This window comes from Fukomys damarensis, unplaced genomic scaffold (assembly GCF_012274545.1).
Source record: "Fukomys damarensis isolate Sample0158 unplaced genomic scaffold, DMR_v1.0_HiC HiC_scaffold_19, whole genome shotgun sequence".
Lineage (NCBI taxonomy): Eukaryota > Metazoa > Chordata > Mammalia > Rodentia > Bathyergidae > Fukomys > Fukomys damarensis.
Genome location: NW_022900931.1, coordinates 4,487,126 through 4,540,520, shown reverse-complemented (window position 1 = coordinate 4,540,520; position 53,395 = coordinate 4,487,126). Strand labels below are relative to the sequence as shown.

General features: G+C 51.4%; 1 protein-coding gene across 7 annotated transcripts; it reads left to right on the top strand.

The window, feature by feature from the left end:
- Positions 1-26,569: 26,569 nt before the first annotated feature.
- Positions 26,570-52,447, top strand: LOC104869229. Of its 7 annotated transcripts, none has more exons than XM_010634351.2 (4): positions 26,570-26,851; positions 32,311-32,420; positions 51,987-52,154; positions 52,227-52,447. In XM_010634351.2, exons 1-4 carry the CDS (start codon positions 26,823-26,825, stop codon positions 52,385-52,387), a joined length of 468 nt encoding a protein of 155 aa, XP_010632653.1. In that variant the 5' UTR covers positions 26,570-26,822; the 3' UTR covers positions 52,388-52,447. The 7 variants fall into 7 exon arrangements, 4 of the variants coding, with proteins under 4 accessions (XP_010632653.1, XP_010632651.1, XP_010632652.1 ...); XM_010634349.1 differs by lacking the exons at positions 26,570-26,851; positions 51,987-52,154; positions 52,227-52,447 and adding exons at positions 31,061-31,304; positions 31,468-31,875; positions 32,982-33,464; XM_010634353.2 differs by lacking the exon at positions 26,570-26,851 and adding an exon at positions 31,627-31,875 and having other exon boundaries at positions 52,046-52,154; positions 52,227-52,423.
- The last annotated feature ends 948 nt before the right edge of the window (positions 52,448-53,395 follow it).

Here is a 53,395-nt window from a genome sequence, read left to right as displayed (position 1 = left end):
CCCCTGCCCCCCCCAGAGCCCCCCCTGCCCAGCCCCTGGCCACAGCTATCTCTCACCCAGGCCAGTGGCCCCTTACCTGTGCCCGAGGCTGGTCACTGTCCGACTGGATGGGAAGCCGGCACAGGGAGGCCACTTCAGGAGCCCAGGCTACTGTCCCTGCTCAGCCGCAGCTCCAGCCACACTCCAGGCAGCCCATCCCCGGCTGGGGCCCGTGTATGTGTGCGCCTGTGGGGACTGGGTGCCTCCGAGGGCCTGGGTCAAATATTCCTGGCTGCCACCTGCCGCCAGCCCATCCCAGGGGCCAGCTGCCAGAGAAGGGGGCTCCGCGGCCAGGCCAGGGCTGCCGGCATCTGCCACAGTCAGGCGGTCGTGGCTCTCCAGGCTCCTGCTGGCGGCTCAGGCTCAGGCGGGCAGGTTATTTTTAGAGCTCGGCCCTTCCCCAGACGCCAGGATCCCAGCTGAGATCTCTAGCAGCCCCGAGTAGCCCGACCCTGGGCCGAGTTGTCCCTACCTGGGAGTGTTCTGGAGGAGAGCAGAGTAGGCCGGGATGAGGTAGTGTCGTCCGCAGTCTCCTGTGAGAACACCTCAGTGCGGGCAGGCGGTCTCCTTCCTGGGAGCCTCGGTTTCCTCATCTGCAAGAAGACAGGACAGAGGGCCACCGTCTAGGGTAGGGTTGGGATCAGAGGCTGCCCGGAGCCAGGATCGAACACCATGCTAAGTGCTTCTCCCTGCCCGGGTGGCTCAAGGCACCACGTAAGCCCCGTGCCTAGTCCATACAGAGAAGATGCCCAAGAACACTCAGCAGGCCAGGGGCGGACGTGGTCCTCACGTGCACACTACTTACTGTTGGTCCCCTCCCCACCGGCCAGGTCCTGGGGATGCACCGATCTGACAGGTGGGGGTCTGAGATGCAGGAGGGGAGCAGGCTTCTGAGGGCCACTGCCAGCCTGGGGCAGCGGGATCGATTTCCGAGCTCACGTGCTGCCCCTCCCTGTCCTGCTTGACCTGCCCAGGGCCCCTGGCACGTTCCCCTCGGTGACATGAGCTTGTCGTGGACCCCCCATCTGCAGCTGCCCCTCCCCTACTCCCTGCCCTCTCGTGCCAGGCCCTCTGCAAATGCCCTCTGCCCTGCCAAGGGTGCTCTGGGAGGTATGGGGGCTCGAGCCTGGCTCAGGCTGTTTCTACCTGGAGACCCCACAGAACCTCTCCACCCCTCCGGGCCTTGCTTCCCATCCATAAAAGCAAGTAGCGACTCCCGGCTCTCAGCAAGCAATGGGCTCACTGTGGTGACAAAGGGACCGGCTCCAGATGCACCAGGGCTGCCGTGTCTGCTTGTCTGCTTTGGCCGAGCTCCCGGGAAAGCTGTTTTCTCATCTTCGCCGTGCCTTTGCTCAGTGTCCCCCAGGAAGAGAAAAACTTCGCCCCGCAGGTCCTGGCCTCCATGCAGAAAGCATGAAGACCGCTGTGTCCCTGCAGACACCTGAATCTGAGCGCCATCACACCTGGTGGAGCTCCCCAGAGGCTGGAGGTTGGCGGGGCGGTGGCGGGGGAGGCTGACTGTGGTTCCCATGGTGACCAGCTCTGGGAGTCAGTGAGACCAACAAGGGACGAGGGCCAAGTGGGGTCAGGGCGAACAGAGCATGGGGCTCCCTTAAAAAGCCTTTGGTGTTCTTTTCTGAATTTTTGAACTTTTTCTTTTCCTTCTGAATTAGACAAGGGTTTAATTCTTTCCATGGTGTAAAATTGGGAAAACACACAGAAAAAAGTCAAGAGGAAAAGTGCCCCAGCACCTGAGGCCCTTGTCAACCACGGCTGAGTCCCGGCTAAGCTCATCCTTTCTCCTATATCCAGCTATAAATATGTGTCTCAGACAACATGGAAACGGTCTATATTTACGAGCTCTAATTTACTCTACTCGCTGCCATCATTTCCCGGGATGCTAAGGGCTTTTCAGAAAACAGTTGGCACTGGTGGCACAGGGGGACTTCATGCGGAGATGGCCACGCGTGCAGCCCTTACCCTGGGGCCCAAGGTCTAGTCCCTTTCTGGGGGTTAGAGGTCTTCCTTTCTGGGGCCAGAGTGAGACAAGTCCCTGGGGCCATGAAAATCCTCAGGGAGTCGGAGGCTTTGAGAGACCTGAGGATGAGGACCTACTCAGAGGTGCTTGGGCGCCTTGGTGAGGTGAAGACGAGCCCCCCACCACCCGGCGTTCCACAGGACAGGCCCGCGGTGAACCACAGCCTGGACTGAACAGAGAGAGTCAGGAGGTCCCGCTGCTTCCAGCCTCCTCGAAGGCTGGGTGATGTCTGCCGTCACGTGGGAGGGGACTCCAAGCTGCACCCTCAGATGTCTTGGTGGTGCTGCCACCATGTCACTGTACACAGGCCACCAGCCCCTTGTTCCCAGGAAGAGAGCTCTGGAGCCCCAGATGCCCAGTGCCCAGCCTTCCAGGATCTGAAATACAGGCCAGCAAGCACCCAAGTTCAAAGGAGGTGAGGTGGCCTGGGGCTGGCAGTAGCCCCACAGCAGGAGGCCATCTGCCACCCTGTTACCACCTCCTCTCCCCACTTGAGAAGGGAGGCCCTAGGCTGGAGCCCCGGGGTCATCCAGTCTCAGAGCTGAGGGGCACAAACAAGAAGTGTGTCCTGCTTGGGTGGGGCACACTGGGGACCCTGCAACTAACTCATGGAATGCAGACCTGGGCAGGGTCGCTCTGGACCCTATGCTACTCAGTCCACAGCGGAGACCCCCAAGTCAGCCCCATCCCTGTGGGCCAGGATTGCACTCCAGCTGGACACCCTGGAGTCCTGGAGTCCAACCCCTCATTGAACAGATGGAGAAACTGAGGCCTGGAGCAGACAAGGCCCCACCTGTGGCCACACAAGGTTTCATAGATGCCTGGCCCATCCCACACTTAAGGAGCAGCTCCGACTTCCTGTGGCTCCCACTCTCATGACTGTCACTTCCTGTGGCTCTGACCCCCGCGACCTAACACACGGCCCATGGTGATGAATGCCCCACGTGAACCTTGAGTGTGTGTTTTGCAGTTGTTAGGTGGGATATTTTATAAATACCTATTAGATCAAATTGGTGCTGTCCAAATATTCTCTAACCTAACTGATATATCTCTTGGCTCCCAGAAGTGTTTTTAAATTTCTACTTTATTTCTTAATCTATTTCTCCCTTTTTTGTCAATGCTTGTTTAGTATATTTTATTTTTATTGAGTTTATTGGTACTTTTTAAGTATACGGTACAGTTACATTCATCATGGGTATCTTGTACCTTTACATGACAGATCTTGGTTATTATTTTTCCCCACACCCCTGACCTCCCTTCACCCCCTCAACCCTCCCCTACTGCTTAGTGTATTTTAATACTCTGTTATTTGAGGCATACATATTTAGGTAGATTTACTTAACAAATTGACTATTTTATCATTATGAAGTGTTTATCTCTTGTAGATTTTTTTGTTTGTTTGCTTTAAAGCGTATTCCACTTGTTCTTAGGTAGCCTACAGCTGAGACCTGATTTGCACCCAGCGCAACAATCTGCTGTTTGATTTAGAGATTTAGTTCACTTATATTTAATGCAATGGTTGGTATGATTACCTTTATGTCTACCACTTTGCTATTTGTTTTTCATTTGTCACTCTGACTTTTGATGGTCCATTGCTCCCTCTCTGCCTTCTTTGGGGTCAATCAGGTTTTTTTTTTTTTGGACCAGGGATCAAACTCAAGACCTTGCTCTTGGGAGGCAGGCAGTGGAACCACTGAGCTAAATCCCTGGTCCCAGGCAGCTCTTTTTTAATATTCTTAGCTACACTCATGCTGTGAGCCTTCCTTTCACTTCCTTTGGCTCGTCCAGCAGGCCGTCTTGTCCATGAGCTTAGAAAGAAAGCATGGTTCTTTGTACCCTCTTCTTGGCCTTTTCTAGTTTTCTTCATGCATCCTTTAGCTCTGAGATGGGCCCCAAAGGACACGTTTAGCATTTTAAAAACCACAGTTCTGTTGCCATGAAGTCGTCCGTGTATTAAGTGTTTAACTTTTGTTTTTAAAGATTACTCTTACTAATTATGGAATTCCATCTTGACAGCTTTTAAAATAAATTTTATTTTATTTTATCCCATTCTGCCCCTCCCTGTGTGCAATTGACAGTATTTTTCAACTAACACGTCCATCATGAATATTCTTATGTCTCATGTACGTAGTATGACTTGTTCTCTCTGGCTGATTCTCTGGTTTTCTCTTTACCGCTTTACCTTTGTCTTTGTTTGTTTTTTGGTACCGGGGATTGAACTTGGAGCCTCACGCTTGCGCAGCAGGTACTGGAACCACTGAGCTAAATCCCGGGCCCTCTTTACCTTTGTTTTAAAGCAGCTTGAATATCATGTGATCGTGGCGTTTTGTTTTGTTTTTTAGATAGTCACATTTATTCCGCTTCATTCTGGTTTCATGGGGGTTTCCATCAAATGAATGTCCGTCCCTTACTTCTCCAAAGATTTCCCTTCTCCAATCCAAGTTTGTGAGTCTCATCACACATCTGTCCCATTATTTGGTGTTGTCCCACAGGTCTCTGTTTATTTTTTTATTTTCAATAGTTTCAGATTTGTAGAATGATGGTAGAGGTAGTGCAGAGAGGAGTTTGCACACATCTCACACCCATTTCCCTTGTTGTTAATATCTTATATTAACATGATACACTTATCACTATTAATAAACATTTTCAAATTTTGTCCACTAAAGCCCACATTTTATTCAGATTTCCTAGCGTGGCCTTTCTGCTCCAGTAACCCTCCAGGATACCATACTATAATTAGTGGTCAAGTTTTCTTAGGCTTTTCTTGGGGAAACTTTCAGGCATTCAAATACTTCTTTTTGTTTGTTTGTTTGTTTTTGGTACTGAGGATCGAACTCAGGTCCTTGAGCTTCCGAGGCAAGCGGCAGAACCACTGAGCTAAATGCCTGGCCCTGGTCAAATACTTCTTAATTGGTACCTTTAAAAGGTTTCTGTTGGACTGGGGATTTAGCTCAGTGGTTCCACCCTCTGCCTCGCAAGTGCAAGGACCTGAGTTCGATCCCTGGTACCAAAAAAAAAAATTGATTAGGCTGGTGGTGTGGGTTTTGAGGAGAAAGAAGACCACAGGCGATGTATGTGTCTCTCCACCCATAATACCAAGAGTGTGCGCCAGCAACCTGACTTCGCTGATATGTGGACCGTGATCGCCTGCCATTTGCCAGCGTCCTTTCCTTTCTCTCCACACCACGCTCTTCGGAGGGAAGCCACTAGGTACGTCCCGCGCTGAAGGAGAGGGGAGTCAGGCTGCACCCCTGTAAACGCAGAGTATCTACAGCGATTGTTTGGAATCTTCTGCATGGGAGATTTGAACTTTCTCTCCATTTATTTGTTCATTCAACCAGTTCTTTATATCCGGATGGACTCATGGGTATTTGTTTTACGCTTGGGTTATAGTTAAATATCCAATGCTAATTTACTCAAGCCGTGTCCCTATTATGCCACCCCAAGTATCGTCCTTGTTACTGTGTCTCCTTAGTGGCCTCTAACTTCCTAACTGCCTGGGCACTACAAACTGTTGCAGGCTTATCTTGTGTATTTCCTGCCTTGTGCTGCCATCAACGTTTATCCGAGGAGCCCTGATTCCTTCACCTGATCACTAGAAACTCAGATACATAGCCAGGTGTGATGACGATGCCCGCCTATAATTCCAGCTACTTGGGAGACTGAGGCGGGAGCCTGAGTTCAAGGCCAGCTCGGACAACTAAGACCTTAAAACTTAGTAAAACTTAAAAATAAAAAGAAACTCAGATGTAGGTATTTGGTGTGCTGGTTTCTACAGACACCACTGCCCTGAAGCCCTATCTGCTGTCAGAGCGGAGATGTGTGTGTCTGGACTAACCCACATGCAGCGCTTCTCCTATCTACATCCACCTAAACCCGGCTGCATCCTGACATCTCCACGCTAATCCAGTACTTCATGGACTGCCCCCCACTCCTGCACCCCTGCTGGGCTGTAACCTCACAGGACCACAGTAGGGAGTCTGGCTCCTGCCACCACCCATTTCGTAACCGTTCCACTCCGGCAGCCCTGAGCAGTGGCATCTGACAGCCTGTGTCCCATGCGAGACCACTTTCCAAACCAGAGCACGATGCGTATGCACAGTTTCCTGTGCCTTTAGTCCGATTTACTCATTTCTGAAGTCACTCAGGCCACACCATATTCTGATGCTCTTCAGTGAGACCATCTGACGTGTGTAAGACAGATTCTTTTGTCCCATCCCGTTCTGGGCTTCTACAAACTCTCCTGTGTTTTTTTTTGGTTTTGGTTTTGGTTTTGGTACTGGGGATCGAACTCAGGCCCTCGCACTTGCGAGGCAGGCAGCAGAACCACAGAGCTAAACCTCTCCCGTGGTTTTTAAGATTTGCGTATATTACAGTTTGCTCTGTGCTGTTAAGGTCAGTGCATTTTGGCAAAAGCTTGGTATCTTACATTCACTGTTACGGTGTCATACAGAATAGTTTCACCACCTCAGGAATATTTCACTGAAGCCTCTTTTAATGCCACACCCATTACCCACAGATTTGCGTAAGATTTCTATAGGTTTTGGGTTTTCCAGAAAGTCAGGTAATCAGAATCATACAGTAGGATTTTTTTTCCTCAAATTGGCTTCTTTGGCTTAGCAATATACATTTAAGATTCATCCATGTCTTTTCATGACTTGACAGTTCATTGCCTTTTATCACCGAAAGCTACTCCGTGGCTAGGATATGCTACAGTTTATTCACCTACTCTTCCCAGCTTTTGACAACTGTGAATAATGATGCCATAAATAGTTGCACGCAGGTTTTTGCATAGCCGTATGGTTTCAAATCAGCTGGGTGTGCACCCAGCAGAGCAATTGCTGACTTGCATGGTAAGCTTATGTTCAGCTTTGAAAGGAGCTGCCAGACTGCCTTCCAGAGTGGCCGTATCATTTTGTATTTCCAGCAGTGAATGCAAACTCCTTTTGCTTTGTATCCTTACCAGAGCAAGGTGTTATATTTTAAAACTCACCGCCAGGCCCAGGATCATGCAGATTTTCTTCTATGCTTTCTTCAAGAAGTTTTATAATTTTCTATTTTCCATATGGGTCTCTGATCCATTTAAAGCCAATGATTGTTTGGGTCTAAGTTCTTCCTCCTCCTTTCTCTCTCTCTCCTTTTCTCCTCCTTCCTCTTTTTTCTTCCTCTTCCTCTCCCAACAACCATGTTGCTTATGCACTATGATGTGGTGCAGATTATTCTTGGACTGTTATAGAAAGACTATACTTTCTCCACCCTGTTTATTTTTCCTCTCTATTTTTAAATTTGGATAATTTTTATTGATGTATTTCTAAAATCTCTGACTTTCCCCCCTGGCATTTCTAATATACTATGGAGCCCATCCCACAGATTTTTCATTGCAGTTATTGTACTTTTTAATTCTCGGATTTGTAGATGAGCTTTGAAAGTCATTTTCATTATTTCTGAGATTTTGTATTTGTTTGTTCACTCATACAATGTTGTTTAATTTCTTGAAGATGCTTTTCCTGTCATTCTTTGGATGTATTCATGATGGCTATTTCAAAGGATCATAAGCTTATACTGCCAGTTGCCCACTGCCTTCAAGGAGTTACTTGAGTACTTGGTTCAGTTTTATAACTGTTGACTGTACAGGGTAAATCTAGTGTCACTTACCCTGCTCGTGCAAGTCCCAGTGGTTTTGTCCTTGTGTAGCTGTTCCCTGACCTCTCGTTACACTCAGAATAACACTCAAACCCTTTATTTGGCCTACAGTGCTCGGTAAGTCTGACCCTGACTCACTTCTCAGATCCCACCTTACACTCTCCACTTCATTCACTGCAGCCCAAGTGTCCCTCTCTTGTCCCGTGAATCCACCCCTGCATTTGTCCCTCTGCCAGAACTTTCTGGCCCCAGATCTCTGCCTGGCTGGTTCCCACTTGCTGTTCAGACCCCAGCTCAAATTCCCGCCTCCTTGGGGAGTGTCCCTGTGCCGCCTATCAAAGTTATCGTACACGCAGGTTTGCTTGTTTATTCTCCATCTCCCTATACGGAGCAGGAACAGGTCCAACTTCTTGTAGCCCCTGGGGTCCAGCGCAGGGCTTGGGTAAATACTTCACCTTTGGAAAGAACAGTCCCACACCGCATAAGCATGTTTCAGCCAGTGACAGACAGCACATGTGGTAGTGGTCCTGGAACACGATACGGGACTGAAAGATTCCTGTTGCCTAGCAACACCATAGCCATTGTGATGTCACAGCACTATGTATCCCACAGGTCTGTGGTGTAAACAGACCTACTGCACTGCCGCTTGTACAGCACATGTAACTATGTTCCGTGTGTAGTACTTGGTAACAATAATAAACAACTATACTGGCTTATGTATCTACCATGCTCTACTTTTATCATTAGTTCAGAGTGTACTCCTACCTAAAAAGAAAACCAAGTTGAAGCCGGGCATGGTGATGCAGCTACTTGAGAGGCTGAGGCAAGAGAATCCCAAGGTTGAGGCCAGCTTGGGCAATTTAGCATGATTCCATCTCAAAATGAAAGAAATTGAAAAGGGCTTTAGGGGTAGTTCAGTGACAGAGCACTTGCCTCCCACGGGAGAGGCCACGGGTTTAATCCCCCATTCCAGAAGGAAAGAAGGGAGGGAGGGAGGGAGGAAAAGAGGGAGGGATGAAGGGAAGAGGGAAGGAAGAAGAAAGAAAGATGGCTGTGAACATCTGCTGTGCCTGCAGCAGCAGCCTCATCCGTCTGGAGTTTGCTGCGTCCCTGGATGGCATCGGGAGGTCCCAGGAACCAATGGTCCTGGGACACATAGGCCTGTGCAGTGCTCTCTGGGACAGCTCAGGGGCGAGGTTGCCTAATAACACCTGTCTCCAGATTGGCCCTGTGTTCTGGCTGAATCCTCCCCTTGCCTTCCCTTGGCTGAGCCCCCGAAGCCAGTGGTAAAGGTTTCATTTTCCAGGGCAGCTCTTTAGGAATCCTCCTGCACCCCATGCTGCCTGTGCACTGCCGCCTTCCATCTGCAGCCTCCCATTCTCTGTTTTTTTTTTTCCCCCTCCAGGTGGAACTGCACACCCTTCCCTGATGGGGCCCTGTCTATCAGCAGCCTGCATGACACCTGCCCTCCGCCCTGTACAGAGGAACCAGCAGGAGGCCCTGGGAACCAGGCCTGTAATGTGGGAAGATGGACAGCAGGAAGCAGGGGCCAGGCTGGGGCTGGATATGCATCACCCCATCCCCAGGGCCATAGGCTAGAGGCCAAGGTGGGCACTGAGTCCCTGCAGCCCTTACAGGTGCAGCCTGGAGGAAGGGACAGGGCAGTGGGGGCCCGGGGCGATCCACCCTGGCTGTACAGGCGATCCGTGGGAAACACGAAGGCACGCCGGTGCTGGAGCCCACCCCACCTGGTCGAGCACCTGCAGTCCCGGAAGCGCCCCAGCACCCACATGGCTAGGAGCAGCCGGGCATAGGCTGCGGTCCTCGTCACGCAGAACTGAGCCTTGACCGCCTCCTCCCAGGGTTGAGAAGCTGAGCCTGGAGCCCCGCACAAGTGCTCCACAGCCCCTGCCGAAGGTGGTTCCCTCTCCCTGGGGCCACCAGGCTCCTGGGTCCCAGGAGGTGGCCGGATTTGTGGCTGGTGGAGTTGCTCGACTTCACAGGCCTAATTGACTGTTTCTACTCCCTGGACGGAGAGTGGAGGCTTCCTTCCGCAGCCGCTGCCACCCTAATTGATGTTTGTTTTCCTCTCTTCCCAGAGGCGGTCAGGAAATGGGAAATCTCGCAGGCCGTTAAGTGTGATCTCTGTCTAAGATTGCCCAGATGGAGGGGAAGACAGGGCCACGCTGGCTCTCCTCACCCCGCCCCGTCCTCCTCTGTGGGGGACCCACCTTGGACGGGGAGGCCTCCATCTGAGGTACTAGGATGGCCCACCCTCCACCAAGATGAAGCTGTGTCCCCTAAAGCCATTCTCTAGAGTGCTCTCCGGGCCCGGGACTTGGGGGCAACGGGAAGCGGTGGGTGGCACAGCGGCGGCTGCCGTCTCTCTGATCTTGGCTTCCTGGTGACAGCGGTGAGGACAGTGGTGACAGTGAAGGCGGTAGGTGAGGGTGGTATGAAGGTGATGACCATTATGGCGGTGAGGGGGATTTTGGTAGCCGTGAGGACAGTGGTGGTGGTGGCGACGATGATGGCTTTGGGAGCGCCCCTGAGGAAGACAACATGGTGCTGATGGTCCTCTCTTGGGGCACTGAGGGGAGCGAGTGAGGAAAGGTGAACGGATGCTTACTGTCACACAGATGAGGACACTTGGGTGTCAGCTGAAGGTGGCCCGAAGCTGGTCAACCGTCTTACCCGAGTGGACACTTCCCCCAGGAAGGGCGGGGGCACCGTTGCCTGCACGGGGGCCTTCTGCTGTGAGTCAAGCTCTTTCAGGCGCTGCCTTGCCCTTCCACCCACACTGTTGTCCTCATCCGCAGCCCGGAAGACTGGGCTAATTATAGAAGAGAAATAATTGCCAGGGCCGGCCTAGTGCGTGCGGTGTAATCTGTGCAAAATGCCAGTGTGCTCAGCACCTCCCTTCCCTGAGGGTGGAGAAGCTCCGGGCTGTGGGTCATTCCTGGGGAGCCCCCACCTGCTTAGACACCCCATTTGCACCTCCTCCCAGTGTCTTGGCTCAGTGGCCAAAGATTGGGCTTCAGAGAGGCCAAGGGCTTAAGTTCTTGGCCCTTGTTTCCCTCTCCTCCGCTGGTGACCCCTTGGAGATTATACCAGCTAGCTTTCCCATGGCATTTCAACCGAGCCTCAGATTCCCTCTCCGCAGTCTGGGAAGCCTCTGTTGACTGAGCGGGGTTGTCATGTGGGATAAGAGCTAATATTTATCAGCCTTTCGTTGCCAGGGCAAAATACCTGATACGCACAACTGAAAACAGAAAAGATTTAGTTTGGCTTGTGATGTCAGGTGACTCAGTCCACAGTCAGCGGGCTCCAGTGCAGAAACATCATGAGGGAGGGCACGGCAAACAAAGCTGCTCGCCTCATGGCAAACAGGAAGCAGAGAGCAATGGAAGAGCCAGGGAGGAAGGGGCCAGAGGTCAGAGAGAGTCCCTACGGTCGCACTCCCAGGACCTGCCCGAAGCCAACCAAAAGTGTGCTTTACTAATCTCCCAGGCGGCTCTCAAGCCCGTCAAGCTGACCGCCACCGTGAACCATCCCAGAACCCCGCTTGGGGTGGGGCCTCCCCAGCCTGTGCACTGGGGCAGCCCTTGTCCATTCTGTTGTCATCCACGGAGCCTTCTGAGGCACGGGCACCATGTCTGGTGTCACCGTTGCTTTTCTCATCACAAGAACGTCACGGTGGCGGGCGACTTTGTCGTTTGCGCAGTACTCTGTCACTATGCGGGCCGCACGTCTTGCGGGCGACTTTGTCGTTTGCGCAGTACTCTGTCACTATGCGGGCCGCACGTCTGTGAACAAGGCCCCTCTGCTCAGTGGTTCCCATTAGTTCCGGTCCCCTACGTTTTGCAGAATCTCTCTGTGCTTATGAGCCTGCACACATCACCGGTGATTCTTCAGGATAAAGGTCCACTGGGGGGATTTCTGGAAAGGAAGAGTTAGAGTCTTCATAGCCTGTCTCTGCTCCTTATCATCGATGCATAGTTTCGGAATCGTTACCCTCATTTTACGGAAGCCGAGCTAAGTCAGTTCTATTCCTCCACCTGGAAAAGACTCACAGTCCTTCTGCCTTTGGCCTGTGCTCCCTGTCCCTAAGAAATCACGCTGGGGCCTTAGAAGGACCCATTGGTCTGACTTATGCAGGGCCATGTGCTGACGCACATTAAGGAGGCTGCAGTCTCGGACCTCCCTCTGCTCCAGGATTGTTATGAATTTATTCCACTCCACGAGCAGTGTCCAAGGCAATTGCATTTCCAGCCATAACTATGCCTCTCTGCTATTCTCCAGAGCTTTCCCTCCCAGCCCTCCTGGCCCGGCCCACTTTGAGCCAGGCTGTGAATTAATTACTCACAGGCGCCACAGTCTCTGACAGAGAATGAGGAAAAGCAATTTTGGAAAAGAAATCCCTTTTTCTCGCTTGGTGGATCTCATTGTGGGAGAGAGAGAGAGACAATTATGAATTACATCAGAGCTATTCTGGGGCCCTGGGCGGGGGCCTGGTGAGCGCCTTGTCTCGACTGGCTGGGCAGGGGCTGGCTTTCTGGGTACCAGGCCTGGTCACACCTGTCTCCAGTCACACCCCCGGCAAGGAGGAGGGTTTCTCGCTCATGAGCTGCTCGGGAATGACCTTAGGTTGGAGGAACATCAAGTCACAGGATGCCAGAGGAACCCCAGGAGCTTCTAGAACAATCTTTTCATTAAAATCCAGTAGCCTGGGACCCCCAGTAAAGAAGAGGACTTTTCCAGCAAGACAGAGGAGCCCCTCAGTCTGGAACCTTCCTCTCCAGGACCTCAGCTCTGTCCTCTTCTCCAAGCATCATCTTAGGTCGGTTTCCCTGGAAACGGAGATAAGGACGAGGCACAGAAGTCTGTGTCGGGGTGGGGGTGGGGCTTTCACAGCTGCTTTAGTCGGTTGAATGGTGGCTCCAGAAAGATATGTCCACATCTTAATCCCCAAATCCTGTGAATGTGAGCTGATTTGGAAAAGAGGTCATTGCTGGCGTACTAAATTAACTATCTCAAGTTGAGATCATCCGGAATGATCTGGGTGGGCTCTAAATGCAGTGACGCTTGGCCTTATGAAGACAAAGGAGGAGGAGGAAGAGGAGGAGGAGGAGAGGACAAGGGTGGACATTGGAGGGGTACCGACAGAGCCAAGGAACTCCAGGGTCACCAGGAGCTGCAAGGGCAGGAAAGGTCCTCTCCAAGAGCCTTCAGAAAGAGCGTGGCTCTGCCAATGTGTGTTTCTCAGGCTTTGGCCACCAGCACTGGAAGGCAACACATTTCTGTTGTTTTAAGCCACTGAGTTTGGGGCAATGTGACAATTAATACTAATATGTCAACTTCATTGGATTCAGAAATGCCTAGCACGTTAGTAAAACTGGCTCCTGGGTGGGTAACGGAGCATGGCCTTGCAGTCCACGACTGGTCTCTGGCCGCTTCTTCTCTGACACTGCTCCCCTGCTCTGCGCTTGGGCCTCCATGAACGGAGCATCTTCCACCGTGACTTTCCTGCCTTGGAGCCAGCAGACTGGGGACTGAAGCCCCCGAAACTGTGAGCCGAGTGCAACCTCTCCTCCTTTTAAGTCTCGGGTGTCAGGTATCGTGTCCCAGCAATGAGAGAGTGATTCATACAGGCAATTTTTTCCAGCAGCCCTGGGAAGATAGCGCCATGCCCCTGTTGGGAAGCAAGGAAAGGGAGTGGACAGAGGAACATCTGGCCTGGTGGATCCTCCAGAGAGCTCAGGAATGGGGAGAAAGCTTCAGAGGTATCGCTAAAAGAGGCAGAGGCCAAGACATTGGCTGCGCCCCAGGAGACACTCATCAGACTGCCTGCTGGCAGGGGATGCAAGAGGTCCAGGCCGCTGTACCTCCTGCAACCATGCCTGCAGGGAGGCTGACAAGTCGTCTGCACAGACGAGGAAAACTCAGCTCCTTTATAGTATGGGAATGAAGACAGAGTAATGGCACGTTCAGGAGGAGAGAAAGCTTTTATGAGATACACAGTATAAGCTTAACAGCCTCCTCTGCAGAGATCGCACAAGAAAGCAGTAAGAAAAACACAAACAAACAGCATAGCAGGGAAGCGGGTAAAATATTGTAAGAGAAAAATAAAGAAAACCTGTGCGTCCTCCCTGGCAATCAGGGAACTGAGAACAAAGGCAACACCATATTATCTTCCCCATCTGAGCCCCAGCGACTGAGCGAGCTGGGTGTTTGCTGCTGGGGGCGTTGGCACCTGCTACCTTAGGAGGATGGGGCGTGTGGGCTGCGCTACTGCGGAAGTCACAGCTCTCAGAGGCACATTCTCCTGTTGGACAGGTCTGTGGCCAGGGCCCTTCTTAAGAACCACTCTGTGGGTGCGCAGAGGTGCTAGGGGTCTGCTCTTCTAAGGACAAGCAGGGATGCCTAACTCCAGGGAGCCGTGCTGCAACCCCCCTGGAGCCCACGTGGAAACCTCAGGTCCGCAGCTCCAGGCTAAGGAAGGAAACCCAGAAGATCATTCAGCGCACACATTTCTGATATGAATTTAGTTATGTGAAAAGGGGGAAACAGCCCTATGCCCCTGCAGAGGTTGCCGGGGTTGGGTGGGGGCAAAGATATCATGGAAAACTCGCCCCTCCCAAAAGCCACTTTCACCCTGTGACGGTTTACACCTAGAAAGTCCTCCAAAAGTCACATGTGCTCAGGGGTGGGGCTCTTGGAAGGTGAGTGCATCGCGCAGGTGCTGAACTCATCGGTGCAGTCACGCATGGAAGAGGTTGTGGCTGACCGTGCTATTTGGAGGTGGCCCTAGGTTGAGCTGGGCCCCTGAGGTGTGATGCGGAAGGGTGAGTGTTCTTGTCCCTAGCTTCTCCCTTCTTCCTGTTTCTCTCTGCTTCCTGGCTGCCATGAGGGATCAGCTTTCCTCCACCAGACCCTTCCAACATGCTATTTCTGCCTGATAGCCAGCTGACCACGGACTTGCTTTTCTGAAGCATGAATCAAATTACTTTCCTTCCTGTGCATCATGGGTGTTGGGTATTGCGCCCTGCACAGGAAAGAGGACCGACACACCCTCCCTCTGTCACCTTGCAGGCCCCACACTCAGCCAGGAATCTTGCTTCACGCTCCTCTGCGAGACAGACTCTTCCCAGGGACATCCTGATGCAGACTGGGGCTCCTTCCTCCCTCTCCTTTCAGTGCTGTCTCTCTCCTCCCGGCTGGCTTGCTTCCGTCACCACCCAGTGTGCTGTGCCTCCTCATCCCAAGATAGAGGAGCCCCACGAACTAAGCCGTCCCTCTGGTGCCCTTCAGAGCGAGGCTTCTGGAAAGCGCCGCCACCCTCCCCACCCGTCACTACCAGCTGGTGGCGGTGCCACGGGGTCCCCGTTCTTCCCAGCTTCTCATCCTCGTGGCCCCTTCTCTGTTGCCTTCGCCCTGGGCAGCAATCGATGCACAGCATGGCCGTCCCTCTCCGTCCCCCGCCCTTGGCCCTGGGGCACACCTGCCTGGCTCCCTACCTCATCCATGGCCAGATCTGTCAGTACCTTGGCCTCCCTGTGACGTGCTCTCCCTGGCCAGCTTCCCCAGTGCCAAATTTAGCTCCTGCTGTCACCTCCTGTTGTGTCTGCCTGTCTGTCCAGCCCCCCATCTGAACATCTAACGAGACCTGGAGCCGCCACCAAAACACCTCACATTCCTGTGACTCCCAAGCCCTCCAGACCCCTACTCTTCTCATGAGTCCCCTCTCCACACATAAAGGCAGAGCTTGGAGCACGCTTTCCCTCTCTGGCCACACTCCTTGTCATCGTGTGGGAGCACGGGCCTGCTCTGACCCCAGGTCACCTGGCCAGCGTCGTCTCTGCCCTCTGCGGCTGCCACCCAGGGAAGATGCTACGATGAAACCACCATGGGAAAGAGAGAAACCCAGATAAGCAGGCACCCGAAGGCCAGCCCTCTGGGGTTCCCAGGTCTAGCACGAGGCGACACCCTTGGCCCTGGGCGACTTCAGGAGATGGGTGAGCACCTATACCTCTACTTCCTGAAACCTGTGCTCTGGGCAGCAGTGAGGAGTCCCCCACCCTGTGGCTGTGAGGCTCTCCTTATCTTCCTGTCCCTGTCACTCAGGATGAAGGGGACAGAATGAGAAGGAATTGACGGGTGATGCTGTGAAATGCATATTCGCTGTTGGCCCTGTTTTTTGGTGCACAGCTCCTAACCGCCTTGGGATGGCAAAGTGACAAGAGTGTCATCTGTATGCTAACGAGATGGGGCACCTGGGGCCCCTGGAGAGCCTCAGGCGGGGAGCCGGGCTTCAGGAAAACCGAGGCAGTGTCAGAGGGTAGGGACCTCCGGCAGCCTTCCAACCTCCGGGGCCAGCAGAGCGGCTGGGGATGAGCTGACTATAGTGTCCAGTCCTCTAACCTCGTGTGCCTGTAGACAAAGCCTCCATAAGCTCCCCAGAGGCCTCTGTGCCCACACGCTCTGCTCCCTGCATCCCTCCCATCCATGGCCTCACCTGTATCCTTTGTAGAATTCTTCATAATAAACCAGAAAATATAGGTACAGTGTGTCTCTGAATTTTGCTAGCCGTCCCAGCAAAGTAATGGAAACCAAACGGGGAGTCATGGGAACCCCAGTTTATACTCCACTGGCCAGAAAACATGGGACAGCCTGTGTCCCTTGACTAGAGTCCGAAGTGGAGGCACTGAGCCCTGAGCCCTCTCTGTGGGAGCTGATGCTCTCTCCAGGTAGACAAGGTCCCAGCTGGACTGAATTCAAGGGCACCCAGATGGGGTCTGCTGGGTTGGTATGGAGGAGCCCAACCCCCGACCTCTGAGATTATGAGATTATTCCTTGCTGACCGTTGAGCGAGAGTAGGAAAAAACATCTTCGTTTTCTTTTTCCCCAACAGATGTCACAAGCACGGACGCGAGACCAGGAGACATTACTTAGCTCAGTGGGTACTAAGCCCACGGGCCTCAACTCTCCCTGGGTACGGAGAGCTGGGGTGTAACGAGATTCGTGATCTATCGTCATTGCGCAGAGGACGATGGGAACTGCAGACACCGCCCTAACAGGAATCACTATGGCCACTCTCCCCTTGCAGGGAGACCCCGGGGAAGTCGGATCCTAACCAAGGCTGCTGTTCCTTCCCAGCTTGGGGCGGCTAAATCCAAAGGTCAGCGTGGCTGTCTTCCCTATGCTGAATGAGCCTCCTTTCCCAACACAAACACACACACACACACACACACGGGCTTCAGCTACAGCTCCTCTCGGAGCCCAGATTCAGTTCAGAATTCACATTGATGACGTGTTCGGAGAATGGCTACTCAGGGAGGGCCTTGGGGCTTTCGGAGGAGACCACGAGTGCGGAGTGTGGCATCTGCGGCCTCTTTCAACTGCTCGGCAGCCTCGGGGCCCGGGTTCTCCCCGTTTTACTTTGGATGAAGAGACCCGAGAGCACGTGGATTCCCAGAGGTGAGCTGTGAAACGTGATCACCGTTTTGAAGCAGTCCACCTCGCAGTCTCCCGGCTCCTTGATTAAAGGGCTGCGGGGGCCTGAGAGACGTTGCACGGAGGGCATTTTCTCTTCAAGTTTGAACAGCTCATTGGTCCCGCACCCGCTCCGATCCTCTCTTAGGGCAGCCTCTCAAAGCCGCAATGCGTGGAGGGCCCCGAGCCACTGCCTGAACCGTGAGACCCGCTTCCTGTTTGCCCACCGCCTTCAGGTTCTGCCAGCCCAGGGCTGAGCTGGTGCCCAGCACCCGCTAAGGTGCTCGAGAAATATCCCAACCCCCACCCCATTCTCTGGTCGGTCTGGTCCAGAATTTTAAAACTTTGTAACTTATTTTGAATTGTAGTAAAATCTGCGTGCCACACACTTTTATCATTCTAAGTGTCTTTAATTGCATTCTTTTGGGCATCAAGTCCATTCCTATCGTACAATCACCACCATGGAAAGTTTTCATCATGCTGAAGAAACTTTCAGCACGCAGTAAGTATGTCTCTGCTCTGACCCAGCCCAGCCCTGGGAATGTCCTTCCTCCTTCTGTCTGTGGACTGACTGGTCCCCACTGAGAGCTGCAGTCCCTTTGTGACTGGTGTATTTCACACAGCCTGGCACACGGACCCGAGTGGGAGCAGGTGCCAGGATTTCCTTCCTTTCGACGGCTGAGTTGCTATTTACTGTTGTTCCATCCAGTTTTGTCCCCAATTTGGCAAAGACGATGCTCAGTTGCCACCTCACTCCACGAACCCGGCAGAATGCTGGAGGACGTGCTGGGTGCTGCAGAAGCAGCACGAGGCACCACCGAGGCAGACCTCGTCCTGCCCTGCTCCCGTCCCAGTCTCCGGTGCACAGGGAGACTGGGACGGGAGCTTTGCCGCGGGTTTGTCTTAAGAAAGACTGAGCCGAAGCAGGAGGGCACTGAGCAGGGCTGCACACAGCAAGGCTTCCTAGGGGTCTGTGGCTGTCTTAACCTCGCTCCGTAGCCTCTCCACAACCAGAGGACACTGGGTCCACCTCCTGGGCCCTGTCGAGGCCTAACCCGGGAGGGCACAGCTTTCCCAAGCGGGACAGGAGCCAGCCGGGAGCAAGCAAGGTGAGGCTGGGGTCACAAAGGACAGCAGGCTGGCAGATGGCAGAGCAGGGAGCCTCATTCCAAGGTGGATGTTTGAGGAGAGAAGGGTAGGCTCGAGGGCGGGTGGCAGCTCCCTCACCCAGCCCCTCTCTAACTGGAAGTGACAAAGCCACAGACAGAAGCAGGGGGCAGTTTACCCGCTCTTGTGGACAGATCTCCAAGCGAATACTCGGCTCCCCTCCCTGGACTCCAGGGACCAAAAGCAGCAGGGAGAGAGAGGCTGCACGGCATGGGGGTGTCAGGAGCAGGTCCCCCGGAATAGCTCTGGGGAGGCTGGCCTCTACGTCCCCACCCCACAGAGGGGACCCGGCTCAGATGCCGGCCCTGGGAGCTGTATGTCTGTGGATCGCGATGAAGGAAGCCATAGGGACGTGGGTGGGGTTTGCTGACTCTCAGGGGCAGTTGGAGGCTTGTCTACAGCCTCATCTAGGCTCTGGGAGGGCGTGATGGGATCCACATTGGGGGACAGTGCTTGTGGGGGACGTCTGGTTCAGCCAGGGTTGAGGAAGTTGTGACCAGAGGTGCCCAAACTGAGCCCCTGGGGCTCGAGAATGAAGTCTGACCGCAGACCAGGACCAGCCTCCTGCCTGCTCAGTGTTCCCAGCTGCAGCCAAGCTCCGACCTCTGCCCTGCCTGCCCTGGCCAGGCCACCTGCCCCCAGCACTGCCCGCCCTCCAGGGAGGCCTTGGCATGACACTGCCACCTCCTCCTATGTCCCTGGTCACCTTGTCATCGGAGATGTCCTTGGAGATCTAGACATCTGTCCCTTTGTCGATTTTCTTCCGTGTTGTCTGTGTCCCTTGCCTGTCCCCCACCACGCACACAGCCACTCCCAGGAGGCACCGAGCTCCCGGTACAGGGCCTCCTGCTGGGAAGGTGCTCGGGAAAGGCTGGTGACTGAGCGTCCAGCCCCTAAGTATGGTGACTTCAGCAGATTCCTTTCCAGCGAGACAACACCCACAGGACACCTAGAATCAGAACCCAGTTAGTGCCAGGACATGACTGAGGATACCAGACAGAGTAGGGCTCCACTGTTTACTCGCTGTGTGACTTGGGGTCAGGTGCAGAAGGCTCTGTGCTTCAGTTTCTCCATGTGTGCGACGGGAGTACCAAGAGCAGCACATGTGGAGTCTGCCCTTGTGCCACGCAGAGCACTGAGTGCTAAGCACATCCATGTAACCTGCTGGATTCACTACTGCTGTCACCCCATTCCTCATGTCAGAAGACTGAGCACGGAGAGGCAGAGCGGGAATCGAACCTGTGTCTCTGAAGGGCCCTGGGCTGTGCAACCTGGAGAGAGAATGCAGGGGAGCGGTGCTGGCCCTGTGTGGTCATAGTGCTGCAGCCTGGAGGAACAAGGCTGGGACACAGAGGCAGGGAGGGAGGCGGGGCAGGGGCTACTCTTGCTCGCTTGGGGAGAGGGGCAGACGCAAGGCCTGTCCAGCAAAGAACTCGCCTCACTGAATGGCGGCCACACCCTGGCCCTGAGCACCCTCCTCTGCAGAGTAGGCCCCAGGTGCCAGCTGGATCTCCTATCTCCAGTCACATGCCATCCTGCAGCACAGCCTCTGCCACCCCTCCTGGCCACCACTGGAACCCAGAACACCTGGGACTCCAGGTGGGGGAGCAGACAGCCAGACACAGCAAGACATCACTATTGTCTCACAGAGAGCACCCCGGATTTGAACCAGGGATCTCTTGGTCTACACTCAAACCCTCTGCCATTGAGGTGTATCAAACCTCACTGTTTTGCCCTAACTGGAATGAATTTTCTATGGAATAGGAACAAAATCAAGCACCAGGAGCAGGAGTGGGGCCTGGGTTCTCCTGATTGCCAGCAGGCCCTCCTCTGGCCCCGGGGCAGGCATCACAGGTAGAGGTGCTAACGGAGGAAATCCACTCCCTGCGCTCAAGAGGGAGGCTTCCAGGGGCTGGGGTGGGGAGAGGGGCACCGGACAAGCTCTGAGACACCTCCCTGGGGACCGGGCAAGAGCCTGGAAGTACAAGGCCTCAGGCACCCCAAGGCTCCCCACAAAGTGTGCAAATGCCAGGGGCACCAGAGGAACCTCGGCTTCGTCACTTTACAGCAGGGACATCCTTGCCCTGCCCACCTCCCTGGGAGGCTGGAGTTTGCATGGAGAGTGGGTGAGAAGACACTGGCACGTCATAGCGTGCTGCGCCAGGTTGGGGTGTCAGCCAGGCCGCTGAGTTTGGGGGCTCTGATTGCCAAGGGCTCACCCCGCTCTACATCCTGGGCCCCCTTCTAGCAGGAATTTGAGGTCAGCTGGGGTTCACCTGGGTGTGGGCTAAACGAGTCACGGGGCCTGCTGAGCCGAGGAGGAGTCTCTGGCCTGGACTCATGCCAAGAAGGTTCTGGAAACTCGCTTCCTGTTTCTGCACTAGAGCTCTAGAGATGAGCCTCGGAAGGAGGGGCTTGGACAGGAGCAGCTCGGAAGGACGCAGGCCCATGGACAAGGCCCCCCATCGCACAGTCGTTTAGAAAATTGGGTGGGTTCTACCCTAGTGGCCATGAGAAGCGGGGGGGGTACCTTTTGGAGGTCAGGGGAATCCACGGCCTGCTTCCTGCTCCTGGCGTTTGATTTCCTCCCCCCACCAGCTGCAGTGGCACACAGCTGGATGGCCCACGTGCCCTGGGTATCCCTCAGCACTCTGTGTACTGTGGCTTTCATGGGGACACTACAAAGCCCAAGGCGGACCAGTGGCCTACATGCCAACCCCAGCCCTACTTTCTTCCAGCAGCGGCAGTGGGGGTGTGATGGTGGTGGTGATGGTGATGGTGGTGGTGATGGGGGTGGTATCCTGGTTTCCACAGCAACCACTGGGCTACAGCAAGGCAGGGCTGGCCTTTGGCTTAGGAGCTGCCTGCATTTTCCAGCATTCTGGCGGCTGGCCGGGCTCCTTGCTCAGCTCGCTATTCTGGATGTGAGGAGAGGGTGTGTCCACCCTACAAGACCCTCTTCCGGCCTGGGCCTGGCTCCCTCCTCCAGGACCCCAGCAGGCTCCCAGGAGAGCAGGCTAAGGGGCCCAGCGTAGCTGTGGGCTCCTCGGACAGTGCTCAGAGGGATGGGGCCAGGTGAGAGCTGTAGGAGCCTGACCTGGCCTCTGTCCCACCCCAGAGCCCCACACACCTGGTGACAGGACCTGGGAATGGAACCACCTGACACTGGTGCCAGCAGATACAGCCAGGGACAGAGGCGGGGCCACCGGATGACCCCTGGGGGCTGGGGCAGCCAGCCTTGCTCCCCACTTCCAGGTCAGTGTTCCGGCCCGGAGGTGTCTAGGAGACCAGGAGGACCAGAAACTGCAGTGTGTGTCTTACGGGGCCTCTCCCGGGTCAGGGGATGGGCCCTCTCCTCTCCACCCCAGGTCAGCCTGCTGTCCCTGATGCCTTCAGGTGGCTTCCTGCAGGCAAGGGTCACGTTCTGCTCTACAGAGCCAGAGCCGCAGTTCTAGAAGCCACTGGCTGACCAGGGACCTGTCGTCGGCCTGAGTGGGGACTTAGATTTGGGGCTGGGCCTCAGGGGACAAACTGGGCAACTGCTGAGATAGCAAGGGACTGAGATGTGTCCCTGTCACTGTCCCCTGGGCCACAGCCACCTCCAGGAGTGGCAGGAGCACAGCCCTCGCCAGCGCTGCAGCAGCGTGGACGGGAAGCAGGGACCCCAGCCCCAGAGGGAAGCACAGAAGGGTACAGATGCCCAAACCCTCCCTTCCCTCCCAAATCCTGGCCGCATCCCCCATGGCCTTCCTCGCAGTTTGCGCTGAGTCGCTCCGACCCAGTTCTCCCTGGCGTCCGTGGTTTACCCGGGAGCTGCATGCTGTGATCCAAGCCTCTGCCTCCTCTTCTGACAGCTCTGGGGGACGAGCTGGGCTCTGCCGGGGACAAACTACGTGGCCGCCAGCAGGGTGGGGACCAGGAATTCAGTGCTCCTTGGAGAACACTGGAAAGCTTGCAAGAGATGATCTAGGGTCTTGTTCTGAGGAGCTAGAGCAATTTGGGGAACAGTGGTTCCGAAGCAGCCTCCAAGAACTCGAGACCACCTTCCAGGGCAGTCAAGGACGAAGTGCACCCCGTCCGTGTTTCTCACCAGGTGGCTCTTCTGGACCGAGGCCAGCTGTCCTGCAGCGTCTCTTCTGCAGATGGAGCAGAGTCACCTGTGACAAAGCGGGGGTCGAAGCTGTGGTCTCAACTCCCCATCCTGAGCTACTGGCCAGCACTGCCCTGTCTGCCTCCTTCCTAGCCACGTGGGCCTTTCCACCTGGGACACAGGTGCTCACGAGGCTTCTGAACACAGCCGGTGGCGCAACTTGGGCCCTGCATGCCACACAGGTGAGTGCCATGAAGCCACCATCCCTGCCTTGCCTCCGGTGTGGCAACAAATGGCCGGAAGGCGAGGGTTCAAACATTTGTGTTTGTGCCTTTACTGAGCACCGGGCTCCACCCAGGGGTGCCAGGGCCACCTCGGCCTGGGGGCAGGTGACCAGGAGAGGCAGCCACCAAAGGACCCTCGATGACAGGCAGGGGTGTTTGCCAGAGCAAGGAGCCCTGGCAGGCCTGCAGGAAGCAAGCAGCAGGTACCATCGCAGTCCGCAGGAGGCACGGGAGGGAGGAGGAGCCGAGCACAGGCAGGGAAGGAACCTACGGCTGTTCTCCGGGAGGGGACTTATCCCGCGATGGAGCCCACTGAGGAATCGAACTCTCCAAACTCTTTGCTCTGTTCTAGTCCATCTGGCCAGGGCCTGCAGAAAAGTGAGAGTCTTTCTGGCATTAAAAGCGTCTCCAGGGGCCAGGATGGCGGTGTCCCGAGCCTCAGCACCTGTCCAACAGTCCCCAAGAACCCCAGTTCCCAGGGAGACATGGAGTGGACTTAGCTGTCCAAGGCCCAGAATCCGGACCCTGGGACAGTGGGTGAGAGCGTAGGTGGCAGAAGGAAAAAGTTCTGGAACTGCTGGCTCAGTCCGGATGGGCCACCCGCATACAGTGACCTCTGGCGTCCTCCTTCCGTGACCTCCTCTGCAAAGGAGGTGGTGGGCCTGTCCACACACGCAGAATCTCACGATGCTCTCGTGACTCATCGCCCCCACAGGGGACAAGCCCGAGCCCACCGCCCTGAAGGTGCCAAGCAGGGTCTGAACCGAGAACACAGGGAAACACTGTGGTGAGGCCTGGGTCCCTGACACCAAATGTGAGGACCAAATGCTACAGAAGCCCAGACTGCTCCGGCAAGCTCAGCCCTGCAGGCTGAGGCAGGAAGGCCGTGCCCAAGACCACAACAGTGACCTTGGGCCAGGTTTCACCCTGTGACCTCTGTGTCCTTATCTGTAAGGGCGAAGTACGTGCTGACCTCAGAGGGTCCCTGTAGTGACAAATCAGCAGCATCACGCGTACGGCCTTGCTGAGGTGCCCTGCACATGGTGGGACTTAACAAAGGCTTAGGTTCTTATGCCCAGGAAGAACCGCTGTGTCTTCTGCGAGCCAACCACACTGCCTGACATGAGCCCCAGAGACCCAGGATGGCAGAAGTAGGTATAGCCTGTGCCCCATAAACTGCCAGGGTGTCTACAAATGTCTTGGGGTGGTGGGGCTGGAACACTGTGACCCCCAAGCCAGCCCCATGCAGACTCTAAACTCACAGGAGAATAGGCACCTTGAGGGAGAGCCGGGGTGGCCCACACACCGCAGAGCCAAACTCACAGCCTCCAGGGGGTGGAATTATTACACGGGCGATGAAATGAGTGTTTAATGGGATTAAAGAAACAGACAGGGGAAGAGCTAAAGAGATAGAAAAGAGGAGTTAGGAACAAGAGAGTCTAAAACCAATCAAGCAGGTTTGAAAAAGAATGAACTAGATTTCTGGAAATTAATAAGACAATAATCGTATAAATTGATGCAATTACTTTGGAGAACAATTTGGCATTACTCAGTAAATGTGAAAATGAATGCACTGAGTCATTCCTCATGTATCCCAGGAAACGTCTGCAGGTGACTCTGGAGCACTGTTTGTAAGAGCAAAGCAAGAAAACGTAACACGTCTAAGGCAAGAAAGGGAAAAAAACGAAGAGAGGGAGGAAGGGAGGGAGGGAAGAGGAAAGGAAGGAAGGAAATTCTTCCAAGGTAGAGGTGCTGGTTTGGGAAGGTGCTCGCCTATGAGGTAATGAGCTCCCCGTCACTGGCAGGAAGTTAAGCCAGCCAATGACTGCCTGTGTGGCCATGTGGCTCTGAGGTCTCATTTGCTCTGAGGTTCCTAGCGCAACCTGGGTGAAGAGTCCTTGTCTGGTCCCTCATCAGACTTCGGAGCCTGTGGATGGATGGACGGATGAGCAGGTGAATGAGGCGCTGCAGTCATCTGGCCTCCTTGCCTCCGCAGGTGGCTCTGCTACCCTAGCTCCTGTGCTGAGTCCCCTGGGTGGCTGACTCACTCATTCTGGTCCCAGGAGAGTGGAGGGAAGCCAAGCTGTGTGGCTGTCGGGCAGCAGACGGAGCTGTCACCAGAAGGAGCGGAGCTGCTGCCTGGCCTCTGCTCCCAGCATCCACCCTCCCAGCTGTGTCTGGGCCGGGGTCCCCTTCAGGGTCAGGCAGGCCTGGGTCACTCCTGCCACCTCTGAGCAGTGTGTCACTGGTGAGTGCAGCTCCTACTCTGTGGGGCTGGGTCTCCTCCGAGCTGGGCGGGGGAAGTGGCCCCAGGGTCAGGGAAGATTAGCTGTGAGGGTGGAGAGCAGAGCCTTACCTCACAGGTGAGCTTGGATGAGGGGCGGCTGGTGCTGCAGTCTTGCCAGCCAGATGAGCCTGGGTTCCAGTACCAGCTGCCCCACTCCCAGGCTGTGCAATGGGTGAACTACAGGGCCCCTTGCCTGCACAGGTGGAATGTGCCCCCTTGCCCTGTCCATACTGGTTATGTCACTTGCTTTGGCCACCAAAACCAGTGAATGTCATACACACACCCGGAGACTTCAGAACGTCCCTGCACGCTGCAGCCTGAAAGCCACAGTGGGCTGAGAGCTGACAGAAGGCTAGGAGGCTATTTATCCCCAGATGCAGGGACCCTAGCGAGGCCGGCCATCCCCACCTCAGCAGGTAAGATCACCAGCCACTCTGGATGGGCCTGGGCATCACCAGAGTGCACTGGGCCAGGAAGGTGACAGAGCAGAAGGACCAGGAAGGAGCCAGGTGCCAGGAGATGGTGACTCTGACCTGGCTCCTGTCACTGGAGATCCAGGGGTCTGTCAGGAAGGCACGTGACAGCAGCCAGGAGCAGAAAGCCAGGAGCTCCTGGCTCGTGCTGCCCTCTTTGTTACTACCCAGGCGGAAACTGAAGGTCACCCCCGGGGAGCAGGGTGCAGGTCCTGGCGGCCGTCCTGAGCCTGGACTGTCTGACGCCATCCTGGATCCGGATCACCCACTCTGAGGACAAGGCTGGGACAAGGACGGCACTGGTGAGTCACAGCCGCCGGTTCACAGGAGAGACAGCCTCCGTGTGACCTCAGGGACAGAGAGGCACTGCCTGGGTTGCCACGATAGAGCTTCGAGCAGGCAGTGCGATCTCAACCCCGGACGCGTATTAGGATTCTGTCCGTGAGAGTCGCAGCCCGACCAATCACAGCATATAGGGGAGGGAATCAAAGCTTTGAGCGATTGGCACTGAAGACACATTCTGTGTTCCTGTTGGGTACCAGGCAAGGTGCCAGTCTTGCTGTATTTTTTAAGATGTCTTCTTGTGTGCCAGGTACCACACCCTCATCTTACTGTGGGTCAGAGCTGGTGCCAAGGAGGCGACTGGCCACGGACCAGGCAGAATGAAACCTGGCTGTCTCCAATCTGTTATTCATTCGTTCACCTTTATTCACCGAGCTGTTCTGTGAAGGCAGCGGTGACGGATGGTGAGGGGACAGCGGACCGCAGATCAGTGGCCTGGGCCCTCGTGGTTGTCCCCCTGGTCTGGGCTGCCAGCTCTCCTCCAGGCAGCCACGCCTGCTCACCGGGTTACACGGGCTGTTGTGATCAGGCCTCGATGTCCCCCCAGCCTCATGAGTTCCCGGGTGGGGCTTTGGAGGGCGATTGGAGCTTGGGGCTTATAGCTGACTTGCTGTTAGGAGGTGGGGCCTGGTGGAAAGGGGCCGTCACTGTGGGCGTGGCCTGGAAGGTTCTACGCCCCTTCCCTGTTCCTTCCTTTGTGCTCGGCTTCTCAGTGTGAGCAGCTGCCTTCTGCCCAGACCCTTCCACCGTGCCACTCTGCCCCAGAGCTGAGTCCACCCCACCATGCAAGGGCTGAAACTTCTAAAGCATGAACCAAGATAAACCTCTCCACCTTTAAGTCTTGGGTGTCAGGTATTTCACCCCAGTGACGAGAAAGGTGACTAAGACTCAGATCCACCTGGGGAACCAACCCCCTGAGAGCATCAGGGGCCTGGCCACGTTGGACCACATCACTTCCGGTTCCACTATGCCTGGCCTTGTCTGTGGCCTATTCTGGTGGGTCAGTGCGGTGACGTGAACTGCGTAGAGGTCACAGACATCACTGGTCCAAGGGGCCCAAAGGGGCATCTTGGGCAGCAGGATGTCAAGGACGGGGGCTGGGCCAGTGTGCTTTCTGTTGCCAAAAATATGACACCACCAACCAGGGGAGGGACTCGGGAAGGAGGCTGGTTTGGCTCAGTGTCGGAGGCAGCACAGGATCGCCTGACAAGCGCAAGGGTGCGCATGTGTCGCCGTCTCCTTCCCTCTCCCTGTAAAGCCCCTAGGCTTGAGTTCCCTCTACTACCTCTGCCTCGTTGGCTTATGTCAGTCTGGGCTGCTGAGTCACCTCTGGGAGACTGGCCCTGGGGGACCATGTGAACCTCTCATGGGCATTGCATGAGCAACAATGCACTTTCTGTTTCAGTCATTGCAACTCTGGGGCTGTTTGTTACATGGCATCATTGCAATTAACCTGACTGATGCAAACACATTATCAAGTCGAAGTGCAGGTTACAAAGCAGCTTTGATTACTTCATCAGTCATTTATTGGGCACCTGATTTCTCACCCCAGATCTGTGCCCTGACGTTAGTTAGATTGGGAGAGATCTTCTAGTACAGCTCCCTCCCTCAATCCATTTGTATGAAAACTGTAATATGGGGTCAGCAGGATGTAGCAAAGGCTCTGGGAGATGGTGTTTGAAATGGAAGTCCTGGCACATAGTAGGACCTCACATAGTAAGATTAACCTGTCCGTACAGTCCTATCAAGGTGCTAGGGACTAAGGGACTAAGACAATTTTTCTTGAGACAGGGTCTCGCTATGTCGTTCAGGCTGGCCTTAAACTCACTATACAGGCCAGGCTGGCCCCAAACTTGTAACTATGCTCCTGCCTCAGCCTCCCAAGTGCTGGGCTTACAGGCCTGTGCTGTCATACCTGGCACTAAGGCCATTTTAACAGGGCAAACATTTTTTGTTTTGGCTCAGAATGAATCCATCCAGAGCTCAGTGAGTCTACCCTACAGGGTCAACTCAGACCCTGCCAAGGTGAGTGGCCAGAGCTGGGAGCTGTGGCACCTTCCTGCTGCTGTTCCGGGAGCTCCAGAGCCTGTGAGCTCATCCAATGAGGGCCACAGCAGGGCTCAGCTAATTGGAGCTGTGTGATGGAACTGGACCATTCTGGTTTTGCTTTCTGTCATTTATCAACCTCCTCTTCCCTCCCCAGTGCCATCTTTAATTGGCCTGAGGAGGGAGCGTGCTGGCAGAGGTGGGTGCTTTCTTATCCTTAGCAGCTGTGGCCGGAAAATGCTCCTGCTGCTCTTTGGTGGGGAGCTGAGCAGCCTGGATTCCTCCTTCTTGGGGTCTGTTGCTGCTGTACTATGACACTCAGGCTGTGAACGTGTTGTGAGATCCCTGGCTTCCAGTACCCACAGCAGGTATATACCTCCAATCTCTTTGCTGAGCAAAGGCGGCTGAGGGCAGGCAGCCCTGACCCACTGCAAGCAAAGGCGTATGCCCCTGGGGACCTGGCTGGAACTGGCTGGAACCCTGTCACCCTTCCCATAGGACATACACTGCACACGGGCCTTTTTCCTGAAGCAGGTCCCTGTTCTTTGAGTTGGGTTTCTGTTGCTTGCAACCTGAACATCTAGGTGGCCCATTCTGGTGACTCAAAATCATCAATTGCAATTCACTGCCACAAGCACAGACGAAGACACAGGGCACTCAGGGTGCCATTAGCAGTCACTGTAGCACCTGTGAGGAAAACCCGCCAAGGGAATATCTCACACTTGGAGGACAGAGATGAGCGAATCACAGAGAGAAACCCGGAGCTCCCATGACATTGAGAACCTGCAACTGAACCCTGCTGGAACCCTCTCTGTTGCACGTTTCAGCCATGTGAACTGATTCCCTTTGTGTTTCTCTCCCTGTACCACGACAAATTCCATCCAGACTTGAGGGAAGACTGTGACTGTTCCTGAGATCCCAAACCTGGAGATGCATGCAGTCCCTGGGTTGGATTTTGAGTACTGCATGAGACACAATATGTGTGTTTATGTAAGCCTGGGCAGCTCTGAATGCCCTCAGGAAGAAGGATCTGTATGCACATAGGATATCCAAGGGGCAGACTGTCATGGATAGTTCTGTGTGAACTCTAGTTGTCAACTCCCTTCCCACCATCTCTGAAAACCATTTGGAGGTCCAAGGCTCTCCTCACAACCTCATAGGTGGAGCATGTGGTCTGAGTTAAGCCAATCAGTGCACTCTGTCTTCCTTGTTTAGCGATTGGTTCAGATCCGGGGATGTGACTGAGGTTGGTCCAATCAGAGTAATACTTGGACTATGCCAAGAGAAGTGGGCAATGAGAATCTGTCTCTCTCGAGGGACATGAGTGAGAGAACAGGGAGCCCTGGGAGCTGCTGATAGTCCTCCTTGGACTGTACAGGGTACAGGGAGCAGCTGTAAGTTGAATCCAATGCCACAGGAAGGAACAGAGGAGAGACAGAGAGAGAGAGAGAGAGAGAGAGAGAGAGAGAGAGAGAGAGAGAGAGAGAGTACAAGAAATAGATGCTCTATCATAGCATTGAACTGCTGAACTGAATGTCACCTGAGCCTTTCAGCGGCACAAATGAGTGTTGTCTTTGTTTTTAAAGTCCATATATTAAATCAACTTTCCTGTTGCTGGGACAAAACACCTGACATCCACAATTTAAAAGATTTGTTTGGCTCAAGGTTTCAGAAGGTTCAGTCCATGGCTGGCTGGCTCCAAGGCAGGAGCTACAGAGAACAGATCTAATTCCCAAGGCCATGCCCCATAACCCACCCAGATGCACTCGGAAGTGTGCTTTGCTAATCTTCATCCAGTCAGGTGGACAATGAAGACGGACCATCACAGTCCATCTGGGTTGCTGTTGCCTGTTCTTTGCAACTGCAAACGTCATGATACAAGAGGATGGTGTGATGATCCACATTTTGAAGACAAGAAGTTGAGACACCAGGATGTTAAATGAGGTGCCCATGGCCACAGAGGTGGGAAGAGAAGGCTGAAACTTTGAGTGCAGAAAAAATAATGATGCGCTGAACTCAGATCTTCTGGGGGCTACTTTCTACTTTCTTCTGCCTGTAGGCAATTGGCACCCCTCACTTCCGAGCTTCTTCACACCTGGCAAGTTGGCCCATCACACCATAAGAGCTACTGGTCTTGAGTTTCTGCCCTTTCTTGCTAGCCTATTAGTACACTAGGTATACAGCACGCATGTGTACACACACACACACACACACACACACTCACAGAGGAATGTGTTTCCAGGAATTTATCGGCACAAACATCTGGGGGACTTTGGGGCTTTTCTTCAGGTTTATACTTTTCATCTTCATGAAGACCTGTACCAACCACACTACATTTTCTTGACCCATCTTTACGTAAACAGGGTCTCAGGATTTTCCCATTTTGCAGAATAAATAAACCGAGGCTCATACAAGATGCAGGACACAACGGTGGAGTTAGAAATCAAGTCAAAGTGTTGTCTGTCCAGTGTTTGTGACTTGTTCTCTTGACTTTGGCCTTTAGTCTCAAGGCCACTGTGACCCCCACACAGGACAACAAGTGATGCAGAGAGAGAGAGAGAGACAGAGACAGAGACAGAGACAGGGAAAACAGAAGCTCTCTCAGCTAGGACTGAGGAAAGAGCTGGGACTGAAGGGTGCCCCTGAGCTCTTGCACTTGCAGTGGTGGAGCTTGGGCACTAGCTGCCCACTAAGACTCTCAACCTCCTGCTGAAGGTTCAGAGGTGCTGAGGGTGCTTCTGGACCCCTTGTTCCTCGGAGACTGGCTGCCCTGGGTGTGGGGACACCTTCCTATCCACATGAAGGCCCAGGCCAAGTGTGATAGGAAAGGTACAAATGTTGGTGAGAACCCTCCAGAGCCTTGTGGGGTGGTTCCAGGTGGGCAGAGCAGGTGGCCAGGTTGGGGGCCCAGGAAGCAGAGTCCAATGGACAGAGACTTGGAAGGGGCTGGTGGCCTGCTGCAGGGAATCCTGGGAAACCCCAGGGTCTAGGTCCCTTGAGCTCTACATTTCATCGCCATACTTCGGCTCTGGAGTCTCCCCCAAAGGCCCCTGTGTTGAAGGCTTGGGTCCTAGCCTGTGGTGCCACTGGGAAGTCCCGGAACCTTTAGGAGGCGAGGCTGCTGGGAGGAAGTGAGCTCATAGAGCACGGCCCGGATCCTGGGATCCAGACAACTCCACTTCCTCTCACTTTGCTTTCTGGCCACCATGGCCAACCTTATCCACCACATCCTCCCACCACGATGGGCTTCCTCACCACAGCCCTGAAAGCAGCGGGGCCAAGTGACCATGGATGGGAGTCTCCGAAACTGTGGACCCGATAAACTCTCCTCTGACCGACTGAACCATCGCAGGTGTCCGTGACAGTTACAGAAAAGAGACTGACACGATCAGCTCTGATGAAGGTCTTTTCCTCACTTGATCTGTGCGCATGTGTGTGCATGTGTGTGCGCATGTGTACGCGCGTGTGTGTGCCAGAGATCAAACTCAGGACCTTGTGCTTGGAAGAGGCAGGCACAGTGCCACTGAGCTAAATCCTGGCCCTTTCTCGCTTGATCTTATTGACAGCATTCCAAACTACCTCATTCTTATTTTGTTTTGAAATCACGTGGCAATTTTCACTCCGCACTGAGATATGGATGACGTTGAATTATCACTTTGAAGAAAATTGCTAAGAAGAATTATATTTCAATTAAAGAAGCCAAATGAGGGAAACTCCATATCCTGTTCAAGAGGAGAAGCAGAAGAAATGCTCTGGCCTTGCAGGAATGGGATCCTGGCTCTGTTTCCTTTTTCTTTTTTAGTTTGACAAAATGTATTGATTATTTTAGGAAAGACATTCATCTCAGTCATTCCTCTCCTCATCTTGACCTTAGATTAGTATTTTATTTGGGTCAAGATAAGAGCATGTAGGACAGGGATGCTATTTCAACAAACAGCAAAATGAACAAAAATGAATCGTTTGCCTACATAAAAGTAAGTGAAAGTTAAACTCATGCATCTTGATAAAATTAAATCATGTAAGAACTAGTAGTTCTATATACATTTCCATTGTTTTACTCGGGGCTTACTCTAAACTTTAATGTAAAAGAACAACTTATTAGGCAAACGCGCAGGTTTCTTCTCTGGAGTTACTGCCTATTAAAAAAGATCAGCCAGTAACTACCACGAATAAAACAGTCCGAAGCCGCCTCCTGATTGAACATTGCAGGAATTCTGAAGGAAATCACTGTATCATTTTGCTTTTGTCTCTGACTATGCTTTCAAAGATGTGCTTAACTGTCACATTTAAAAGTTCACATACCATTAAAAAATACAATGCGAAACACCCTACAGTAGACAAATCTAGCAGTATATGTGATGAACTACTCCATAAAATATGTTTTAAGGTGCATTTTCTTTCATTTTCAGTACCTACGATGTGCTTTTGAGAGGCCTGGCTCTGTTTCTCTGTGCTGGTGTCTGCTCATCCGTTCTCCCCTCTGCGGAACTTACTACGCATCGAGTGACTGTGTCAGGAGGTAAGTGCTGGGTGCAACCCACGGAGAAGCTTTGATTCCCGGCTTTGGGCACAGCCGGCCGCAGAACCCCAGTCACATCACACAGGTGCTCTGAGGGGCAGCTGTGGCGTCCTGGCTGGAAGGTTTTGGGGACAGCATCACGACCAGGTGACGTGCAGTGCTGGGCCTAGCGATTCTCAAAGGCTTTTGTGATTTTCTAGGCGAAGGCGAGAGATGCCTGGAGGAGAGCGTGTGTAGTGTTGTGTGAGATGCACGTATGGTATTCTGTGTGTGTGGTATGGAGTGTGTGTGTGGTACCTGTGTGTGATACACGTGGGAGGTCTGTGGCACTTGTGTGCAGGGTATGGTTGGTGCGCCTGTGCCGTGTGTGTACATAGCGTGTGTGGTGAGTGTGTGCACCTGATACGTGTGCTGTGTGCATGGTATGCGTATGGAGTGCGAGGCGCGTGTGCGTGACGTGTGTGCTCTGTGTGGAGCGTGCACGTGGTGCGGGTGTACTGTGACACTGGTGGAGACCGTGACTGTGGTGTGTGTCACGCCTGACGATCATGTGGCCTGCAGGCCCCGTCCCTTAGCCATCACCTCCTCCCATGCTGCTCTCCCCAACGTGGTCACCTGGGGCCTCACGAGGACTTTGGGGTCCTGTCATGCCGTCGCCGTTCGGAGCAAAGCTGTTCTCACCTGGCTGCCCCCCCCCGCACGAGCCACACCCACACTTCCCACCAAACCCTGGCACGCCGGCCCCGGGAGCCTCAGGAGCTCTGGGGACAGTGCAGCCAGCTGCTTTGCCCCAGCTCCCCACCCCTGCTGTTGCTGCCTGCAGCCCCTGAGTCCTCAGCACACGGTCCAGGTGCCTGTCTGGGGGTCCAGTGTGAGAGGCCCCCGGGTCCTGCACACTGCCGAGAGCGGCCTGCTCGGTCTCATGGGAATGTCCAAGGCGGTTCAGTGCGTGAGGTCCGACGGTGGCGTCACAGCCCATGCTCCTTCTGTCTGTCACATTGATCCTATGAAGCTGCTGAGATCAAGGCATTAATTATACCTGCATTCCAGACATAAGGGAAAGTTTATTTATTTAATTTTTTTTTTGGTACTGGGGGTTGAACTCGGGTCCTTGCACTTGCAAGGCAGGCCACCGAACCGCTGAGCTAAATCTCCAGCCCCTATAAAGGAAAGTTTAAAGAAAAGAACACGGCAGTGCACTGTAGTCCTCTTACAAAGCTTTCCCAGAAGCCATCTCCAGCAGCTTTCACTGCCATGCTGTGGGCCAGAGCAGTGCTAACCGGCATCCTACCGGCGAGGGATACGGGTGGGCCAGTTCTAAGTAAGCACCGCAATCTTGACCCAAAGCAGGGCAGGTGGCCCGTAATCCACTTCCGAGAGTCTGTTATTTGTTGGTGACGGACAAGGACACCTAGCTGTGCTCCCCCCGGGTGGGTGAGAGCCGCTAAGACTCCCGGGAGGAGGCAGCTGAACCCTGCATCGTTGTACACTGGTTGTCCCAGGGCAGATGGCTCGCGATGGCGCAGGCCGGCAGGCACGAGGTCTCAGCCCAGCCGCAGCCAGTGTCCTGGCCTCCGTCAGCAGTCAGGATCCTGGGTCCAAGACGGATGGCGCTCAGCCTGCTCAGCAGCCTCTCTGTTATCGCTGTGTAACCAGCCTCGGCGGGGTGATAAACAGCCCCGAATTGAAACGTTGCTTCTGCAAATTGAACTCTGTGGAGCCGAGGGCTGCCATCACGTTAATTATATTCCAAAATTCTCCATCCATCTCCCACCGCCGCCGCCTCGGGTGCCGCGGGAGCTGTGCCCGCCCCCTGATGGATGCCCCATCCTGTCCTGGCGCCAGCAGAGGACCTCTCGCATCTGGCTTCCTCCGTGAGACGCTTTCCGTGCTGCTCTAGACCTCGGCTCCTCTGCCCACACAGCAGGCTTGGAGCACAGTCTTGCTGGTGCTGACCCCATGCTTTGGGGACACGTGGGCTTGACTGTACCAGGCTCCAAGCCGCCGGGCCGATTACCATATTATGCTAATGCATGCATTAACATCTTACCTGCATAACAGCTGGTCTATTTTTAAAGGCACCAAAGGGAGCGTTTCAGCCTCAAATTCTGTTCCAGCACTGCACAGGCATCAGAACCAGGCGGCAGCCCCCTTACCTGTCTTAGCTGGCAAGAGGTGCCCAGGAAGTAAGGTTGACACTGAAGGGGGCAGCGGATGCCAGCAACGCAGCAGGATTACCCGCAGGGTAAAGTGCTCAGTGCAGCGGTCAAGTTTTCAAAGCGCGCCAAGAACACGTGGCCAGGAACAGGGTCTTGTATTTATTAAAAATGAATGCAGACTGTCTTTGATTTATGATGGTTTGACTTAATGTTTTTCAACTCTGAGAAAATGGCACAAGTCCTGTAGAAAGCGAACTTGAATTTTGAATTTGGATCTTTTCCTGGGCCAGTTATATGTGGTCTGAGCCTCTCCCACCATGCTGGGAAAGCACCGGGCTGGGTGCTGGGAGGCCGGGCTGCAAGGCTCGGCAGGTGCATGAAAGCTTTCTTTCTACAGTGCTGGGATGGAAGCCGGGGGTCACGAGTGTCGGGAGAATGCTCACTGCACGGCTGCACCTCCGGGCCTATTAAACACATCTTCACCTTAGGAAGGGCCGATTGGGACTCAGCCACAGGTGCCAAGCCCTGATTCAGCTCTCCCGGGAGCAGGTCCTCTGTTCACACCACCAGGCTCACACTTTCCCTCTGGTGAGGCTTCTGCTGCAGGCTGGCCCACCCTCCACAAAATCGTCACGGCTCCAGGGCCTTCTTCGCAGTGCGGCTGCCCTGCTGTTGTGTCACACTTTTGTTTATTCATTGTTAAATGCCACTTTCTCTCCTTTCTTCCCCTCCCAAGGATATAAGCTCCCCCCAAGCCAGGAACTTTGTTCTGTGCACACACTGTACCCCAGAACAGGGCCAGCCCATGGTTATATGCTCAGAACTCTTCTACTGAGAAGGACATTAAGAGGCCAGAGAATATTTTCAACCACTGGTGCCAGAGACAGCTGGGCATTCACAGAGTAACGTTAGATCCCTACCTCACACCAAACTCAACATGGATCAGAGACCTAGACCTAAGAGCTAAGAACGTAACACCGAGCATCGGTCAAAAGATAAACGAGTCATTTGTAGGAAAAGGGATGCACCCTTGAGGTGTTAAGTGAAATAAATCAGACACACAAGCTTAAATATCACGCAGTTTCTCTTTTGTGAGAAACCCAAGTTATAAATAAAGAATAAAATAAGAGACAGTTAATAGGAAGTAGGGATATAGATCTTTCTCAAATGGGAAAAGGATCAACAGATGGACAAAGGGGTAGTGAATGAGGGAGAGGGATGAAAAAAAGGAGTTAAGATGTGTCATGTGCATGTACCAACTCCCCACAAGGAATGTGAACATTATGTACTGCAAACATGTACTAATAAAGATAAATAAAAACTCTTCGGGCTGGGGATTTGGCTCAGTGGTTCCGCTGCCTGCCTTGCAAGCACAAGGTCCTGAATTCGGTCCCTGATACCAGAAAAAAAAAAAAAAAAAAAAAAAAGGAAGAAAAACTCTTCATGGCCTTGGACTGAGCAATGGTTTGTTTGTTTGTTTTTTGGAACACAGACAAGCGGAGACAAAAATAGATAAAATGCACTTCATCAAGATCAAAACCCTTTTACTTCAAAGAACACCACTGTGCCCATTAATCTCAAATGTTAACTTTTTGTTTTGTTTTGTTTTTGGAGACAGGGTCTCACTATGTAGTCGAGACTGACCTGGAACTCACTGTGCAGCCCAGGCTGGTCTCCAATTCACAGCGATCCTCCTTCCTCAGCCTCCCCAGTGCTGGGATTACAGGCGTGTGCCACCACGTCCAGCCTTGAATGTTAACTTTATTGAATTAACAAATGCTGGGCCAGGGATTTAGCTCAGTGGTTCTGCTGCCTGCCTCACAAGCACAAGGATCCAAGTTCTATCCCAGTACAAAAAAAAATAAAATAAAATAAGAATCTCAGTGCTTTGGCCAGGCGTGGTGGCATGTGCCTGTAATCCTAGCACTCAGGAGGTTGAGGCAGGAGGATCAAGACCAGCTTGGGCTACATAGTGAGTTCCAGGTCAGTCTCAACTACATTGTGAGACCCTATCTCAAAAAACTAAAAAGAAAAAAAAAAAAGAAAGCAAGAAAAGAAATGCCTACTGTAGCCAATGAGTAGCACTGTCCTGGGTGAGTCTAGGTGAGCCGAGGTGGTGTGACCTCGGGTTCTGTGGTCCGTGGCCAGTTCCTTCTCACACCGCTTGCCAGCTGCTGTGAAATGAGCAGCTCTGCTCTTCCGTGCCTCCTGCCATGATATTCCTGCCTGGGGCCAGCCAACCATGGACGGAACCCCCCGAAACCATGAGCCAAACTAAACTTCTCCTTCTTTAATCAGGGTGTCAGGTGTTGTGTCTCTGTGTGGGGAAAGCTGATACAACCATCAAGAATGTAAAAGACAACTCCCAGAGGAGGAGAAACACTTTTGCACATCATATGCCTGATATCTGGATTATATAAAAACTCTTACAACTCCAGGAAAAGGCAGATAAGCCAACACGAACGAGTCAAGGATTTGAGTTGACGTTTCCCCCAAAAGATACACAAGTGGCCAACAAGCACACGATAAGATGGTCAGCATTATTAGCCATCAGGGAAATGCAAATCTCAATAACACAGCCTGATGTGACTATAGATTGCTATAATCAAAACCCAGAGGAGAGCAAGTGATAACAAAGCTGGAGAGGAACTGTAGCCCTCTTTCCCTGCTGAGATAGAAATGCTACGGCCACTTTGGAAAACAGTTTGGTGGTGCCGACACGGGTGAAGCACAGAGCGCACAGGGCGGCTTCACTCCCGGATCTGTCTGCGAGAGTGGGGAAGACCCAGCTCCACCCCGGAGCTTGTATGTGAGTGTTCACGACAGCATCACTCACGGCAGCCGAAGAGTGGAGCCACCCAACCGTGGAAGCCCGCGAAGGACGGAAGGAAGCCAAAGGGTTAACGTGACCAATGGCATTTGCATTTATAGTGTGAGGTCTGCCTGATAGTTCGGTGTCTTTTAATATTTCATGTAGCATTTCTGCGTCTGTGTGTACGCATGAGTTTGCCTGGAGCTTTTCTTTTTAATATTGTCCTCGTTCTCATATCAAATTCAACTGACCTTATAAACGTTTCCTTGTTCTGACAGTGTGTGGACAGGGAGAATCATTTTTCCTTAAAAGTAGGGCAGTTTCTCTGTTGATGTCCTCTGGATGTGGAATTCCTTTCGTGGGAGAGTTTGTAGTCGAAGACTGAATGGCTATCAGATAATTCCGATTTTTCCTCTCCTGCCAATTTTTCATCGCTGCGTTTTTCTATAAATTTACCCATCTGTATGAAATGTCATAAAGATTGCCACATCTTTTTCACAGTAGCTTCTGTTTAGCTTTCTATGGCTATTACAACAACCTGTCAAAATGTAGTAACTCAAAACAACACCAATCATTCGCTTACCGTCTGTGTCAGCTTTCCACGAATGTCACTAAACAGGTGAGATAATCAACGGAAAAGGAGGAAGGGCTATTTCAGCTCACAGTTTCAGAGGATTCGGTCCGTGGTCAGCTGGTCCTGACACTTCTGGCCCATGGCAAGGAATGCATGGAGCCAGGGGACCAGCGGTGGGGCCAGGCTGTTCAACTCATGGCTCAGCTCGTGGAGCAGCTCAGCTTAGGCTGTTCCAGGCATGGAGAGGAGGAGGAAGGGGGTGGAGTCTCACAGTGCCCCTGTCCCCCTGAGGACACACACCCATGACCTAGGACTCTCCAGTAGGCCTTGCCTCTTGGGCCCACCACCTCCGAACAGCACGGGGGGGGGGGACCAAGCCTTGTACCACATGGGCCTTTGGGGGCCGCTCAGGCTCCAAAGGCCGAGGGCTGGAAGAGACCAGATGGGTTTTACTGGACTGAATCAAGCCGTCAGCAGGGACACAGGAAAGAACTCCTTTCTCTGCTGTTTGCAGCTCCTAGTTCTCACTATGATGCTCGGCTTGTACGAGCTGCGGTCCTCAGAGAGCCCCAGTGCAAGCCTGGCTTCCCGGCTCCCATAGTCCTCTGCCCTCCGATCCCTCTCTGGCCCCCTGCTTTCAGGACACCTCCCTTGGGAGCCCTCCAGACAATGCAGGCTCGTTTCCTCCCTGCAGGTGCTCTCCTGGGTCACACCTGCAGTCTCTTGACCTCTGAGGTAACACAGGGATGAGGGCATGGAGTCCTTGTAGACCAATGCTGAGCCCACCACTTCCTCTCACTGGCTTTCTAACGTCTGAAGGACGTGGGGTGTCTGCCTCTCCTCTGATGATGATGAGTCTCTGTGCTTTTTCTCTCTTCTTTTTTCTTGGCAGTTTCTCTTGAGACCTCACTACCAATCTGGTCACATGAACCAGGTGCAAAGTGTGATTAGCTGTGTGTGAAAACAAAGTGCAGAGACACAGCTGTCGGCCATGGGTTGGCCACCTGCTGCTCAGGGGATGCACGCACAGCTCTCAGTTGCATGGATGGACATCACAGTCCAGGGCAGGAATCCTCGATCCCTTGGAATCTGTGACATGAGGAAAGCACCCACCTTTCTCTGTCACAGCAAGGGCTGAGGTCTACAGGGTGTACACGGTGTGGGTTCCTGCCGTCCACAGCCCAGCATCCTGCAGGAGGTGCCCGGGCACCTTGCAGGTGGTGAGGCCGGCAGCGGCTGTGGACATTTGTCATAAGCCCCGGGCTTCATCTGGCTGTCAGAGAGACAAACATGAGGTCCCCTTTCGTGTTGAGAGGCTGGTCTCCAGGGAAACAGGCTCAGGGAAGATAACCCTTGTTCCTCAAGCTTTTCAAAGACTGATTTTTGATTTCGTTAGTTTTCTCATGCGTTTTTTCCCGTGTCATTAATCTCTGAGCTCCCCTATTGTCCTCCCCTATTCCCTTTGGGTATTTTTGTTTGTTTCAATGTTTTTGAACTTTTTAAATGGATGCTGAGCTCGTTCTTTGTTCTGCTGTGGCTATCTGCACATATTGGTGGCCACGGCTCTCTGGACGTGACCGAACTGCCGCCCCATGTGTCTGTGCACCTGGCTTCCGGTCTCACTCCGGTCAAAAGATTTTCTAATCTGCACAGAGTTCCTTCCCGTGGGTTACTTGGATGAACAATTCTGAATTCATAGTTACCTTTTTGCTTACTGATTTTTAACTCAGTCACCTCATGTCAGGTTTTCATGTGTGACTTCGATCTTCAGAAGGTTTTTTAAGACTTCCTTTATGCCTAAAATAGAGTCAATTTTTTAATAGTTTTTCATTTGTGCTTGAGAATAATACGCATTCTGCAGCCAGGGGCAGATGTCTTGAGATACTGATTTGGCGAAACACGTGGATTGTGAATTTTGCGTCCTCAGAGCCCACAATTATTTTCTTCTGCCTGCTGGTTCGTCAATCACTGGGATGCGATCTTGTGGACCCACCATTTTTGCTTTGGTGCTGTTGAAGCTATGCCCTTAGGCCTCAGGATGGTATCAAATGTTGGTGATATATGATATCGAATACTGGTGATGAAGAGATGTTCGCTGCATTGTTCCAGAAAAGTTAACCTTTATGAAGTGTTTCTGTCATCCGGTGACTTTTCTTTTCATGCTATTTTTCTTGTTAGTGATGCTCCTCTACTGACTATTTTGATTAGTATTAGCATATTTGCTTTTCCTTCCTACTTCTGTGCATCCTGACATTTTTATATATAATATCTCTTTTAATCAGAAAGAGTTTTGGTTTGTTTTGCTTTGTAGCAGTACGGGGGGAGGTGGAACGCAGGGCCTCGTGTGTGTTCCCAGCCCTAGTTTCCAAGAACCATGCTGATAGTCTTGGTCTTTCACCTAGAGAATCTGGCCTACTTGATTTTAGTGTAATTTCTGATGTAAATCTATTTTCTTTGTTTGTTCCTACCTGTTTAACCTCTTCTTATGTGTCTTTTTCTCTCTATTCCTGGCTTTGGTGTTGAATATTCTTTCATCATGAGATTTTCGTCATCTCTTAGTTCGACTCTTCTAAATAGCTTTCCTAGAAATCTCAGGGTTCCTCTGTAGTCATCATCTTTCCCACTGCTGTGGTGGGGGGGAGACCCCACGTCCAGTACTTCAAGGAGGAGCGGTTTGACTTGGCTCCTAGTCCGCGGTCATGGTGGTAGGGCGTGACCCGGCAAAGCCGCTTAGTTAATGGGTGCCAGGAAGCAGAGCAGGGAAGCAGCACCAGAGAGGAAAGGGTAGACAACCAGATGCGGCCCCCAGGCCACACCTACATGACCCACCCAGACACACCCAGAAGTGTGCTCCACCAAGCCCAGGCGGATGCCAGATCCAAGCAAGTCCACACAATCAGGCTTAGCCATTGCACTCTGTCACTTCCTAGGACAAAGTGTTAATCGCTTCTCCACTCCCCCAGGCAATGTAAGGGCCTAAGATTTAACTCCACGTACCACTTTTCCAACTCACACGCTCTTGCATTTGCCAACTCTGTATTTTTAAGTTCTTAAAAATACATGTGTAGTCCATGTCACTTAGGTGTGATTTATTTGTTTGTTTTGTTTTGTTTTGTTTTTTCAGAGCTGAGGATCGAACCCAGGACTTTGCCCTAGTGGACAAGTACACTACCATGGTGTCCCAGACATTTAGGGCATCGTGTTGTGAGACTCAAGATCTTATTTGAATCTGCCCTATTACTGTTGTCAGAGGTGAAAGTATAGGTTTCTCACTCAACTTCTCCACCAACCCATGGAGAGGAGGGTCTTGTTATCCTAGGATATGCTATCACCTTCATTGAACTTCGTAATTCTTCTGTTTTTTGTTTCTCTTGTTCAGTGGACTGTTGTCAGTGGTACCATGGCTCCACTAAAAGTAATTTCTTTCCACTCAACTAATCCCATACTCCTCTCCTCTCTGTGTATAAGATTTGTCACAGTTTTTCTATGTTTTGATATTTCTAGGTGATAATTTCTATTTATTTAGCTTGTCTGGGATTCCCTGAGTTTTTCGAATCCATTGACAACCACCACAGAAAATTTTCAACTGTTATTACTTCACATGTTACTTCTGGCCCCATTATTTCTCCTTTTCTCCTAGAACTCCAGTTCCACACTGACATTCTCACTCTCCTGTCTACATCTTCTCCTCTTCCTTTGCTTTTCCTCCTTGAGGCACAGAGTTTATCGCATGTGGTGATTTCTCTCTTCAGCTCTAAATCCATCGACGGGATTTTTCATATCAGTTGTTGGCTTTTCAGTTTGAAACATTTTATTCCATTGTTTCAATATGCCTGTCACTTTTCCTAGGTTCAGCTCCTCCCTTATATTTTCAAGTTCTACCTTTATTCCAAAGGCATACGTAGTAAGCATGTAGTTTAAAGTCAGGGGTCTTGTCCCCTCCCCATCTGGGCCTTCGTGGATCTTTTAGCTCTTATCTGCTGGTTTTCCTCCTGCTCTTTGCTTCTGTGGGTGCTGGTTATCTCTGACTGTGTGTTAGATGTTGCATTTGAGAAAGTCTTTGTAGAAAGAGGTGGAGGCAACTAGGACTGTCTCTCCTTTCAGAGCCAATCCCATGCTGCAGCGGCAGAGATCTGCCCTCCTCCTCTAGGAGAAGAATCAAACTCGGGACTCACCAGGCAGGTGCCAGCTCCACTGAGCGACACCCAGCCTCTCACTTCTCACGTGATTAGTGTCAGTCGAAGGCTGTGATTGGGCTCATACAGAAGATTGGTCTCAGGCGCGGGGCTTCACTGGATCTCATGAAGTCCCAGAAGAACAGCACGCCCTGAAAGGCCTTGGGTGTAGAGCTGGGCTCGATCCCATGAAGATCTCATGCTAGAAGAACTGAAGGCAGCGTTCTCCACGATTAGCAGATCCCAAGTCATTTGCAGAGGCATTTTCCAGTGGCTGAGTGAAGAAGTTCTGCACAAATTTGAATTGCAGGGTGATTTTTACAGAATTTTCAGACAGCAAGATTTCAAAAGCCAGACTTAATAATCTTTCCCACTTGGAGCCAATGTGTCACCTTCTGAGGGTGCAGTTTGATAAGAATGTGGCCCAACGCATCATAACAGAAAAGCCTGGAGCATCAGCAAAACTCCTATATCCAGTGTACATTGCTCTTCAGAAAATGAAAAGTGGGCTGACCGGAGTACACGTACCAACCACACAGTCTAGCAAGCTGGGTTCTTCAGGCTGAGCCAGCTGCTTCATGAGCCTTGGCGGTGGACATCTGTATCCCTTACTAGCAGCCCTAGGCTCGGTGTCATCCACTCTCCAGGTGCGTAGTCTGCAAAGTGGGCCTGTGAGGGCCTCCACCTGCTGCCACCTGGAGAGGACAAACAGAATAAGAGATGCTGTGGAGACCATCAGAGGCTGGACCGGCATCGCCGTCACCATCACACTGACCAAGCACTGATGATCCCTGGAGATGGTAGAACTAGGATCTTAGGTTATCTTCTATGGTTCAGGAGAGAGACAGACAGAAAGCGCACTAAAGATAATAATCGACAGTGTGATTCCCAGTGTAAACTTCAAGGTGCGTTAGGCCTGAAAGAGGATCAGAGGGAAGAAAAAGAGCCAGGCAAAGTGGATCACACCATGAACTTGGAACTCTGGGAGGCTGAAGCAGGAGGATTACAAATTGAAGCCCAGCCTGGGCAACTTAACCCCTTAGCAAGACTCAGGAAGCTAGCAAGACCCTGTCTCAAAATTAATAAAAGAAGGGCTGGGGACATAGCTCAGGATTCCATATCCTAATAAATTAGTTGAGTGACCTTAAACTAAATGTCCTTAGACATTTTAAATGGATAGTAGCATTTTCAGGATTCTGGGAAAAACAGGACTGAACTTTATTTAATCTTCCTCTGTGGTACTACCCAGTACCATCAAAGGGTCAGGGGTGGCTTGATGTGTAAACTGCAATTTGGATCCTTCTTCACTTATTAGAGACTCCTGGGGATGGAGGAAGGAAACAGTGAAAATACAGCAAGGATTTAATGAATAAGAATGATAGCATGCTTTAAACCAATAGCTTATTCTTGAAAAGTAAATAAATAGTCAATCCCTGACCAATCTAATCAATACAGAAAACACACTAAATGAGGCAAAAGAAGGGAGATCAGGCAAATTTACAGAAGATTTTCAAAGCCTCAAAGAACACACACAGTTTTACACCAGCAAATTTAAAAACCTCCATGAAATGGACCGTTTTCTGTTAAAGGACCCAAAAAGATGAGAGTAGAAGTAGCTGATCTGGGATAAAAATGCCATTTATCATCTCTGTTGCCTGGCACTGCCAGCCAACTGGATTTAATGAGGAGGAAGTTGATACAATAGGGTGAGTCCCTCAGTGAGAAGACAAGGTTCTCATCCGCCTGGGAAGTGTTTGCCTAATGAGCATTCACAGAAAATAACTGGAATCATGAATACTTGAGCACCTTAGGCACAGGAGAAAGGACAGGCCCAGCGACCATCAGCTGCAGAAGGAAAAGGTAAAGAATTAAATCAAGTGACTGATGCGAAATCTGCGCGACTTATTTAAAGGAAAAGACCCAAGCTCTAGTGAGGATCACAGCTGTGCTAGGAGGAGGCTACTTTATTGGGGGGGGCTCTGGCTCAGAGCTCTCCCCAGGCTGTGGTGTGTGGACACATGAAGCACAGATATGTTCACACAGGACAAGAGGGGACACACAAGGTGCTTAAGGGTGGACACATCCAGGGAACAGGATTAGTGTCTCAGGCTGCTTTCTGTTGCTGCAACAAAATGCATGAAACTGGATAATTTAGAAGGATGGAGGTTTATTTGGGCTCACGGCTCTGGAGTCTAACAATATGGGACCAGTGGGGATTCCGTGCGGCTTCCACTTGTGGCCGAAGATGGACGGGTGAGCAGACTGTGTGGAAGAGGAAACCAGGAGAGGACACTGTGCTCTATAACAAACCGCTCTTGTGGTCACTAATCTAGTTTCCTGAGAATAGCATTAGTCCCTCCTAACGACCTGATCTCCCTGAAAGGTCCCAGTGATGGAGAAAACTTCTGTAAATAGTCTGAAACCTACAGAAAGTTAAAAAACATAAAATAACCTCTGCCTTTTGCTTCTGTAATTTGCTTTGCTTTGCTTAACAAAAACACCCAAGGTTTCACCATTGAAGCTTAAAGGCCCGTAGCCCCAATTTAAAATTAACAGGTGCCTGAGGTGCTAAGCTGCATCCCAGGGTGAGACCAAATGTTCAAACTAAGATAACAGTCCCCGAGCTATAAAACTTTCTGTAACCTATACAGCTATAAAAGTGATAAGATAAAAGAAATGTCAACCGGTCCTGCTTTCCTAACTCTGACCCCCACCCTGTGGGCTGAAATAGCTAAAGATAAACATCCTGGAAGAAACTGTTACATTTGGGTTAACACTGAACTGTCTTGTGACCATGATTTGTGATGGGAACTGTGGGAACTAGAATCTTGTCACCTAAAATGAGGTCATGACTGTAGAATTCTTATAAAAGGCAGATTGTCACCAAGTCCAGGGTCGGTTCTTCGGCGCAGCTCTTGGTGCAGGCCGATCCTTTGCTTTCAAAATAAACTTTTTTTTGTTTTGCTTTTACCCATTCCTGCGTCTCTGTGAGTGTCCTTTACCAGTTCCTTCCACAACACTAGCACCTCGTAACACTGCCCCTCTGAGGATAAAACTTCAACCTATGGGACAAACCACATGAAAATCATCCAGGAGCTAAGAGGATAAAGCACTGCTTCCTTATTTCACTCTGTATTTTTCTGCATTGTTTAAATTTTTTGTAAGCATGAATTAGTTTGTAGTTAAATAATCATATTTAAAACTAAGGAGCCGGGCGTGGTGGCGCACCCCTGTAATCCCAGCACTTTGGAGGCTGAGGCAGGAGAATCGCTGTGAGTTCGAGACCAGCCTAGGCTACATAGTGAGTTCCAGGTCAGTCTCAACTACATAGTGAGACCTCGTGTAAAAAAAAAAAAAAAAAAACCCACAAAGAACAAAATAAAACTAAGGAATGGAACACATATGAAAGAATCAGAGTTCTTTTTCTAGTTGGGTGGAAGAGTCTAGGTTAGTTTCGTTGTTTTCTTTAGATTCTGTTTTCTGACTTTGCAACCATGAACATGTGCCACTTTCATCCACAGAACAAATCAATGAACATTACAAAAAGTTAAGCTCGTGAGAACTAACAAGTGGGTACAAACAACCAAGGCATATTTGAAAAGGCCCGGTAATGAGGAACTACCAGCAAATATTTGAAATTGAAAGCAGCATGAATCAAGAATAGAACATCGTAATTTCTCTTCTTTTCTTAATTGCTTTTAAGTCATTTAAGGCTGATGGAGAAAACAGCGAAGGGTTGTCCCGCCCGATCCCACACTGAGGCAGAGCTTTATCACTCGCAAAGTCATCGTTTTTTCTTGCGCCCCTGAGAGAACAACGATCACGGAAATAAAGGGGTGACCCCACACAGTGTGGGACTCCCGGGGGAGAGGCAGAGGAGACCCCAGAATGGCCCCGCTTAGCGATGAAGAGAGAAAAAGGGCCTTCGAGCCAGGGAGGGAGAAATGGCTGACAATTCTAATAGGTTCCCAAGGGCTGTGACCGTTTGGCATCCCTGGGAGCCCCAGACTCCGGCGGCTACACATACTCACTCACAAGCTCTTTCCAAAGGTCCTGCTCAGCGCCTTCCAGAAATAGAGGCGCAGGACTATGACCAAACACGAAAAGCATCTCCTTTCCAGATCCTTCTGTTACATAAAAGTAAAGCTCTAAATCCTCCCCTCCCTGCTGCTGGGGAAGAACAGCATAAGATCTTCTGCCTTAGGAAACCTGAAAACCAAGAACAAAGTTTCAGGAAGCAAAAGGAAGGGATAACCCTGAGAAGGGCAGAGACCACTGAAAAAAGAAACACTGAATAAATGGACAGGTTGACAAATGGTACTTGGCCAAGATCAATAAACTTGAGAAACTCTAATTGATCAGGGGGAAAATGGAGAAGAGGAACTACCAATATTATAAAACGAAAGACACTACAGTCCTGCACATTTGTGAATGATGAACAACTTTGTCCAAATTTCATAACTTTGATAAACGGGTAGATTCCTTGGAAGACACACACTTCCGACGGCCAGCAAAGATGAAATCAAGTGATTAGTCCTGAAGATCCACTGGGCGGCGGGGGAAATGCAGTCATCGAACACCGTATTATCACAAAGAGAATTCCAGGCCCCAATACTTTCACTCAAGTTTTGCAACAAACATCAAAAGAAGAAATAATCTGACCTTGTACAAACTGTCTCAGAAAACAGAGAAGGGAAGACTCCCGCCTGACGTGAAGCAAGCAGGACTCTAACCCAGAGACACTGGGGAAAAGGAAATTGGGCCAACATCTTTTTTTTAATCTTTATTAAATGTATTGGTACCTATTAGGTATACAGCACAGTTACATTCATCATTGGGATCTTGTACCTATACCTGACTTACCAGGTTCTTATTTTTCCCCATCCCCCTGCCCTCCCCTCAGTCCCTCTACCCTTCCCTGTTTACAAAGACATTGTTTCCATGTTTTTTCTTCTCAAATTTTTTCTTTTCCCTTTTTACCTTTCCCCTACCCCTCCAACTTCCTCTATTCTTTTAGACCTTTTCTTCCTATTACACATTATCAATTATACATTTTCATCCTTATCTACACTCTTACCTTTTCACACCAGAGAAACTATTCGGTATTTACACATGTGTAACTTATTAATTTCACTTAAGAGTATGGCTTCAATGTGCATCCACCTAGCTATAAATCTCTGTAGTTTCTCATTCTTTATGGCTGAGTAGTACTCCATTTTATTAAAAAAAAAAAACCCACATCTTCTTTATCCAGTCTCCAGTTGATGGGCAATTGTGCTGTTTCCAAGTTTTAGCTATTACAAACTGTGCCGCTATAAACATGGGTGAGCATATATCAGCGTGGTATGATTCTTTTAATTCTTTTGGGAAGATACCCAGCAGAGGAATAGCTGGGTCAAATGGAGCCTCTAATCCAAGTTGTTTGAGATATCTCCGTATTGATTTCCACAGTGGTTGCACCAGACTGTACTCCCACCAACAATGGAGAACGGTTCCTTTCTCCCCACAACCCTGCCAGCATTTGTTACTGGTTGATTTCTCGGTAGCAGCCATTCTTACTGGGGTGAGGTGGAATCTCAGTGTTGTTTTCATCTGCATCTCTCAAATGACCAGTGATGTTGAACATTTTTTTCATATGATTATTTGCTGCTTTTACTTCTTTGTCTGAGAAATGTCTGCTCATTTCAGATGCCCATTTTTGAAGTGGGTCTTTATATTTGGGGGGGGTCTGATTTTTGGCCAACATCTTTACAGTAACAAACACAGAAACGCTAACATACCAAATGCAACTGGCTACAAAAGGGACAATATTCAGTTATGAAGTTGTGTTTATCCCCAAAATGTAGGTTGCTTTGTCATTTCAAATCAGTTTAATTCACCATATTAACGGAATAAAAGACAAAAATGTGATAGTTGGTGGAGTGAAAGCTTTTAACAAAATTTAGCATACACTCATTACTAAAAAGAAGAAAGAAAAAAGAAAAATCCTCAGCTGTTAGGGGTAGATGGAAATTTCCTGAACCTGATAAAAGACATCTGCTACTTAATATCGTCCCTGACAGCAAATATTGAACATTTTCCGCTGAAGTCAATAGTGAACGTTCAAGCCTCTGCTATCACAGTGAACTGGAGGGCCTAGGTGAGCCAAAAAAGGTAAGAAGAAGTCAGAGGCTTACAGAATGAGAAGACAGCAACACAAGTCTCTCTGCTCACAGACAATGTGACTGGGTATGTAGAAAATCCTAGGGAAGCTGAGAGATGACTCCAAGAACTAATCTGTAAATTTAGCGAGGTCATGGAACAAAAGGAAATACAAAAATTAGCTTCGGTTTTACACAGGAACAATGACTAACTGCAAAATGAAAGTTTAAAAAGAAATCTATTTACAATAGCATCGAGGAACATAAAATCCTCAGGAATACATTTACAGAAGATGTGCAAGACCACCCACTAAAAATGACAGAACACTGCTGAGAAAAAGCAGCCCTGAATAAAAGGAGAGATAAACCACATCCATCTAGCGGAGGGCTCAACATTATTTAAATGTCAGCTCTAAATTGATCTCTCAACGCAGTGTCTTCCAGTCCTAGTCCCAGCGGGCTTTTTTGTAGAAATGGATGAAATGATTCTAAAATTTATATGGAATTGCAAAGGGCCTAAAAATAGCGCTGTGCCACAGAACTTTCTCTGAGAATAGAAATGTTCTACTGAGTGCTTTAAATGTGACTATTGTACCTTAGGAACTAAATCTTTAGTTTTACTTAATTGTAATGAATTAAATTGAAATCACCACATGTCTTGGGTGAGCCGCTGTTTTGGATATTACAGCCCTAGACTACCCGAGGCAATCTTGAAAAGAAAGAAAATGAAGGCAGAATTGAGGCGCCTGGCTTGCAAAGCTTATATAACCCAGCCACAGTATGGAGGCAGCAGTGTTGGCATGAAAATACACAGGCCCACCAGGCAGCCAAGGCAGAGTCCAGGACACCAGCTGGGCCAGCTCACGTGAGTTTAGGCAGTGCCACCAAAGCAACCCAACAGAGAAGCAGAGGTTTCTCAGAGAGGGGTCCCAGACACCTGGGTGTATCCACGAGGGACAAGCGAACTTCAGTCCCACTCACACCAGGCACAAAAATTCATTTGAGATGAATCATTGACAGGTGAAAACTACAGTTATTTTGTGAGAAGACATCAAATACCCTTGTATCCTGGGGATTGACAAAATTTGGGGGAGTGGAGAGCCCTAGGGAGATTTCAGGGTGAGGGATGAATTGTTTTCTGCCATGTGTGAATCTCCAGCACCTGCCCTCAGGACAGAAAGGAGCCACGAACCAGCACCGGACTCTGCTTAGGCACCTGCCTGCTGCCATGTTTCACGGTGACATGCACTGCCCGAGCCTGACATCCTTCCCTTTTTTAACTGTGCATATTTTAAGGTGGCTAGGAGGGTGGCTGGGCAAGAGATATTAAAGCAAAATCTTCACACTAGGATCTGCCTGGTGGATGCAAGGATGTTTACACTTTTCTCCAACTCCTATGTATGTGTTAAGTTTTTCATAAAACGTCGGGAAGAAAGAAGATACACCAGTGGCTGGCAAAAAGCATGCTCAGCATCATGAGAAATGAGGGGAATGCAAATTAAAGCCATCGCAAGAGACTTACACACCTGCCAAGACGGCCGGGGTCAGAAGAGGACAACAGCAAGTGAAGACCAGGACATCAGGGTGACCCTCATGTGTGGCTGCCGCACTAAGGTGTGGAGCTCCAGAGACAGCCTGGCAGGGTCGCAGAGTTAGACCTTGCCCTGCCTGTGATAAGCAGGGACACCCAAGCCGTTTACCCAGGGGACTCGCAAGCATCCATGCGTGAGGACTTGTCAGCACGCATGCTCTCTACGAGCAACCGGGATCCTCGTTGGCTCAAACCGGAACTGTCCGTGCACCAGAGTGCGAATAAGCAAGGGACTAGAGCAACACACCACACTCTCGGAGACGATTCGTCACTGGCTGAGAAGCAGAAGTTTCTCCGAGAGGGGTGTTCGATGAACTAATACACACAGCCATGTAAATGGATCTCAAATATTACACGGAGCAGAGGAAGTCCAGATACCAGAGTCTGAGTACCGTGGTCCCATTCGGGTGTCGTTCTGGAGCAGCGAGGCTCCAAGATCTCTGGGCGGGGAATTGGAACAGCGGTCATGGGGGAACTTTCTAGGCAATAGAAATGTTGTGCATCTTGATTTGGGTGGTGGCTGTTTTTCGCAATTCAATGAGGCATACGCTTACGTTCCCAGCATTTGTGTTATGTAATTCTCACCTTAACTCTTAGAAAACGAAACATTTATGAGTACACGTGTTTGTGGTGTGATCCGAAACTAAGGTGTGGGTGTAAATAAAACAGTTACTACAGCAAAAGACACTGTGCCATGAGTTCCCCTCAAAATACTCCCCTTTGGTTTGGACACACTGAGCCCATGATCCATGACACTTTCTGAAGCAGCTCCGGAGTCCTCTCCTGAGTGTCTTTAGTTGTGCGGCCATGGCTGCCTCAATGTCCTGAACTGATTCTAAATATTTACCTTTTATGGTCATTTTAACTTCGGAGTCACCTGTAGCCAAATCCAATGAGTAAGCTGGATGAGGACACAGCATCGTGTTTCCACGAACCTGCCTTTCCACGGGACGCGCTCAGCAGCGGCATTTATTGTAGTTTCTTGTCACATCTTGTAAAGACACTCACGAAAGAGGACTTCCAGAACTGCTTCAGAAAGGAGCAAGAACGAAAGGGAAGAAGAGCAACAGAAGTCATCTGTCGCCATGTAACAAAATATTGTGAAGTCATTAAACATCTTAACAACGTGGTAAAACTTGCATCATAGCAAGTTGATTTTACAGAATTGTACATTCAATATATCCCCAAACTGCAAAAGCTCTTTCTTGTTTTTGGTACCAGAGATCGAACTTGGGTCCTTGCGTTTGCAAGGCTGGTGCTGGAACCACTGAGCTAAAACCCCAGCCCTTGCAAAAGCTCTTTCTTAGAGTCTGGGACATTATTGATTTGAAGTCTAAATACAAATTTTGCTAATGACTTTTTCTAAGGGCCACAATCAAAGTTTGAGGCTGACATGTGGCTTGTCCCTTCTTGGCCAGGAATTTCCAGGAGACAAAGTCTGGTCCTGCTCCCAGTGACACTTTGCACCTTTGATCTGGCAGATGCAAGGCCAGCAGGCCTCTGGGGCTGTTTTTTTTGTTGTTGGTGGTGGTTTGTTTTTGTTTTTCTTACAGGCAGCTCTGACCTGCTGCTTCCCTGCCCCCAGAGCTCCTCCAGCCTAGGAACACAGCATTTTCACTCCTTCTCCTATTGAGCAACCTCGTATCTTCATTTTGGTTTTTACTTTCCATAATCTAAGTGAATTATGTATAACTGGTTTACTGGGGAATCTCAGCATGTCGGGAGTATAAATTACAATTATAAAAATTTTATTTCTTCCAAGCCTCCATCCAAGTGGAATCTGCTAAACCCCCTCCCCGCTAGGTTGGAGGTCCCTTCTGACATCTTGGCTGGATTACAAGGTGCTGTTGTCATTTTTATCTTTAGAACAGTCTGCTGCTGTTTCAGACTTTACCTTGTTTATTTGTAAAGAATGTCTGGCCCTAACTCAACCTAGGCCAGTGGCCAGAGCCCTCTGGGACCCTGGGGCCATGGAGAACCCAGAAAGTCCTCTTGTGACTCAGTTTCCTAACCAGGCCATGTGCTGGGGGCAGCACAGAAGAGGGCCAAGGGCAAGACCACTGGTCAAATAGGGATCCAGGGAGGGACCAAGACATCCTTGTTCCCTCCTCACAGGCACCTTCCCCCACTTCGGAGGTTCTCAAAGCGCACCCCTCCCTGGCTTTTTCCTTAAGGAGGAAATGGCACCCCAACCGGCAGACAGCACCTGCGAAGACCTCTGTGTGCCTTCGGAGCCCAGCCCAGGCCTGCTTTGGCCTCAGGAGGACGCCAGTGGTGTCTCAGGTACCAGCAGCTCTCCCATCAGGGACTCAAGAACGCTGCCCACCTCACTTACCACCCTGCTACCTTTACCAGGTCTCCAGGGTCACCGTGTGGCGTTAATCAGCCTAGAGGAGGGGAAGAACACAGAAGCTACCCCTCCGCATTCCATCAGGTGTCCTTTGGCCACACCTCTGGCCACACCTCGTTGCAAAGGAGCTGGGAAAGGTATTGCCTTTTGTCTCCGAGAAAAATAAAACAGGTTTGGCAAAGACTCAGCTGGGCTCGGTGACGCCCTGGTTCTGGCCGGATGGCACTGCCTAAGGAACCCCTTCAAATGTGGCAGCTGATGGTACGTGGGCAGCTGTCCAAGTTCAAAATACAGCTAACTCCAGCACTGTATTCGCAGCTTTGGCCTCTGCTGCCGTCCTGGGTCAGCAGGGGAAGCCCAGCTCAGAGTCTAGAACAGGGGTACGATAGGAACCGCATGGCTTTTCTCCAGGGTTGGGTGGGGCTTCAGAGGGTGTCAGCGGGTGTCCATGCTGGGATGAATCCCAGAGGTCCCTGGACAGTTCCCATGAGTGTCCTGTGTCCCTGAGAATGCTGCTCTGACCCAAAGGAGCTGGCAGTTTCCCCTGGTTTTAATTGTGCTGGGTGGGGAACCATGAGGATTCTGGGAAGGCAGTAACATCTGGATCCGGGAGTTCCATGGCCACATCCGGATGCTCTAGAAGATGAGAGAGGACCATGGAAAGAGGTGGAGAGGTGGCCAGGCCAGGTACAAGAGAGGGACTCCAGAGCAGGGCTATGACGAGGGGCTGGTCAATGGCCTAGGGACAGGGTAGGCCGCCTCCTATAGACACCAGCTTCCAGACACACAAGATCCCCAGGGGCTGCAGGGAAACGAGTCGTTCGGGGTGAGGAAGGAGGGAAGCGACCACACTTCCCCAGAACCCACCACAGGAGCTGCAGTGGGCATCTGTGTGAGGTGAACCTGACCCCAAACTCCGTCAGGACAATTTATTCTAGTTTGTGTGATAACGGGATTCTGAGACAGGGCCTGGAAATGACTGAGGGTAGATGAGGTCACGAAGTATTAGTGACTGCAGATGGCTGGCTGTCCTCTTGCGGCTCCACTTTTAGGACCTAATCACCCCTCAAAGGACCCACTTCCTGCTTCCACCACACGGGGGCAGGGGAGCTTTCAACGTATGAACAGGGGGGGGGGGACCCATCCAGTCATGGATGGCAACACAAAACTGTAC

Bases quoted from the DNA above. Each gene is read 5' to 3' on its own strand.
- LOC104869229 (XM_010634349.1), top strand. From the start codon at position 31,843: ATGAACAAAAATGAATCGTTTGCCTACATAAAA. The intron at 31,876-32,310 runs GTAAGTGAAAGT...TTTCATTTTCAG, and splicing joins AATCGTTTGCCTACATAAAA to TACCTACGATGTGCTTTTGA. The intron at 32,421-32,981 runs GTAAGTGCTGGG...TGTGGCCTGCAG, and splicing joins TCGAGTGACTGTGTCAGGAG to GCCCCGTCCCTTAGCCATCA.